This window comes from Mirounga leonina, unplaced genomic scaffold, assembly GCF_011800145.1.
Source record: "Mirounga leonina isolate KUSES-001 unplaced genomic scaffold, KU_Mleo_1.0 Mir_174, whole genome shotgun sequence".
Taxonomy (NCBI): domain Eukaryota; kingdom Metazoa; phylum Chordata; class Mammalia; order Carnivora; family Phocidae; genus Mirounga; species Mirounga leonina.
Genome location: NW_023270451.1, coordinates 25358629 through 25426481, shown reverse-complemented (window position 1 = coordinate 25426481; position 67853 = coordinate 25358629). Strand labels below are relative to the sequence as shown.

Sequence of the window (67853 nt, the reverse complement as noted above, 5' to 3'; positions counted from 1 at the left end):
AAAAAATAAAACTTGCCATTTGCAGCAACGTGGATGAACCTAGATGGTATTATGCTAAGTGAAATAAGTCAGGCAGAGAAAGACAAATACAATTTCACTCATATGTGGAATTTAAGGGAAAAAAAAAAACAAAAAAAGAGACAAACAAATTTAAAAAAAAAGACTCTTAAATACAGAGAACAAACTGGTGGTTGCCCGAGAGGAGGTGGATAGGGGGATGGGAGAAATAAAGGGGATAAAGAGTACACTTATCTTGATGAGCACTGAGAAATGTATAGAATTGTTCAATCACTATATTGCACACCTGAAACTAATATAACACTATAGGTTAACTATACTTGAATAACTATACTTGAAAAATAAAAAACAAAATACAGTCTCAGTTATCTACATCAATCATTTTTGGGTAAAAATGTCCTCAACTTAGCAGTCCTCAAAGCAACCTTTTCTAGCTCTTTAAAATATACACAAACCAGAAAAAATGAGAACTCACAATGCCATCACCAACAGACTACTAGAATCTAGAGAGAAGCTTAATCAAGTGCCGGGCAGAAAGAGCTGGACTGAGAAAAAGTTGTGATGGCTGTTTTTGTTCAGAAGCTCTGAAGAAAATGCACAAGTACCTTGACTGGGTAACTGATATAATGTAGTTCAGATAGTTGTCTTAAGTTAGAGGTAGATTAAACAGTTGGTCTTATGAAATTCAGAAGAAAGCAGAGACAGGAAACAATGGGAAAATATAGGGAGAATGTACAGAAGAATGTCATATGCTAGAAGACAAATGTAGATGAGGAGGGAGTTTAAGTTCAGTGACATTATGACCTCTTGACAGGAATCCCAAGAGCAAAATGCTAAAAAAGAAGGTCAAAGTTCAAGACTTTTTTCTTCAGGGGTTACCCAAAGTGCAGTTTTCTGTAGGCCTGTGCAGACCCTCACTGGCTGCCATCTGTTTTAGTGCAGCCCACATCACCAAGACACCTAAATGATGTTCTTTCTCCTCCTTCTCACATCTACTTGCGGAAGAGTAAGTTTCATTTCACTGTAACTGAGTATCATTTGTCAATCTAGATCCTCCAACTTCTCTCCTCTCTGATTAATTCTGGCCTTTCAAAAATGTCTAACTCTACCCTTTTCCTTTTTCTCTAAAGTCAGTAACTTTGGCAACTTCATTGCGCACCATTGCATGCAAGTTGCACATTTTCGTTTACATTTCATACAATGGGACAGTGATTAATAAAGAGAATCGTAAGTTTGGAAATCTTAGTGGGTTCCACTCAAACCAAGAACAACTGAATCTTGAGGCCTACCATGTTTCCTTCCTCAAGCTAAAGTTCTATGATGCTGTCTGATAAGCAAAACAACAAAAAAAATAACCTTACCAGGTGTGACAGATAGACTCAGATGGGATGATTTTGTGTTATTTTTAATGCCGTAACTTAATTCTTTTATTTAAATGCTAATCGATTGTCCAAGCACAACCTTGTAGTGGCAGAATCAATTTCAATAATGATGCTGATAGCTGCAATATGATCAACTGAAGCCTCTGCCACTTGGTACAAAAGAAGGTGAAATGATAGGCAGCTCATTAATCATTTATCCCAGAGATGAATGTATTCAGTTGCTGATACGGGGCTGTGGGTGAATGCTGCCAAAATGAGAAATGTCAATTGTCAGGCTTCATGCATAATAACAGTGGAGCTATTTTTAAGCTTCTTTGAAGATTAAAGTTATGCTCTTTTTCCCTACAGTTCCCTCACATATGCTTGGCAATTTTGTTCTATGAGAATTCATTTTCACTCTGCTCAGATGTCTCTGCTTCAGAAAATATATACCACTCAAAATCTAGCATGAGTTATTTAGAAATCTGTAGAATTACACACATTGGGAATGAACTCTAAAAGAACAGAGAAGTAGAAGAAGCAAACCAAGAGAGTTATTGAGTAACTTTTTGGCTATTTTTTTTCCCATAGGATATATTTTATCAGCAAGGATGATACATGATTTTAATTTCTCAGCTCCCCAGAAGGTACATATTCTATAACTGATTTAACAGTTTCTGAAGACAGAGATAATAGGATTCAATAAACTAGACTTTAAAAAGCATTTGTTCACTAAGTTAGGTGAACAATGCTACCAAAAGAATAGTTGTACCAAATGACCTCAAGAATCTGTCCCAGCTTATTTGTCTCCAATTTGTCTAATCCTTCCAGGGGAAAATAATGTTCCCTGCCTGGAGCAGTACTCTTTTTTGGAAGCCAGCAGTATCTTAGCATTCACTGAGTCATGCTCACTTTTCCGAGAGGAATTTCACATATCTCAGCAATCTATCCATATAAAAAAATGGTAATTTGTTTGAAGAGTCACAACTTGACCCTACATTCCATTTTTGAAGAATGGAAGAGAAAGATAAGATTTAAGATGAAAGAAATTATTTTTTTTTAGGATTTATTTATTTGACAGAGACAAGAGAGGGACCACAAGCAGGGGGAGTGGGAGAGGGAGAAGCAGGCTTCCAGCTGAGCAGGGAGCCTGATGCGGGGCTGGATCCCAGGACTTAAAATGCCAGGACTTAACGACTGAGCCACCCAGGCGCCCCTACTTTTGAAAGAGACACTTCTCCCACATCTATCAAGTTGCTGAATGTTTTGCTCCATTAATTATACATCTTCATCTATTTTGGGAACATTAATTTATCATAAAGATACGTACCCCTAGTTTAACTAACAAATATTAAGTATACCTGCTTAATGAATAAATTTCCAAACTGATAGAGAAAATAATGTATGTAGTACAAGAACTTTGTGCCATTCAGATTTTTACTATGAGAGTTATCAAATTACTTGCTGCTAAAAAGGATAGTTTCACATTTGACAGTGGCAGCTTCTTAAACTGTCATCAGCAAAATATGTGGCTGCAATGTGATATAATCTGAATAAGCATGATTTTTGACATTTGCTACTTCCAACTCCAGACTTTCCTGCATATACACCCATGCATAACCCACCTCACATGTATGTTTGTATATGTAAATGGAGCTAATACTCTCTAAATAAAAAGATGTTAAGACCAACCGTCTGCATGAATTCTTACGCAAATGTCTTTTCAAGTTTCTGAGACATTAATTTCTTCAAATACTTCAGACTGCTTTGTCTCTATGACTTTATATAGTTAGATTCCTACATCTGAATTTCCAGTTATGAAATTATGTCAAGGCCACGTTTTTCATAAATTGTACTGAATTACTATTATTGCTGCTACTTCTGACATCACAAAATTACATACATTACCAAACTATAAGGACTCAGAAAAGATGCAAGGTGTGTTTCCTTTCTATGTGCAGAACCAGCAGTAACAGGATCCTTTTTTTATTCCTGTTTATAACTTTAATTCTAAAGTTATGTTTTTAGCAAGGCATTTCAAAATTTTGGACTATTTTTTTTTTTTTTTAAGATTTTATTTATTTATTTGACAGAGAGAGACACAGCGAGAGAGGGAACACAAGCAGGGGGAGTGGGAGAGGGAGAAGCAGGCTTCCCGCGGAGCGCGGAGCCCGATGCAGGGCTCGATGCGGGGCTGGATCCCAGGACCCTGGGACCATGACCTGAGCCGAAGGCAGACGCTTAACGACTGAGCCACCCAGGCGCCCCCAAAATTTTGGACTATTAATAGATCAGTAAGAAAAATACATTTTTGAAAGAAAATTCAATTTTTGAAAAATGTTAAAGACAAACTTTACTTCATTAAATTATTTCTAATTAGACAACAATTTTTGGAAGTCCAAAATTGGAAAACTAAATAAACTTTTTTTTTTGGCTTGTAGAAAGAGATGTTAAAATGATACTTTCCAGCAATGATAAATATCAACCTGAATAGATTTGCATCTGTTGAAAACTATGCTTATGTCTATCTCTTTCATTAGGCCTACGGCTCCTCCAAAACAACTTATGATGCCCATCAGTCCTTTGAAATCATAACCTTTCAGTGTTTGGTACACCGAAGCACACAAATGCTTGCTGGTTAGAAGCACGGACAAGCAGGTGGTTCAGAATTATCCCTTATTATAGGTAACTTGTTAAATTACTGGAAATGAGTAAAATGCACTCTAGACTGAACTGGACAATAATCAACTAAATTCTAAACTGAAGAGGATAGGTTTCCTTACACAGGCCCAGAGCCAAAACAGAGGAGTTAGGAAATCTCATGAGAAAGATCTAGGAGAGAAAATATTGAAATTAAATCATTAATTATAAATCACTAACCTCAGGGAAATCAGAATTATTTTATGGATCTATTTCCCAATGTGCTAAATGGAGGGCAAAACGCACTATTTCCAAATATGATGAGAGAGATAAGATTAGGAGAAAGGTCCACATCTTATTATTCCTATATAATTACTATAAAATATGAGATCTAGAAAAATGTTTTCCAATTAGATTTCAATACTAATTTTCATAATACCCTGCAGCAAGTTTCTTCACTTCACAGAATAATTCCCAATATTTCATTGTTCATTATCATAATAACAAGATACCACACTATGGGTAACTTCTATAAAAGCCAGTAATGTGTGATATGCATTGTGATATGCATTTATTTGTACGTTAATTATCATTATAGAAAAACTAGAGGATACAGATAAGAAAAATGTCACTTAAAATCCCACTCCTGAATGATGACCACTATTAAAATTTTTGTAAATATTCAAGTGTTCCATGCAAATGTTTATATGCTATACATACTGTAACTGCTTTTCCCTCCATTCATTAATATATCATGAATCTTCCTTTGTCAATAAAAATATCTATACTTTTTGAATAGTTTGTTAGTATTCCACTGGACATAACAATTTCTTTACTCTTACTTACCATTATTCAGGTTTCTAAGTTTTTATTATAAACAATGCTGTGATGAATCACTTCCTAGAAACCTGCATTTTGTGCACTCATCTCTCTCTCAGAAAATACTCCCAATATACTGTCAAAGGGTGTGAACATTTTTTTTTTTTAAGATTTTATTTATTTATTTGAGACAGAGAGAATGAGAGACAGAGAGCATGAGAGGGAGGAGGGTCAGAGGGAGAAGCAGACTCCCTGCTGAGCAGGGAGCCCGACGCGGGGCTCGATCCCGGGACTCCAGGATCATGACCTGAGCCGAAGGCAGTCGCTTAACCAACTGAGCCACCCAGGCGCCCAGGGTGTGAACATTTTTAAGGCTTTTGATACATATTGCTCACAAGTCCTCAAGGACTCCTGTACTGATACATACTCTCACAAGTCGTTACCTCAGAATGTTCCTTTCCTACATCCACGGAAATGCATATTATTCTTTTCCATCTATGCAGGCAGGTGAACAGTATCCTATTGCTTTAATCAGCATTAGTTACTGACTTAACATTCTTATTGGCCATTTTAATTTATTTTCCTATACAATTCCTGATCAATATTATCTATTGGCTGTGTCTTTTCTTCATAGATTTGAGAATGCTCCTTATGAATTAAGGGTGCTTGTCACGCATGTTGTAGTTTATCAGTTTGTCTTTAACTGTTGATGGCATTTTTGCCACACCAAACTTAAAGGACTTGGAAAAGAAGCAAGATTGTCTCCTGCTTTGCTCTTCTGCATTGCTGTGTGCAAAACCAGTGGTAACAACAGGATCCTTGTGTTATTCCTGCCCATAAATGGGAAGGATTTTACTATTTCTCCACTAGGCACGATGCCAGCTATTTGAAATTGATCGTAAAATAAGAGGGAAACAAGGGAGAAAAAACACTTCCTTTGCATGATAACTAAATCTAAAAAACAAATTGGGAATCAATTTTTGAATTTTATCAAATGCCTTTTACATCCAATGCGCTGTTAACATGGTTTTTCTCTTTTGATGTATTAGTACTAAATATAATAAGCCTTTGTCATAGTGGATTTTCTTATATACAGCCCATAAACTAGTACACCGAAGTATAAAATAGTAATTAAAAGTGCAGATGATTGGTAGCTCAATCTCAGTTCTGCTATTGACTAGCTGTGTAACCCAGCATGGTGACATCATGTCCCTACACCTCAACTGCCTCATGTACAGAATGGGAATGGTAATAGTCTGCCTGCCCCACAGAGCTACTGTGAGGATCAAATGGGATACTGTGCATGGGACCTGGTACACAATAAGCACCAACAGTAACTATCATTAATACACTGTTGGGCTCAATATTCATTTTACTTACTACATTCCTAAGTGAAATCAGTTCTTTGTTATGGCAATCCATGTTATTTGGTATTTGGATTACATTAACTTCAAGAACTTTTGGGAGGCTTTCCTTCTCTCCCTATACTCAGGAAAAATTAATATTTAATACAAACTAATATTTCTGTAAAGTGCTGCTTTTTATAATCAGCCAAAAGACCTATCAAATTTTCAGGCAAGTGATGTAGTGGGAGGAGGAGTTAGAATGGTAGACAGATCAGCTGGCCAGGTAGCCCCATCTCTGCCACGGCCACGTGGATCACAAGCACTCAGTGTGAGGACACTGAACTAATACCTAAAATGTCTCTCCCACCTCTCTGATGCCTTTGAGCAGATGTTTGACATGTACAACTAATTTGTGTCCAACTTGTTTTAATTACAGCTATCCCAAGGGAGAAAATACCTCACAGGATGCTTCCTTTCTATTATTACTACTACCACTGCAGCATTTTAACTGAAATGAACATCAAGTGTAATGAAATAGCAGAAAAGGAAGGATTACATAGCGATAATGCTGGATATGTTCACCTAGAAAACTAATGACCTGGATGTAAGAGTTGAATATGGATATGAAAACCTCAAGTGTTCAAGAGTTACCATTCAGCTGTCCAGATGTGCTGAAAATTTAATTTTAATCCTTGGGTTCACTCCTATATCACATCAAACTCCTAGATGGTTGTTTGGAGGATTTCATCAAAAAGCAAAAAGTGGGGCGCCTGGGTGGCTCAGTTGGTTAAGCGACTGCCTTCGGCTCAGGTCATGATCCTGGAGTCCCGGGATCAAGTCCCACATCAGGCTCCCTGCTCAGCAGGGAGTCTGCTTCTCCCTCTGACTCTCCTCCCTCTCATGCTCTCTGTCTCTCATTCTCTCTCTCGCAAATAAATAAAATCTTAAAAAAAAAAAAAAAAGCAAAAAGTATTATTCTAAAAATAGGATAAACAAAGTAGTTAAGTCCTATCTCAAAAAAAAAAAAAAAAGCCATAATTTATCCAGATTTCAGAAAATAAGCTCTTGGGAAATTTTCCCAAGAAATGTAAATCCTTTGTTTAAATTATACCATATTCAATTAAAAAGTACTGAAAGATGAGTAACCAACAAAGATTAAGGTAACAATAACTATTAACCACTATGTTACTTACCAGTGACAGGGATACAAGTACTTCCTGTTTATTTCATCACTTAACACTTCTAACCACCCTCTGAGGTATTTCTGTACCTTTTAACATATGAGGAAATTGATGCTCAAAAAGGTCAGGTCACTTGGCCACTATACTGGGGCTAGGATTATAGTTTAAATTTCAAAGCCCATACTTTTAATATTTGCCATCAAATGAGCAGCTGAAATTAAATTTGGCCATATAATTACATTCAGAATGATATCCCTTCTAACTCTAATACTTAAGCACTGACAAGGGAAAGCTACTTTTAAAATACACCATTTTATTTTTATTTTTTTTAAAGATTTTATTTATTTATTTGAGAGAGAGAGTGAGAGAGAGAAAGAGCACAAGAGGGGGGAGCGGGAGAGGGAGAAGCAGACTCCCTGCTGAGCAGGTAGCCCGATGCGGGACTCGATCCCGGGACTCCAGGATCATGACCTGAGCCGAAGGCAGTCGCTTAACCAACTGTGCCACCCAGGCGCCCTAAAATACACCATTTTAGAGAATAACCATTCTGGAAAGCATATTAAACAGAAAAAAAAAAAAAAAGCCTAAAAAATGTTACTACGATTAGGTATCAAATTTGCCATCAAAATAAGTACGAATATTATTTTATTGGATTATATGTAGAGGAGTCAAAGATAATTTCTAGATCCGACACAGTGACTGTAACCCAAATTTATTCAATTTTTTAAAAAGTAATAAAAACACTTTTATTAAACACTTCTATTGAACACGTTTAGGTAAAATATCTTGAGTTTATAATCCCAAATATCAGACTAGTAGTAAAAATTGAAAAATAATTTGAATCTATTTTCATGGTCCACATACACTGAAATGCAAAACAAATATAACAGACATCTTATAGGACTATTTGGGCTTCAGAGAAAATATCAGGAGGCTAACACACAGGCATAAACAATCTTAAAAATGTCACCCTTTATGACTACAAACAAGCAGATTATTTATATTCTAGACTTTGTTTTTATTATATTGTATTTCCCAAAATTATAAATAGATATAACCCTATTATAAATATAAATTCAATAATTTTATCAAACTTTAGCTAAGGAGAAATGAAAATATATTATGATAGTTTAACATTATTTAAAGCTGAGTTTTCATATTTAGGACATAGAAAATTTGAAAGGAACACTTTAACTGAAGTAATTTTAAAGGTAAAGATAAAGGTTATATTTTAGTAAAATGAAGTCAGGAAGATTTACTTAAAAGAAAACTGGAAAAAAGTCCCCTTTATAGCAATCTTTGTTAAAAAAAAAAATATTCTAACAGGAATATTCCTAATTCTTTCCATTTAAAAGAAGACTGCCAACTAGATGAGATGTTTACAGTAGATATGCAATAAATATACAATGTTTTCCCTGAAAAGGGCCTTTTATACCAGATCTCAAAGTAAAAATAAATTGAATCCACTTCTGTTCAGTATTTAGGTCACACCTCAAACTAATGTAATTGATGTTAATTCCACCAAGTAAAACTGCTACCATGAAAGCTCTTAAAATTCTTTAGCTTAAGATATTTTTCTTCAAAATCTATACAATAATTTTTATGCTTACTTTTATTTTATCTGTGAAGTTGAATACAACTTCAACTATGAAATTCAGTTCAGTAGTCTGTATATGCCAGGTAACAGAGAAGCATGCCACAAATCCTTTGTATTTCTCTCCTATTTAGCTGTGAAAACGGAAAATAATAAAATTTTTAAATAAAGTTCCTGAATTGGCCCAAATATACTTACTTTAAGAAACGTATATTTAACACGTAACTGTCTCCAAAATGACCTAACATCTCCCCAACATCTCCCAGGTTACCTTCGAAAAAACAGAGTATTCCAAACTAGGAGGGAATCTGACAGTAGGACACACTGACGCAGGTTAAGCTGAATGGTTAGACACCTATAATCTTGCATTGGCTTTGTGTTCAGGAAGATGCTCTTAGATGGTGAGCATAAGATGATGAATTAATAAAGAGAGAAATCTTTGAAGACAAATGAGGACACTAGAAAACAAAAGGCTGAAAAACTGAAAATTTTATAACATGTTCCCCTGAAATGATACATATTTTTCTCCTCAGAAGAGAAAAAGTATTAAGATACATTCTCAATTTAGGCTTTTCTTAGGAAGACAATAACGGTCTGTGCCAAAAGATTTCTTACCTTGAAATGAAAGTGTATGAAGGAAAAGACTCCTTAAGAAATACATACCAACCATACCTTGATGAAATTTATTCTCCAGTGTGGGGTAGGGGTTCTCCAATTCTAAAGGTAAAAAATTGGTCATTTTATTCTATTTTAAAAGATATACAGATTTTACTGAAAAGATAGCCAATTTCAGCTTAGCAGATGTAGGTTCAAGGTCTGTTCTTTGTTATTCCAGAAACTCTGCTTGCATAGTGTTCATAATTTCAAAAAACCCTATAAAGCTCTTCCAAAATGAACTTTTTCAACCTACTGAACAGAATTCATGCCCACACGCTGATGCTCACTTCAGCAGCACTTGTCTCTGTGAAGCACATCAAAATCACTCAAACATCCAATTGCTGATTTGATAGAATGATTTATTTTCCCATTACAGGAAAGTCATGAGTGGCTTGCTCTGAGGTACATTTTTGAGCTATGAAGGACATCTATTAGAAAGCTCCACACTTGAAGGTTTCTCTTTAGATGGTAACATTTTATGGCTGGACAGTCTCTGCAGGTACCAGATTTCCTGTCGTATCCAACTGCATACATTTACATGTGCATGCAGAAACGGGACACTCTGCATGGTCCCTAAAAAAAATACGTCAAGTAACAGTTAAAAATCTAAATTAAGCATATACATACATACATTTACCTATGTACCTATCTCTATGCAGAATGTAATTTTCAAAATGGCATTTGAAAAAATACAGGAATTAAAACCCAAAGACAAAAAGCATGAAAAGAATGAAATAAAAAATGACTGACAAGCTGAATTGGGGAGAAAGTTACTGAAAAGTGAATAGCTTTACCTTTTAAATATATAACAAGATACATGATTTACAGTTATGAAAATGGCAAGAATGTCCTCAGAGTTTTAATTAAAGCCAATGTGACAAACTGGGTGTAAAAGTTATAGCAATGAGGAGTAAAGGGCCACTGGCACTATTTAAAGTAGAATTAAATATGGCTTGAGTCTCTATTGCATGAAGTGCTTACTTACTACATAAGAAGTTTATTTAGATGATAACTGATACAGTTGTTTGATATGCATACTCCATCATTTAATTTCTAATTTCAATTACATACTGTGATAGGATATTAGGTTAGTTGTAAAAAAAAAAAAAAAAAGCAAAACTATAAACATATCCTCTCTCCAAATAATGCTATTCAAACATTTAATCCATACATAATATTTAAACTATTTATTTTTAGTATTAACTTTATAGTTTAAGATTACATAGGATATCTAATGACAGAAATGTCGGACACCACCTTTGTTAACTCAAGTGACCGCAAAAAAGAAATTTATCCTTTGGCTATATACACCTGAACTATTTAAAAGGCCATTTGCTCTACTTCCTCTAACTCCAAGCCTATTAAAGAAGAAACATACTGATTACCTGAACCAACTAAGCATATGACCAGCATGTCCACCATGCCTGCAATTGTGACACCATGTGAACCAGTTGTTAAATTGAGCTAATTTTTTATCCTTGCTCAAGTCTACTTTTTCATCTGATTTGGATCCTCCTATGGGTTAAAGAAAATTATCTTCATTAACTGTCAAAATATTTTATTCAAAGCTTCTTAAAAGGTATTTCTAAAACTATGTCAAAATACAAATCACACGTCATATTGAAATAGCAATTTTAATGCCATGATCTAGTTTAGATTGAAAAACTACTGGATAACAGGGGTTTCCTTACATTTTTAATACTCAATAAAAAATGGAAAAATTTAAATTATCAAACCCACTAAGAAGATCTGAATTAACAACTTTAGAAAAACTGTTTTAAATCTTCCCACAGAGAAAATACCATGTCCAGTTTATAGGTGAGTTCTACAAAACCCTGAAGGAATAGGTAATTTTCATCTATACAAACTCTTCCAAAAAACATTGGGGAAAATGCCCCAATGCACTTCCTGAGGCTGGCATAACTTTAATAACAAAATCAGACAAAGATAATATGAGAAGGCAGATTACAGGCCAATCTCTCTCCTTGAACAGACATAAAAATCCAAAGGAAAACATTAGCAAACAGCATTATTTGCTAATTCTACTTCTAGGTATATACACTAGATAAACTTCTGTACATGCTAAAAGGATTCATATGCAGAATTGTTCATAACAGCATTGTTCATAACAGTAAAAATCTGGAAACAACCAAAAGTGCCCACAACCATAGTAGAGTGGAAAAAACTGTGTTACAGCCACGAATGGAATACCAAATACTAAGGAAATATGAATAAACTACAGTTACATTCATCAGCATCATTAAAAGTAAAAAAACCAAAACCAATGTTGAGCAAAAAAACACAAGCCAAAGGATATATCCCATAAGATTCATTCATATGCAATTTAAAACAGAGACAAAACTAAACATGTAATAGAACTATACAGATAACCAAGGAACAAAGTAACACACAATTTAGGGCAGTAGTTACCTCTGGGAAAGAGGAAAGAGATTGTACTAGGCAGGGAATAATGAGCAAAGGCGCTGGTACAGCCAATGTTATCTTAAGCAGGACAGAGGCTTCAATGATGTTTGATTTTTCATAGTACCTGATATATATATATTCCTATCTATGTTACAGTTCACAAAAAAAGTTGAAGAAACATGTATTATTATGCATGCATGTTTATATGTGTATATCTTCACATATATATTTATATAACTTTCAGTGCTCAAAAAATGCTCATTCTATTAATTTTGGCTATCTTAATATGTTTTCTTTTATTCTAAAACAGATCAAATTAAAATATTTTAAGATCATATATAATTAGGGACAGGAATAGAAAAATGAGTAAGTAAAAATATTAAGTTTAATTAAGCAGTTGTGTACCTATTAACACATGATGCTGTGTTCAAAATTTTACCTAGACCACTGCTGGTCATAATTTAATGACCACAAGGATAGTCTTACAAATAGGTTTTTTTTTAAAATACCCATCTGTTTTTGCTAAAGATAGTGAGGTAGAAGGATATCTAGGTGGTTGAAGGTGTAGTTAAGATGTAAATACACTGAAATTCATCCTAAAAGCGTCATAAAAATGATTAACAATGAAAGGAAAGAGGAAGAAAACAAAAAGAAAGAAAATACAGACCTTTTAAAGATAAACTATTTTATATTGTGTATAGCTCATTAAGTGATTTTCACTTTGTTTTTGTAACTTCTAACACATGGAAAACAGACTGGATCCAGGACAGTTTACTTCTTATGTTTCTCTGATGATGCTAAAAATACTAAGGTCTACCTCACTGCCACCTGAAAAAGGCTTTTTAAAGATCAAATAGCTTTAGCAAATGATATATAAGGGGTAAATAACCACAGTATATAAAGAACTTATGTAACTCAACACCAGAAAACACACAATCCTATTAAAAAATGGGCAGAGAACCTGAATAGATGTTTTTCCAAAGACATACAAATGGCTCACAGACACATGAAAAGATAATACGTCAGTAATCATCAGGGAAATGCAAATCAAAACCATAATGAGATATCATCTGACCCCTGTCAGAATGGCCAGAATCAAAAAGGCAAGAAACAACACATGTTGGCAAGGATATGGAGAAAAGGAAACTCGTGTGAAGTGTTGGGAATGCAAACGGAGCAGACATTGTGGAGAACAATATGAAGTTTCCTCAAGAAATTAAAAACAGAATTACTGTTTGATCCAGTAATTCCAATATTGGGTATTTACTCAGAGAAAATGAAAACACTAACTCAAAAAGGTATATGCACCCCTATGTTTATTGCAGCATTATTTACAATAGCCAGGACATGGAAGCAACCTAAGTCTCCATCAATAGATAACTGATAAGGATAGATAATAGATAGATGACAGATAACAGATAAGGATAAGGAAAATAGATAAGGATAAGGAAAATGTGGTATACATATACAAGTAATATTACAAAACCATAAAAAGAATGAGATCGCATCATCTGAGACAACATGGATGGACCTAGAGGGTATCATGCTAAGTGAAATAAGTCAGACTGAGGACAAATACCATACAATTCCACTCGTAAATGGAATTAAAAGAAAAAATAGACAAAAAGCAGAATCAGACCCATAAATACAGAGAACAAACTGATTGATGGTTTCCAGAGGGAAGGTGTGTGTGGGGGGGCGGTTAAGCAAAATGGGTGAAGGGGAGAGGGAGATACAGGCCTCCAATTATAGAATGAGTAAGTAACAAAAGGCAGAGCGTAAGGAACACTGTCAATGATACTGTAACAGTGATGGTAACTACACTTGTGGTGAACAAGGCACAAATCAACTTGTCAAATCACTAAGTTGTACACCTGAAACTTATGTAACATTGTGTGTCAACTATACTCAAAAAACATCAAATAGTTTTAACTTTCATTTTTTTTATTTTCTTATTTTAGATAGTTTTAACTTTTAAAAGATTCATAGTGAATTACAAAGATAAGTGCTACAGAATAGTTGAGGGAAACTAGGGTTTCACACAGTCACTAACTACTACTACTACTACTAAAAGTAAGAAGGAAACCAGTATATAATCTACCTTTAAAAAAGGTATCACTCCTATACATTAAGCTCTATAAGGGCAGGGATTTTTGTGTTTTGTTCACTGTAACATTCCTAGCACTTAGAAAAATAGGTGCTAAATAGATACATGTTGAATAAGTAACATTTATAATGTTAAATATGTTTATAACTAAACATTATAGTTATAAAAATTTATAAATAATTATAAAGGTTTATAATTATAAGCGTTATTTTCAATAGAGTTCCAATCTTTAAAGCACAACTAAGCATAAAAATATGCAACCCTCAGTTAAATAAGCTTATGGAAATCCTGGCCATTTGGATCATGAACCATGATGGATGATGACATCTCTAATTTCAGGCAAAGCATCAGGGGAGTTTGTACACCTCAATCTTTAAACTGCCTTGAGCTAGCGTTTTATTTCTATCAGGTCCTGTCTTATTTTGGAACTCAGAATCTTCTGATTTTATATATTAAAAAAGAATATGCTTATTACAGCTAACCCTTGAAAAACATGAGTTTGAACTGTGTGGATCTGCTTACATGTGGAGTTTTTGCAGCATGGCACTGTAAATATATTTTCTCTTCCTTATGATTTTCTTAACATTTTTTTCCTAGCTTACTTTACCATAAGAATACAGTATATATTACACAAAGCATATAATACGTGTTAATCAACTGTTTTTGTTATCAGTAAGGCTTCGGTCAACAGTAAACTACTAGTAGTTAAATTTTGGAGGAGTCAAAAGTTATACCTAGATTTTTGACTATTCAGAGGTTGGTGCCACTAACCCTCATGTTGTTCAAGGGTAACTGTATTTTGTAATTAGCTCAGCAATCCTTTAAAGATCATATTCAGGTTTCCCTAATTTTCCTACACAAATTTATTTCCTATCAGTCTACTTTCCTAGGCTCTTGTCATACAGATGCAACTGCTAGTTCCCATACACTCTCTGTACTTAAATTCACCAATGTCTTTACTGTAGTTCATGCTTTTCATTCTTTGTCTACACCTGGAAAGTCTTCTCTAAATCTTCACGTATTAAAGTTCCCAAACTTGGGGCGCCTGGGTGGCTCAGTCATTAAGCGTCTGCCTTCGGCTCAGGTCATGATCCCAGGGTCCTGGGATCGAGCCCTGCATCGGGCTCCCTGCTCCATGGGAAGCCTGCTTCTCCCTCTCCCACTCCCCCCCTGCTTGTGTTCCCTCTCTCACTGTGTCTCTCTCTGTCAAATAAATAAAATCTTTAAAATAAATAAATAAATAAAGCTCCTAAACTTTTTTAAAGGACCTGCTTAAACAGCATCTTCTTTCTAAAGTTTTCCTGATATCCTTCAAACAGAAGTAATGTTTCCCTCTTTCAAAATTCTAATACTTTCTTCATACAATATTCTTTATTCACCTCAGGGAGCTAAACATGTTTCAGAATACAGAATGTTTGGGACTTTAGAAAAATAATGAGCAAATATAACAATTCCAGGAAAGTTTGAGGCAGCATTCTGTAATCAAAGACCTTAACATGTCAATTCTGAACAAGTGTTTTGTTTTTGTTTTTGATCATATGAGATTATTGTAAAGTCGTTAAGAAAACTGGATTTTCAGATCTTTTTAGAGATTCTGGAATAACAGATAAGGGATTCTGGATCACTATTTATTTTCTTAAACATATCATTTCTTATTTTATCCATGCTCATTGTACACTATAAGCTCCACAAGGATCTCTGATTCATCTCAGCATTATCAGTCTTACCTTAGCAAGGATTCAAATATATACAAAAAATTATTACTGAAGCAAATTTCAAATAAAATTTCTGAAGCAAATATGGAAAAATGTTAACATTTTATAAACCTGAGTGTTGAATATTCATTAAATTAACAATCTCCATAACAGAGAGGTTGAAATGTTTTGCCTTTTCTTCATTTTGAAAACCAATTTTCTCATTTTTTACCTATTTCAAAAATAAAAAAGATTGAAAAGTTAATATCTAGCAAAAAAGAACAGCACTCAGGCCATTATGGCTTCCTGCGGCTTACAGTCTGAAAAATGCATTGAATTTAACTATTTTTATGTATCCCAGTTCATATATAACTTATTTATGCAATATTTTGCCTTGTTCTATCACTGTAGTAGATTTTTATTCCAAATTATTTTCTATTTACTAGTATCAGGACCATAAAAGTGATCAACATGCAATATATAAAATGAAAATCCTTGATTAAAATTTAAATCAAAATATATAAATTTGAAAACATTACAAATTGCCTTTGTTTAATCTAACCTGAAAATTACTCAGCCAATGATACCAGCAAACCTCTTTCACAGATGTTAATGTAACAAATAAAACAACTGACGTGAACCAACTGCAGAACAGAATTATAAAATTTCATAACTAAAAAGAATCTCCGTCTAACACCTTATATGAACGAGGCCTAAAGTAACTCTTAATGTTACAGACTGAATGTCACAGAACTAGAACTAATAAAATAAGCATCCTGACACCATATCCAGTTCTTGATTATACCAGTATGCTAAATACTCAAATGTTTTTAATTAAAATTTCTGCCATAGTGTAATTTTCAAGGTAAATAAATAGCTCAAATATTTCCAGCCACTGGGTACATTATATTCAATTATCTACCGTTCTCAAAATTTTTTTCTATAGGTACCATAAGCAGGAAACAATAATCCTAACATTTCTAACCATTAAAAAAATACATATGTTCACTAGGTAACTGACAAATATAGCAGAAGCAGCACCAAACTTGGAAGTAAAGGGATGTGATTTCTAAACTAACACTTTCTCCAAGTATTTCACAGGTAGATTTTGAAGATTAAAAAAGAGAATGTGAAAGTGCTTCGAGACTATCAAAAGCTCTTTTATGTGTACAAGGTATTTTTAAAAAATGACGGTGCACTGACTTTTAAACAAAAAATCTGAAGGAACTCCTCTTAGAAAAAGTGGTAAGAAAACAGTATAATTATAGGATTACTTAATATTTAAGCTCTTTTCACAAACTTCAAATTGGCCAGCATTTGTGAGGTTACTTGTGATATCATGAATATAGATTTTACTTTTAATGTATAGATTTTACAAATTCCAGGAAATACAAAACCTATGAGCCAGCAAAGTGGCTTGCTCTTAGAAATAAAGAAACTCAACTTTGTATGTCTTCTACTGACAACATTAAATCAATTATGTAGGAACAATTTCAGCTCAGAAAATATATTATAGAATTACGTCATACCAGGACAGCTAGAAACAGGTGTTCCCATATTAATGAGGCAAAGTGCACATCGAGGAAGGGGTTTTCGACAGCCAGGGCAACTTGTGACTTTAGATTTTGTTGGTGAACCACTGACACCATACTGACTAAAACCTCTGCCCTGATGAGGCACAGTTGAACAGCTGTAGGAGATCGACTTGCCACAAAAATTGCAACTCACAAACACCTATACAACAAATGAAAGGAGGAATAAATATAATGCAAACTTTATAAATAAAATTCAAAGTCTGATCCTAACAAATTACTCTTAAATAATTTTTAAGGTTTATTTTATATTATAAAATAATTTGTTATCCAAGAAATTTGATTAGCTTTCATCTAGGATTTCCACTCAGCAGTGACATTGAGTACTTCCTCTCTGTTACCTCTAGTTATATCCTTTCTAACACCACTGACATCTGCAGAAAAACTTGGAAACATCAGATAACAACATTTTAGAAATAACAAAGACTTTAGAATTCACACTGGAACATTATAAAATAACCCAATATAAGTTCTGATCCAAAGTTCAATGATTCCATCTTCTCAACAAAATTTTCTTGTAAAGAAAACATTCATTTCTAAGACAAAAAGGAGTTAAGGACCCTATAATGTCAAATAGCTAGAATTTTAGAATAATAGTAATAGAAAATGTTCATTTTGCTTTTAAATTCCTGGCCTCTTAAACACTTACATAGATTAGTAACAAATATTATCACGTAATGCTATTTTACAAAAACTCGGGTTGTTTTAAGATAATCACTAATTTCTCAACTTTCTAAAATAAGAAAACAGCACCATCCAGTGCTCACATTGAGGATATACTCAGTATTTAATGTCCAAATTTAGATACAGTGATCTCATGTCATGTGTTTTATGTGATAACTGAGTTCATGTTTTTTAAACTAATATTAAAAGAAAACAATGTCCATGTTAAATTTGACATATAGACATATGTATATACTGTTAGAGAAAAAAGCAAATCCTTCCTTATTACACAGAAATAGTGCAGAAAAATTGAATACATAAATGGAATTTATAAGATAGCATAATAGTTTAGATTCAGAAAGGGCTTGGAATGTACTAGAAAAGCTGAGCCCTAGGATTGATTTAGGTTTACCTAAGACCCTCTAGGCCTGCTGTCGTTTGCACTAGCTCAGACTAAAGCTCAAGCCACCGAGATGATTGTTAGGAAGTGGCAGGGCCCAAAACACAGAATGGTCAAGGATGGAGTGCAGTCTGGGACAGAAAAAGACATCAATAGGAACTCAGTATAAGCAAAAGGATGAGCTAATAATAATTTATTAAATTGAGCTCTAAATTTACCCAATATAACATGCTGTGAACACTTCTCTTTGGGCTACATTAAGCACATGTTACAATTTGATTCTCTCCAAAATAATGTACTTACTTACCTGTGCTAAAGGTTTAGAACTGGGATCCAACTTACTCCTGTGAATATCAAACTCAGCTCGTTTGTGCCAAAACCTCCAGGCATCTAATAAATTTCTATAATTCTCAATCCAGTACTGAACTCTTTCATCTTTAAGAACATCTAAAGGAGAGCCCTAAAAAGAAATCATGAATTAATATAGTTGTTCAAAAATTTTTCTGGCTAAGTCAGAGGATTCCAAATAACATGTGAATATGAGTCACACAGGAGAAATAGGCTCCCTTTTTGCCAAAAGCTGGTTCATAATGAGGATACAGATAAAATAATTGATGGAAGCTTCTTTAATTTACTTTAAGCGGGCCTCTACTAGTGACATAAATATATATTATATTATCATTATACCTGGCCAGGAACGTGTAATTCTCTCTTATTTAAGTTTAAGGACCCAAGAGTAAACAATTCACTTTCCTACTTGAATACAATAAAAAATGATGTGAATACTTTGTCCCCAAAATTAAAACCTCTGCATTCACAAAATCTGTTTACTATCTAATCCAAATGCATACCAAAATTGCTCCATCACATTTAAAATAATACTGAGCCTCATCCTTTGTATCTAGCATGTACTGTGAATGGAGATGCTATTTTTGTATACCTATTTATCGGACAGTTAAACCTGCCTATTCTCTCTCTGGCTCAATTAAAACATACATTTATTACCTTAAAAATTAAACAAAACAAAACAAACAAACAAAAAAAACCCAAAACCAAACCAAAGATGTTCTTCATTCTTTTGCCCCTAGGCCACAATGAAAAGTAACAATTTCTCTACCTTAATTTTACTTGAGTAAGAACTTCAATTTCTTGCCAGTAAGACTCTTCCTAAAGCTGCATTTTCCCTGGCAGCTGTGACACTTCACCTGTGCTTGCTTTGGGTTTTCACAGAATGCCTTTAGCCCTGTCCAGGACAGCTTAAGTTCACATGATAAACAAAGTAGAGAAAGTCTCAATCTCCAATGATGCCATGGGCATTAATTTGAAGCCCAGTTTTTTTGAAAAGTAAAATGTTAGAACTTAATGTATCTAATGGAAAAAGGGAAAAAACCTGTAACAGCTAATAGACAATCTATCTTTAGACATGCTATCAAAACAGAAGAAGCTTATCTTTCACCTATTAATTAGGTATTCATTTCTGTCATCAGAGTTAAATTCTCTTAGCTGATAATATCACTTCTTAAAAAAGTAAACATCTCTTCTAGTCCTGATAATGGCCAACTAGCCAGAACTAAGTACTAAAGTAGAATATAATCCCTAGTTTAAAAAGAAAATTCATAGAAAAAAGAAATCTTCATATCCACTCTTTCCCCTTCCATGGGGATAAACTCAGAAAGCATTTGATCAACTCATATTTGATAAGTCTTCTCTAGATCTGCCCCAAATAAACCTAAAATTAAGCTCCAACAAAATCTGCAGAGGAAAATAGTTCAGAGATTAAGATTGGAAAGGCTTGGGCGCCTGGGTGGCTCAGATGGTTGGGCATCTGCCTTCAGCTCAGGTCATGATCCCGGGGTCCTGGGATCGAGTCCCACTTCGGGCTCCGTGCTCCTTGGGAGCCTGCTTCTCCCTCTGCCTCTCTCTCTCTCTCTGTGCTCTCATGAATAAATAAATAAAATCTTTAAAAAAAAAAAAAAGATTAGAAAGGCTTGGGAAATAACTTGGGCTTCCCACAGATCCACAGTAACAAAACCTGAGACCAAAGTGAGCAGCAAGTAACTGAACTTTTAAAAGCATTAACCAACATTCTTCAGAAAAAGGTAAAAGAACCCAGATCTCTATAATGTACTATACACAACATCCAGTATTCAAATGAAAAAACCACGAGACACAAAGAAACAGGTAAATATAGTTGAAAGTCAAGGAAAAAAGGCAGTCAAAAGAAACTAAGCCTAAAATAGCCCATGTTAGAGTTAGCAGGCAAAATCCTAAATGCAGCTATTAGATATATGTTCAATTAGTGTGCAGATAGAGATCTTAATGAAAAATGTAAACTATAGGGGCGCATGGGTGGCTCAGTCGGTTAAGCGACTGCCTTCAGCTCAGGTCATTATCCCAGGGTCCTGGGATCGAGCCCCGCATCGGGCTCCCTGCTCAGCAGGAAGCCTGCTTCTCCCTCTCCCACTCCCCCTGCTTGTGTTCCCTCTCTCGCTGTCTCTCTCTCTCTGTCAATTAAATAAATAAATAAAATCTTAAAAAAAGTAAACTATAAAAAAATTGAGATTCTAGAACTAAATTGTACAATAGCTAAAATTAAGAATTTCCTGAGAAACTTAACATCAGGTGACATAAGAGTCAATGAACAAATCAACAGCATTTAACCAATTTGAAGAACAGAGAAAAAAAGGATGGAAAGAAAATGATACGTATGGGACACTATCAAATGGCTCAATATACAGGTAATATAAGCCCCCAAAAGAGAAGAGAATGAGATTGAAGCAGAAAAAATATATATAAAGAAATAATACCCCCAAACTTTTCAAAACTAATGAAAAACACTGACTTGCAGATCTAAGAAGTTCAGTGAACCACAAGCAGGGCAGAAAGAAGTACAACTAAGCATCAAGGGTAAACTGCTGAAAATCAAAAGCAGCCCAAGGGAAAATGAAACATTACATAGGGAGACAATAATTATAATAGCTGACTTCTCTTCATAAGCAGTATAAGGCCACTTGCACTCTGTAGCCACATACCTACAGTTTGATTTAATAGATGGTAACCTCATTTCAGTAAGAAAAAAATGATGCACTTTGTTACAGAATGGGCAGTGGCCTGAAAAGTTGCTAACTTTATACTACAGTTTGTGGGCCAGTATCTGTATTTGTTCATAAGAAGGTAGGATCGGAGGGGGCATTTTACTACATTTGCCCAGGACACAGCATGCTATCAAGTGTATGAAAGGACAGGGACAGGAAAGAGGACACCATGAAAGGATAAGATTAACTGGAGGGCTATAATCTCAGGGAAATGCTCTAAATTTTCACCCTATTTCTATCAAAAGTAATGAAGGGAAGCTTTGCCAGAAATCTGTTTTTAACTGCTGGACAGTAAGAATTGAGAGTAAATTGATGAACTGGTTACCCCAAATCATAAAAAGGGAAAATGAGAGTTCAGAGACTTGTAGTATAACTTGCCTTCTGCACTTCAAGTGAGACTGTAGTTCAGATCAAGGAAAGGAAATCTCTTTTGTAGAAGGTAAAGTTTTGTGAACTGGACAAATTAGAGAGAGGTTTCTCTGCTGTTTGAGCTTTATGTAAATTCAACACTGATACTTCCCAAAATGAAAGGAAAAACTGGATAACCCAATAGAGGAAGCTGAGGGACAGTAAGATAAAATAGAAGTCCACTACAGATCAATTGATTAAAGTTAAATGCCTTCTAACCCAAAGCAATTTACACATTTAATGCAATCCCTATCAAAATAACACCAGCATTTTTCACAGAGCTAGAACAAATAATCCTAAAATTTGTATGGAACCACAAAAGACCCCTAATAGACAAAGCAATTCTGAAAAAGAAAAACAGTACTGGAAGCACTACGATTCTAGATTTCAAACTATATTACAAAGCTGTAATCATCAAGACAGTATGGTACTAGCACAAAAACAGACACATAGATCAATGGAACAGAATAAAAAACCCAAAAATGAACCCACAACTATATGGTCAACTAACCTTCGGCACAGCAGGAAAGAATATCCAATGGAAAAAATTCTCTTCAAAAAAGGGTGTTGGGAAAACTGGACAGCCACATGCAAAAGAATGAAACTGGACCACTTTCTTATACCATACACAAAAATAAATTCAAAATGGATGAAAGATCTAAATGTGAGACAGAAAATCATCAAAATCCTAGAGGAGCCCACAGGAAGAAACCTCTGACCTCAGCCACAGCCAACTTCTTACCAGACACATCACCAGAGGCAAGGGAAACAAAAGCAAAAAATGCACTACCTGGACTTCATCAAGATAAAAAGCTTCTGCACAACAAAGAAAACAATCAACAAAACTAAAAAGGAGCCTATGGAATGGGAGAAGATATTTGCAAATGACATTATCTGATAAAGGGTTGGTATCCAAAATCCACAAAGAACTTAACAAACTCAACTCCCAAAAACCAAATAATCCAGTTAAGAAATGGGCAGAAGACAAGAATGGGCACTTTTCCAAAAAAGACATCCAGATGGCTTAAAAGACACATGAAAAGATGCTCAACATCACTTAGCATCAGGGAAATACAAAGCAAAACCACAATGAGATGTCATCTCATACCTGTCAGGATGGCTAAAATTAACAACACAAGAAACAAGAGGTGTTGGCGAGGATGTGGAGAAAGGGAAATCCTCCTACACTGTTGGGAATGCAAACTGATACAGCCACTGGAGAACAGTATGGAGGTTCCTCAAAAAGTTAAAAATAGAACTACCTTATGATCAGCAATTGCACTACTAGGTATTTACCCAAAGAATACAAAAATGCAGATTCAAAGGGACACATACATTCCAATGTTTATAGCAGCAATGTCCACAATGCCTGAACTATGGAGAGAGCCCAAATGTCCATGGACTGATGAATGAAGAAGATGTGGTATATACAATGGAATACTACTCAGCCATCAAAAAGAATGAAATCTTGCCATTTGCAACGACATGGATGGAGCTACAGTGTATTATGCTAAATGAAATAAGTCAGAAAGACAAATGCCATATGATCTCACTTATATGGGGAATTTAAGAAAGAAAACAGATGAACGTATGGGAAGGCAGAAAAGCAAAAAAAGGAGAGAAGGAAACAAGCCATAAGAGACTCTTAAAGATAAGAGAACAAAAAGAGGGTTGATGGAGGGAGGTGGGTGGGGGATGGGCTAGATGGGTGATGGGTATTAAGGAGGGTACTTGTTTTGATGAGCACTGGGTGTTGTATGTAAGTGATGAATTACTGAATTCTACTCTAGAAACCAATATTGCACTGTATGTTAATCACCTAAAGTTTAAATTAAAAAAATTAAACTAAATTAAATGCCTTCTAAAGATCCTAAGCGAGCAAAAGGCATACCCACTCAATGAAGGAAGAAGGTGTTTAACCACTGTTTTTCTTTAAGTTGCTGCCACACTGCACTAACCTGCAACATGCAGTAACTTGCTGTTTGGACATCTCCAGTTCTATCGACATAACTCTCCATTAAGTCCACTCCATCTTTAGTAAGGCCTGTAAGCAGTATTCCTTCCAAATTTCCAGCCTCTTTCATTTCGTTTGTCAACTTTTCAATGTATCTATTTAACTGGAAAATTCAAAGTGATATTTCTGAAGCAATCTGTTTCACTATATACTTTGTACTTCAAAACTTGTACTTTAGAAAGTTTTATTTTTATGGAAAACATTTTAAAACAAAGCCCTTGCAAAAATTTAGATGTGATCTCTTAAGAAGTCTCTATCTATCATAAATTACAATGCGGCATCCGTGATTATTTAAAATATTTTTTAAAAGGCACTTATTATGTTTTAATAATTATTCTATAAAAGAAGTATAGAGGGTTAACTATTTAAATTTAAAGAGAACTGTCCCTCAGTATTCTGCAAAGTTCTTGCTGTAACAGAATCATAGAATCTGAGTTGAAACGGAACTTGAAGATTATCAAAAATAATCATCTCTTGGTAAAGTCTCTGACTTCATCCCACTCCAACCTCTAGCCAAGATTCCTCTATGTTCCCCCAGGACTTCCCCATTATTATAGCACTTAGCACCTTGTATTACTGGTTGTTTATGGCATTTCTTTCTCATTATATACACAGAATATGCATTCAATACTTTTATTGTATTAAGAAATGAAGGAATTCTTTTATAGCACCCCAAAGGGGTGAGCTCAATGTCTTTAACTGTAAACCAAAAGCAAAATAAACTAAAATATTAAGTCAGGATTCTTAAACAATTCTGGTTATGATACACATGTCTACAGTATCTTGATCTAACAAATTATTACTTTTTTAGAATAATGTATATATAAATGTTACAGATACATATTTGTACTAAAGATTAGTTTCTTAATCCAATACGAGGAAATATTAATCACTTCAAATACAGAATTAAATTAGTTTTTACCTGACTATCACTAAGGAATTTACAAGCAAAAGCCACTCTGTCACGTACGGCAACTTTGTTTTCATACTGAAAAGAAGAGCAAGAAGTTACTTGTAGGTGCTATGAGTTTTAAATTCTTGCAGACTATTTTACATACTTAATATGTAATTTTATTTTCAAAAGTATTAGTAAGTTATTGTGTATATACTGGCAGAGCCACTGATTGCCTAAGATGCCTTTCTTAATGTCTCCCTCTAGAAAGCCAGTGCTGTTACTGTTCTTGCAAAGTAAAAATTCACATCCTAAATACTGACCAATTAAGTTTAAAAATATTCCAGTTCAGTCTTATTTAACTGCAACATAAAATATAAGCAGTGATGTATGGTTCAAGAGATTTAGATGGCATGTAATCCTTCCATCATAAAAATTAATTTTGGGAAAACTGAGAAAATCTTTCCTGGGATGCTAAGTTAATCAACAAATCTAGGAAATCTGTGAATTATCAGTGACTATACCAGTATGAATATACCAATACAGAATCTGGGAAGACTATCAACACATGTCTCTACATAGAAAGTGGTAAGTTTTAAAATATACCCTTATAAATAAAGACACTTTTGTGGCCATAGTAAAATACAGCTATAAAGGTGGTTTGTGACAAAATTTTCAGGGGTATTGTGATATTTAAACTTTTGTATACCTGTCAATATTGTAAAACACTATTTTGAATTTCTATAAATGTAGAAAGGTAATTCATTTTGTGATAATAAACAGTCTAAAGGTGGAAAAAATGCCCTATTTCCATTGAAGTCATTCTATGAAATATAGTTTTCCTGCTTTAAACATTAAGATCACTTCAGTTGGTACCTATCTTAGCATGTTTTCTCAATTATAAAATATGGTTCTGCCCTTAAGAGGGAACATGTTTGGTACAAACTAGATTTAACTCTTTAGATTCAGGCGAAGGTGTTACAATTTTGATGGGGAAAGTGTTACATTATATTATTATTATATTATATTATATTATTATATTGTCCCATTTTACAGCTCAGAAAACTAAAATCCAAAAAAGTTAACTGGCCAGCTGAAGTAACTAAGCTGGAGCAAGGACTCAGACCTTCATCTTCTGATTTCCCAATTCGGTACTTTTCATTAGATTACTACAACTTAACAATCTTTAATACAAGGATATGTTAATTATAATTATTTACATAAAGTATAATTAGGTACACTCTCAAGGGAGTTTGGAAATATGAACTTCCTATTCAAGGTAAGATATACCCTACCTAATAACCCAAATTTAGGCATAAGAAAATGAGGCTATTTATAATAGGTCATTTAATTTAAAATACAGAAATTTAATATTTAAAGAACACTTCTCTATCAATTTAAAATTTGAACAATCCACTTATTTTTCTAGTCTTCACCATACTTTACTACTTCCTGAAAGTATTATTTTTATTTCTTCACAATCCAACACTTAAAGTATTCCATTTAACAAAAAAGAGTAATAGTAAAAACAAAAACCCCAACATACTCTTGGATATTAATTTGAAGCGGTTAGAAAAGTTCAACAGTTCATTTATTAAAAGTAATGGACAAAATATATAAACTAAGGAATCATCAAAATGGACACTAACAACATTAAAATTTTCATTAAGATATCTCAATAAAATACGTTTTTATAAATTCTTAGGGACTGACAAATCAATTATTCAAGCAATGTGTCTTTTATATGAAGTGCTATAATGGCAAACACAGAAATAAATTTCATGTTAGAAAGCTCTTCTCAGTGATAGAAAGAAGTCCAACAATACAAAGAAAGTTGTAGTACTAATGTGAAGCTTAAAACCCAATAACTGAAACTTACAAACATATCTCATTTCATTCATTCTTTCCCCACTTTGTGATAAAGAACCTATTTGGTGATGTGGTTATAGGTGGTTAAAGCAGGAGAGAAAAAGCAGTGAAAGACCAAATAATGAAAAAATGAAATAGTTCACTGTAAGTAGTGTGATCACATACCTTCCAAACTGGTACATACATGTCTGAAAATGCAAATACTAACTTGGACAAGATATACAGTCATTCTGATCATAATTGATCATGTGTTTACTTAACTAAAATAAAAAATATGGACTTTTAAAAAATTACAGTTCAATATAAAACTTATGTTTATAAAAAAAATTCTAGAAATTACCAACTTATCTTTAATGATAGAAATCAAATCAGTGATTGCCTGAGGATGATGGGGGATTGGAGAGATAAAATGAATATTAAATGTCTAGAAGGAGATCTTACAAAGGGGCATGAGAACACTTTTGGGGGAAATAGATATGTTTATTATTTTGATTACGGTTATGGTTTAGTGGGTGTATACACATGAAAAAGCCTCAAATTGTACACTTAACACAGGTGTAGTAATTATGTATCAATTATACCTCAGTAAAACTTTTAAACCAGATTTAAAAAAAAAAACAACTTATGTTTATATATAGTAGAATTCTAGAGCTGCTCTTAAGCTAAAGGATAAATCCTATGCCCTCTAGGTCTGTAATTATATTGTTAAAACTATTAAAAAAAAAATCAAGCTTATTATGAGCTAACTAACCGTAAAATGACATTCAAGAAGAGCTGCTCAAAAATATTTAAGATACTTTATTTTAAATAATACAAAATACAGCAAAAAATACCAATATTTTATGCAATGGACATCTGAAAATTTTAACAAGGTTAGATAAAAAATCCTAACTTAAAAGGAGTCTTCTCAAACAGAAATTAGCTTACCAATACTCCATCATAAGATCCTGTCTCACTTGTCAGAAATGCAAACATGACACACAGATATGGGTTATTCAATTGTAGTCGTAGAGTGCTGCACATTTCTCTCCAAAGGGAGTTTTTCTCATCCGTATATCCTGATAAAGCCATTGCTACCACATTGAGATTCAGATCACCTGCACATTAAAAACAGTCAGCTAATCAAAGTGAGCAAAAGCTTAATACCTCCTCTTCCAGTTCTTAAACCATAAACAAAGATCAGAGGGTGATGTTTACCTACAGAAAAATAAGCCCACTAGAATTAAGGGTTTTGATCCAGACTGGAAAATTTGGCAAGGACCACAAGCAAAAATGTCCATTCTTATTTATAAAACTTTTGCCCATATTGCTAACCCTGTGCAAGACAAGCACATCTTTAAATTTTCAAGTTCTCAAAAAAAAAAAAAAAAGAAAAAATTTTCAAGTTCTCATTCCAGGCAGTTCCTATACAGTGTTACTGTTTAGGGCCTAAATGAAGAGAAGTGAAGCCATACTACCAGAATCATTGATAGCCTTATCAAGTTCATTTATGTTGACATATTTCAAAGCATTGACAGTAAATATTACTGTACCTTGGTACTATAATTTTCAAAATTACTTTGTTTTCCTATTCCTAAGTATATAATGCTCATAAGTATATGTTCTGAAAACCAGTATTTCAGCATTCTTATAATAGTTTAAGACTTTTAATTTTTCTAGGACAAAATTAACTATCAGCATTACCATAGCATTGTATGTGGACACATTTGCAACAAAGTATTTGTTATCAATAGTCTTTTAAATATTAGTTCTTAGCAGTTTATATAGTCACTGATAAGCTGCTAACCTGGCAGTCAGCCCTATGGACTGGCTAGCCTTCTAACGTAAGTTCACCTTTAAGAAAAAACTAAATACACTTTTAACTTTTACTCTTAAGTATTTTGTACATTTATTATAGCAGTTTTCTTATTCTGTTCCTGGATCCTAATCATTTTCTTTCTTTTCCAAATAAAACAGCATTTCCCACTTACGTTATTAAACGGCCTTGTTCTTCATTTCTATAAACACTTTCCCCAAGTTGCTTTGTGTTTGCTTCCTCTGCCTAGTCTATTAAATCGGATATAAAGTCTTTTAAGATTAACAGCCACCACCACAACAAAGGAGTATCTTCCTAAATCCTGCTCAAAACAGTTTATTTCCAACTGGAGGGAACATCTGACTCAGTGAAATCTTTTCTTAAGTCCTTAAAGTTATTGAAATCACTGGAAAAATACTTTTCCCCTACTGATAGTATAGGTATTCAAATCTAACATCAAATTTTCCAGGTATACATGACAGGAAAGTATCATGCTCCTAGGTCGCAGCAAAATTATAATTAGAAATGGCTTTAAATATCAAATTTTTTTCATTGCCACCTTATCTTCTATTGTACTCTCAAATGGGGAAGACTTACATTAGAGCAAAAGTGAAGGAAAGGAGGCCAATCTGGGCAAAACATTAGCTTTTTCAACTTTTTTACTGCAAGTAAATACATTATAGCTAATTTCATGTTTTTCTCTATGGTACAACAGAATGGTTGTACCATAATGGTTGTAATGGTTTCAAAATGGACCAGCAGGTTAAGAATTAAGCATTCTGAATACCAGAAATAATTTGGTAGGTGTATTAAAAATCAATAGCTATATAAATACATCTTATTTTCAAGTGAAATATTCCTCATAAGAAAAAAAAACTGAATTTCTTGATTGAATTTACTTGCCTGAGTATTCTCTTGCAAAATGTCAGAGTAAAAACTTTATCACATTTCACTGTTTCTTCCTTTTAAAAAAATATTAAATGGAAAGTATGTTTAAATCACCAGACTCAAGTAGAAGCATTTTTGCAGCTCAAAGTATGATTTTTATAATACTCTAGATTAGTCTAACTAAAAGTGTCATTTAGAGTTTCCTAAAAGCCAACCAATAACCATCCAAAAGATGAAGTAAAAATACACTCAAATGTTTGCCATAAGAATGCTTGCAAACAAACGAATGCTTGCAAACTGAAGTAGTCCTAATCTTCAAGAAAATACATTTTTTAAAAATGTGAATTGTCTTTTAAAGAAAAAGCATTAAAAATGGATGCATTTGAGCATTCACTGTAATATTACTAAAACGGTACTTAAGACACATTTTGTCTTTAGACACATTATGTTCTTTACAGACATAAACCAAGGCATAAACAGAGGGGATGGGCTAATACTTTCATAGATACAGTTCTGTGTTCTCTTTCAAAAAAATTTACACAAATATATTGACTAAATATTTGAAAGTTATCAGCATCTTTTCTTTAAAGGCTTCTACGAACTATGATTATCTTAGACTATAACCTAATACCTTTTTCTGAAGATGCTCCTTCATTCAGGATTTGGATTGCTCGTCGAATATCCAAGTTGAACAATGCCACAGCAGCGGCTCTCTCCCACTCCCCTTCTTGTACAAGGGAATTCAAAAATGGCCCTACATCTACATCCGTTCCTTTCTTTATCCACCCACAAAGCTGTAAAGCTAAGATTCTCTCTTCATTTAAATTCTGAGTATCACTTTGCTTATCCAAACCGCTCCAATTATGTCTGCTGCTTTCCACCATTCCTAAAAGGAGAAGTATTTTTATATTAGTTGCTTTATTATTTTTTGAAATATATTTAGAAAATAAGTCCGTTTTACACAGAGATTATTTCAACATCATACTTTGGATATTTGACTTCTTAACTACAAACTCATGACAGCAAAAATGTAAAATATGCTACAAACAAAACATACTTTACATGTTGTTAAGTTGAACAGTTCCTTGAGATATCAAAAAGAGCTACGGGAAGAACAATTAATGTTTGATAACAATAAAAGTTTGACTCACTGCTTCACAGAAGCCCCCCTGACCACCTAATCTAAGAGTGCCACTTGTTACTATCTAACGTGAAACCGTGTCCTCTCTTTCCTTTAGATCTAATGTAAGCTACCATATTTTATTAATTTTCAGACTTCTCTCTTCTCCTGCTAGAACATATGCTCCAAAAGGGCAGGCGTCTTGTTTCTATTTGAAAGGTTATCCCCAGTGCTTAAGATCCAGTACACACTCTCTCCATCTTCCATTTTCTATCTCTTTGTATGCATATATATGAAAAAATGAAATAAATATAAAAGTACTTCAAAAGTTTAAATACTAAAGCTAAAATACAATGGCAATGATTTGAAGGTTTCTTCCTCTTCACTAAGTCAGAAGACATTATATTCTCATTCTCTTTTCATAAGGAATCTAAATAATTCATCCAGCATTAGACTGTAATCAGGCAGATGAACCTAATGGTACTAAATTAAGGTAAAACAAATAAATATGAAACTTGACTCTTAATTGCAACTCAAATTCTTAAATGTTCTACAAAGTTTTACCATCAAAATTGTCATTGTAGAATTATGTGTTGTTATTTTAACAAAAAGGATTTTCAGAATAAACTAAATTATGAATTAGGCAGCAAGAACGTCCAACATTACAAACATCTTTTATTAGAAGTAACTTACAGTAATTCTATGTTTATCTACTCATATATACTACAGTAATTATACCTTTGTAAATAACTAGATCCAACATAAATAGGTTTTAAGAAATAATTCAACTTATCTGTGGTAGGCAGAATTGTAAAATGGGCTCCATGATTCTTGCCCCCTAGTAACCACACCCTTGCATAATCCCCTTCCCTTGAGTACAGGTGAAATCTGTTACTTGCTTCTAAATAACACAAGATAGTACAAGTGAAAGCATTTTGGAGATGTAATTAAGGTTGTTACTCCATTGACTCTGACTTAATCAAAGGGAAATTATACTGTGTGGGCCTGACGTAACCACGTGACACCTCTAAAAGAGTCTGGAGGAAATGAGAAAGATTCTCCAGCTGGACTGGAAGTAAAAGCTGCTTTGTTGTGAGAAGGCTGTGTGGCAAGAAAGCGTGGGCACCTTCTAGGAGCTGAGGGCAGCCCCTGGTGACAGCCAGCAAGGATACTTCTGTCCTACAACTCAAAGAATCAATTCTGTCAACAACCACATGAGCTGGGAAGAGTACTCCAACCTCTAGAAACTTGACCAACATCTTCATTTTAGCCTTGTGAGACCCTGAGCAGAGGACCCTGTGAAGGTATACCAAGACTCCAGCCCATGGAAATGATGACATAATAAATGTATAATATAAAAACTAATATACTGTCCAAAGTTGACTTTAACTATATTCATCTGATCAAGGCAATAAAGAAATGAACACAAGCAAAATTGAGAAAATATTAAAAAATGAATCGGGGGGGCGCCTCGGTCAGTTAAGCTCAATCAGTTATGCATCTGACTCTTGATTTCCGCTCAGGTCATGATCTCAGGGTCTGAGATCAAGCCCAGCACTAGGCTCATGCTCACCATGGAGTCCGCTTGAGCTTCTCTTTCTCCCTCTGCCCCCCCCATGTGCATGCTCTCTCTCTCTCTCTTCCTCTCTAAATAAATAAAATCTTTAAAAAAACCCAATTGAATCAGTTGTCATTTACAAATCAAATATATACATATATAAGTAATGCAAAACATTATTTCTTAAAGTCCATTTAGTCTAAATACATAGGTAGAGTAAAATTAGTACAGAGCCGAAGTCTAAACTCGCCATACCTAATTCACACTTTTAAATAACTTACTTCATTATATGATGTTAGGCTGTGGCAAAAGCCTGCAATATTATTCATGTTAGGACATATTTTAAGCTATATATCACTGCTTTATGAAAACGTTTCAAGATGAGTTATTTGTAAAATTCTGGAAATTTAATAAACAGTTAAATAATTACACTTGAAAGTACTTATTTTTAACCTTACTGATGGAAACTGTTGCCATTTAGCTCAAGGGGTCGGGAAGAGACTTCTGAAAAGTTTTCTTTCCTTAAGAGAACCACCTGCCCATTGAAAAGAAGAAGCATGCTGCTCTCTTTGCAACCATGAGGAAAGTTACTCAAGACAAAATCACTTTTAGCATATGAAAGTGAAATTTTAAGAACTATTAGAAAATTTTAAATAATGATTAAGTTAAAACATGTATGTTAAAAATTAAATACATTACTTTTCTGAATAACAAATTTAAATTTAGATAGAATGGAGGTACTACATTTCAAGTAGAACAAGCTGTCAATGTACCATAAGGTATTTATTTTCATATCTCCCCTATAAATTCTGGATTCAATGCTGAGGATATTAAATGGTAAAAATATCAATTTTAAACAGTTGAACAAAAAGCAGCATTTTTTCAAACAAATCCTCATAGCTTAGTAAGATTCCAGTTTCTTAGAGTTTTTATTTTACAGAAAGTGTGTCAAGGAATAAAGATCAATACATATGACTCCAAAGAGTTCATTACTAAGAGGTGGAAAAATATCCTCTAAGTCAAATGCCTGGATATTGTGTCATGTATTTTGGTTGTCTAGAGGTCTTCTTATGGCTTGATAACTGTGTGACAGGTTAATTAGGGTTATCAAATAAGCAATACGATATTATGCATTTCTAAGTGTATAGTCATTATTTTTAACAATGTAGGAATTTTAAAATATACAACTTTAACTATCTCTAAAAAAGAATTAAAATCTATTTACGCATGTTATGCAATACTAAAGTGACAAAACTGTATCCCCTAAATTTGAGACTGCACTATATATAAATAATAGAATCGGCATTTTATTGATGGGTGTGAGAGAAACAAGTTTACTTAGACATTAAAAAACATTTTTTAAGAACTGGTTTCAAATACTACACCAAGCAATCAGACACTATGCTATTTGTAGATATTCATTTGTTGCATTTTTACATCTACATAACAAAGCAGTAAAATTATCCAGTGTTTATAAGAACATTTTGTTGTTAAAAACATTAAGTCCTATCTATTCTATCCATTAAAGTAATTCTGAAGAGACAAGGTCTCTAGATCAGAATTTACCCCTCAAGTATAAAAAATATTTTCATCATATTGGATGGAAGGCTGACCAACATTTATTATGCAATTTTCTGCCATCCTACAAGGAAAGAACTATAATTATTAACAACATTATGAACACTTCTCCCCAAGACTATACTAAACATTCTCTTAGAACATGCATTCTCAACCTGGTTGACTTCAACACTTGGTCCACCCAATAAACTAGTCTCTCTGTTCCTTTGCTTCCTTATCTCTAGTGGTTCACACCTCCAAGACTTCACCCACTCCTTTCATAGACATACTCCAAATTGTTCCTCCTTCATAAGAACCACTTTCTTACCACAACCTCATAGCCTTCCAGAAATCTCACTTCTAAATTTTTCAACCTCACAATCTCTTGATCCCTCATATTTTTATCAGTCTTCTGTCATTTCCCTCCCAAAGATCAACAAATGAATTATTCTCTTGCCAATACCCTAATTCTCTCAGTCCACTGTCCTTTATTTTATGTTCTGGCAAAACAGCATTGCCCTACAATCCTCCCATGTTTCTCAAGACAACTCTGGCTCCTCTTCTCAGTGTCTTCTCTCTACAGCCTACCTGCTCCTTCTCAATAAGCAAACCCACTACATTGAGAAAAGAGGAGCCATCAGGGGAAAGCTCCTCAGCCTCCAGTCACCAAACCTTATACAACCTGCATACCTTTCCCCTTCCCCTCTGGCTGGTATGGAGAAAGTGTACATCCTCCTATTTAATGCTAGTCTTTTTTTTTTTTTTTTTAGTTTTTGATGTAGTGTTCCATGATTCATTGTTTGCATATAACACCCAGTGCTCCATGCAGAACGTGCCCTCTTTAATACCCATCACCAGGCTAACCCATCCCCTCACCCCCTCCCCTCTAGAACCCTGTTTCTCAGAGTCCAGAGTCTCTAATGGTTCGTCTCCCCCTCCGATTTCCCCCCCTTCATTCTTCCCCTCCTGCTATCGTTTTTTGTTGTTTTTTTTTTTTTAACATATAACGTATTATTTGTTTCAGAGGTACAGGTTAATGCTAATCTTTTCACCTGTGCTCAGGATCCCACTCTGTCATATTCCTAGGAATTTTGCTCTTCACTACTCCTTTTTCTCTGCATCTTCAACCTCTTTGTATGGGCTTCCTCACATCAGCCATTTAGGCTTGCTTAAATCAATCCCATGTTAAAAACAAAAACAAAGCAACACAAAAACCCTCCTATGACTCCAGATTCACTTGCTGCTTTTACTATATATCCTTTGTCCTCCCTCATTTAGTCAAATTTCTTGGAAGAATTATTTAAAATGGATGGCTACTTCTTCAACCTCCTCTGAACTTCTTGCCTACGGCACATCTCCACCTAGCTTTCTCAAATTCAACTTTCTCCAAAACAAACTTTTTTTCTTCTCAAATGCACTCTTCCTATGTTAATCCTATGTAATTAACTGGTACTGGTATTAACCCAGTTTCCTAAGCTATATATATGTGTGCTATCTTTCACTTTTCCCTCCCCTCCATCTCCTTTATTCAATCATTAAATTCTGTCTCACTCTAATTTATCCACATTTCTCTAGCTTCTCTGCCACTGGTAGGAACACCCTCATGTCTTGCCTAATTACTGTGGCTTTTATTTTTAAAATAGTTTATTCATTTGAGAGAGAGAGAGCGCGCGCCCATGAGCAGGGGGGAGGGGCAAAGGGAGGGAGAAGCAGACTCACCGCTGAGCGAGGAGCCTGACTAGGGGGGCTTGATTCCAGGACCCTGAGATTACCACCTGAGCCGAAGGCAGACACGTAACTGACTGAGCCACCCAGGTGCCCCTAATTACTGTGACTTTTATCTGAGGTCCCTGTTTGATCCTCTCCAATTCATTCCACACATAGCAACAGCTCTAAAACACAAATCAAATTCTGTCAAGACTCTTCAAAATCTTTCCTTGGTTTCCCTTTGTTATAGGATGATAAATCTCCTTAAATTCTTACCATGATTTCTAAGTCCTGAGTTACTTACCCCACTGCTTACCTTTCTAGTCTCCGTTCTTTCCTCATTTCCTTTCTCACACTGTTCCAGCAATACTGAAATGTGCTATGCTCCCTTCTCCTCTGGGTTAATTGCATATGCTGCTCCCTGTCTGGACCTTCCTTGTCTTTGTTTTTACCTCCTCCATGGAACCCTTTCTAACCCTTACACCCACATTAGGATTCTTCTATACATAACTGTTTGTTCTTCCTCATGGTAAATTGCCTAGTTACTTGTTCATATTCTGAACTAGAATGTAAACTTCTCAAGAACATGGGTAATATCTACCTTGTTCAGTGTCTATGGGGGAAGAGACTTAGATTGTTGATAGTTATATCTTATTATTCCAAGGACAATTCTTAGCATATAATAAGCAAATAATAAATATTTGCTGAATAAATTTACCTCATACTATAATTGTAAGAATTAAATAATGTAACATGGGGAAAGCAATTAGCATGTCTAATTCACAGTAAGCACTCAGTATATAATATTTATCACCAAAGTTAAAATTTCACTGTGTGCTCTAATACAGTGAGCAAGATGGCCCAATGACCTGACTATGTGTTGAATCATGAGATACTATTAAAGAAAGAAGTATGGCCAGATAAAAAATTGAATTCCACATGTGCCACCTTTGACAGTTATTTCTCTACTTTTCACTTTGGGGCTGTAGAAACAAAAATATCTAAACCAAAACAAAAAAAAAAGCTGAAAGTCTAGCAATGAGGAAATCTTTCCAATGTAGTTTTTTAATCTGGGTAAAGATTACTCTTAATTCAAGACATTCAGTTTCTCTCTACTGCAGCAGAAATATATTCTATTTTTCCTCTTGCTTTTCCTCAGAGGCAGTTTGTAGGTTTTCCCCTAAAATATATCAAAATACAACAAAAACAATAATAAACCTCAGAATAACTGAGAATGCTATGAGGCCTGACCTACTATATAGCAAAAATATTAAAAATTCTATAAACTCGGTGTTTAAATCTTTGCAGTAGCAGTTCTAAAGTCATGAGCAGGCTCATTTACAGGGATATTACAGTATATCTGCCCTTTTACTTATATTAATAAAAGTGGAAGTTTCTAATTGGACCCATGTATTTTATTTATAATAAATTTATTTATAATAAAAGTTACTTTTTTGGTGGAGAGCTAGTGAGAAAATACCAAAATGAAATCTATCAAATAGTGTCTACTGCATCTTCAGCAATGTGGGACAAAGCAATGTGAAAGTCCTTTAAATTTTTTTAAATAACAGTTTAATTGAAATGCTTAACCTATTCTTATTAAAATTAGTATTTTTTGTATTTTGTATTATTTGTATAGTATTTATGAAAATCCTATTAAAGACCAATTACTTGAACTGCCACTCTTTGAATAATATAAACTACTTTTCTAGCAGCTTGACTTGAGCCCAAATTTGGATTGCTATCAAAAGCTAGATACTGAATCCTAGTTTGGGTAAAGCATTATAATATAATGCACAATTCCATTCCAATAAAAAACAATAAGAATAACTGTTCAGTGAAAAACTAAGTTTGGCTCTTTTGTCATCTTTATTCTCAAACAGTTGATCAATTTCAACCCTGCATTAACTCATATACTCATTGAATCATCAAGGACTCTTTCAGGTAAGGCTCCTTCAGGTAAGGCCATACTTCATGACATAGTTACCCAGAGCTTGCCATTAAACAGCTAAGTGAAAGCATTTGGGCAGCACAATAAAGAGATCTCCTTCAATTAGGTCTTTTTATTTAGTTTTTATAAAAGCAAAATACTGTGGTAACATCCAAACAAACAACCAGGATCCTATAAATCATCTAATGTAAAACCTCTCAAAATGGGTCTTCAAAAAAAATAACACTGAATAAATGAATAGATTAGAAAGACTGTATCACTTCAATGAATCAAGACTCCCCCCCAAAAAGAATTCTGGATATAAAATACGCACTTAACTCAACAATTCACTAAAATATCTAACGAGAAACCCCCCAAAACAATAAAAAAAATGTATGCACATTATTCTGAACTCAATGATGGGGATAAAGGGGGAAAAATAACAGTATAAAAATTATACTTTAGAAAATAAAATAGAATTTTCTTACCCAAAGATGATTTTACAATTGATTTAATTCCTGCATAAACCAATGATCCTTTGTTTCCTGGAGACTTCTGATCCATATCTTCTGTATACTGCTTCATAAGTATTTAAATGCATAGGAAATACTAATGATGCATAATAACATATTTCAAAGCTAAATTTATTTTGATTTGGAGCCAATTCATAATAGGTGTCAGCCAAAGTAAGATGGTCCTACTTTATTGCAGAGATAAACTTTTCCTTCTACACAATCTGTAAAGCAGCATTTCAAGTTCAACAGTTTTAAATAATTTTTACTTTGTAATTTTAGCATTATGTAACTTGTATTTGCATATAAAACATTCAGAATAAAATTTACAAACTGATCTTTCAGCAAATTTTAAGAACATTTCTACCTGATTCATCTCATGAAATTCATAATGAAAAGGATATAGTGCAGGGTATACCAGAGTGACTTGAGCTGTGGGTCTTCATTTCCAGCTAAAATATGGTTTCTCCACACCTGTTCTGTATCGAGTCCGTACCTGGATAAAGCCCGAAGGCGCATCTTCGTTGCTATATCTTTTTCTAAAGAATTATCATTTTCTTCTTCTGCACATTCATACAAATGACGACCACAAGCCCACATTAAAGATGTAATTGGGCTCCAGGCAAGAGATATCCTTTCAAAAACAGTGAAGTCAGACATTGTTCGGTTGGGAGTTACAACTATCATTCGATTTTGACTGGTTGGATGCCAAGCAAAGGAAGCAATGTAATTGTCACAAGGTTGCACACTTCTTTCAATTATTGTGGGTTCAGTTTCATCTCCAATGGGAGTGGGTGTGTGCTGCATATCATATAATCTAATAATATTACTATCCCTTGTCAAAGTGGCAAGCAGACCAGTCCTAGTTGGACACCATGCTACTTTTGTTAAGGGCTTTGGTTGCTCAGTCAAAGTCAAAACTGGCTTCTCAAATTTCCTTAGATCCCATATTGCAACCTGACCTTCATAGAAGGAAGCAACACGATCATGGAAGTAGGGGTCTACTGTCACACCCTGAACAGCTTTTGTATTTACAAACATCTTTTGGCTTGTGTTCCGAAGATCAAATATTGCTAAGTTACGATGCATACCAGCAAGGAGAAGTTTCTGGTCTCGTGGAAGCCAACAAAGAGAGAGACAAGCATCATTTTGTCCTAATTCATAAAGAGGTTTTGTTACTAATAATGTTGTTTCATTTTCACCTGCTGAAAGTCTCACTTTCTCCATGGGAACTATATCAGGAGTATATTTGCTGCAAATATCCCAAATCAGCACCGAAAAATCAGCTCTATGTTTATCTAGCCCAGCAGCAAGCCAGTTACTATCCAATGGATTCCACGCAAGGGTATTACATTGTCGTGCATGTTTTGGAACAAATTCTTTTCCTATCAAATCTTTGAATTTTGAGTTATGATCTTGACCAAGACTTGTAAGTACAACTCGACCATTTGCTTGTCCAACTGCTAGGAGACATTCAGGATCATAATTAAGATACCAGGCAACACATTTCATATATGGTGTATCTGAATTTATTGATAGTAACGTAGCCGCAGAGTCTTCAGATAAACGTAAAGATCCAGCTTTGAGTTCTGAATTCACAGTAGATTCCACATGATAAAGGCTCAGTTCAGAGTCACATACAACAAATCTATCAACTTGGTGTGGTGCCCACAATATATCAGGTTTGGTACCGCTCATGTTTATTGATGTCCTCAAAGAGTCCAGTTAGGTCCATTCACTGAAAATCTGTTTAAAAATAAAAAGTTTTAAAATCTTAACAGAATACAATTCTAAGATGAATAAACTATTCGGAAAGTCAGGAAATTCTCTATACAAGTACTCTGTCTTTCAATATATTTATTCTAACTGCTATGAATTCATGACAATATTTATTGATTAAAAAGGGAAAAAGAACTTCCCCCAAGAAGATGAGGTGCTAAGATTCTGAGAACTACATTTTGGCCTTATTTCCCATGATCAATTATTTTAATTGCACTCTTACTAGTAACTTCATTAACCTCAGGGTTAACAGAACTTCAGTATGGTGAGCAAATTAATAAGCATCATTTCTTTGAAGGGGATAAAACTTTAAAGGGTTATGGATCATGTTCTTTAGCAACAGTTTACAGCAGCACTATTCAACAGAATTTTTTTTTTTTTTTTAAGATTTTATTTATTTATTTGACAGAGAGAGACACAGCGAGAGAAGGAACACAAGCAGGGGGAGTGAGAGAGGGAGAAGCAGGCTTCCCACTGAACAGGGAGCCTGATGTGGGGCTCGATCCCAGGACCCTGGGATCATGACCTGAGCTGAAGGCAGACACTTAACGACTGAGCCACCCAGGTGCCCCTCAACAGAATTTTCTGCAGTGATAGAAATGTTTTCTAGCTGTACTGTCCAATAGGGTAGCTACTAGCCACATGTGGCTAACCAAGCACAAGAAATGTGACTAATACAAATTTTAAATCTTACTTACTTTTCATTTATTTTTAATATAAATAGCCACATGTGGCCACCATAACAGACAATGAAGATTTAAAGTACAATGCCACTATTAAGACAGGTCTCTTCCTCAAGTTTCAACAGTAAGAAGCAACCCAATATGGCAGAATTAACAGTAGCATGTATTGAATAGAGTTAACTTCTATTGCTAGCTCTGACATATATTACCTACACACCACAGAAGGGCCTTTGTGATTAGGGGTCCTTTTGTTGTCTCATCTATATAGCAAAAGAGTTGGTTTAGATTAGTGTTTCCCAAATTCATTAATCTACCACCTACTTTTATTCAATATTTTTATTTAAAGGGACTATATTTAAAATAAGAATCGATTTTAACCTCAACCTTAAGTCCATGAATCATAGGTATGGTATACTAAATATTTTTTTCTAAGACACATTAAAATAAATGAGTAACTATTAAAATGCTTAATATTTTTTTTAAAGGTTTTATTTATTTATTTGAGAGAGAGAGAGAACATGAGTGGTGGGGATGGGCAGAGGGAGAGGAGAAGCAGGCTCCCCACTGAGCAGGGAGCCCGATGCAGGGCTCGATCCCAGGACCCCAGGGATCATGACCTGAGCCAAAGGCAGACACTTAAGTGACTGAGCCATCCAAGCACCCCTAAAATGCTTGATATGTTAACTATATTGGAATTTTAAAAAAATGCTTGATTATGTTTTACCTAAAATCATCCTGTTTATGACCAGTGGTACACACACTGCATTTGGGAAGCGAATTAAGTGATCATTAAAGGCTCTTCCAGTTTTCAATTCTATAAACTTTGATTAATATTGACATGGAATTTTGAAAAGATGATAGTCATTTAAACACAAACTAAAAACAGCTATGTTAAAAGTGGTATTTTAGGGGTGCCTGGGTGGCTCAGTTGGTTAAAGTGACTGACTCTTGGTTTTGGCTCAGGCCATGATGTCATGGGTCATGAGATCAAGCCCCCCTTCAGGCTCCACGCTCGGGGGGATGTCTGCTTGAAGATTCTCTCCCTCTGCCCCTCACCATACCTGCACATGTGCCCATGCACACACTCTTTCTCAAATAAATACATTTTTAAAAAAATTAAAAGAAGTGGTATTTTAAAAGCAAAAGTTACTTAACAAAAATTTAAATGTCTGTTTCTAACCAGTTCTGGCTAGAGGTTATAGTCTGGATTAAAAAAGGACAAAGACATTTAGTGTCTTCATGGCAATTAGAATCTGTACAGCCATGTTGTCAGTTATTAAAAGGTGAAGCTATGGATTCATTCATCCCCTGATCCCCTGTACCAGATGTAGAGCCACGCTCAGACTCCTAATACAGATACACTAAATAAACTCAGCTCAAACATACTTCCTTTACTTTTTGATCTTGTAAAACTTTCAGTCAGGAATTATCAGTCCAGAATTCAATATACTCATACAATTTAGATGACTGGGAAAAACTTCTAAGAATTCTTATACTGGTTTATTTCCTTCCTTAAGAGGTCTGATGCTCAAGATGTGTCATTTCAATTATATTTTTACTAGACCCTCAATTTCTTCATTTTTTTTTGCCACTTTCAGTTTGTCTTCCCCAAGCCTAGATCAACCCAATTATTTACTCTTCTTTCCTCCACTCAGGCTGCCAAGTCTCCACAGCTCTGAGGACTGATTCCATAAGAAATTAAGGTATGCAACATCCTTGGCCTATGGTGTTGATTCAGCAATTCTTTTACTCATTTGTATACTCAGGCCTATGAAATTCATCTTTATGTAGTATCACAGGGACCTTTCTAAAACGCAAACTTAGCCAGGTTATACAATCCCTACTTAAAACCTCTAATGGTTTCCAACTGCTCTTAGTATAGAGTTCCAAATATTCAATATAACCTATAAAATCCTAAATGCTTTGCTCTCTACCTACTGCTTTGGCATCAAGGCACACCATTTTCCTCCTTGCTATGTTCTAGCTATGCTGTTCTTCTTTTCAGTTCCTGGAATGTAATCTCCCTCTGCCCTCCATCACCACTACTTTGCAAATGGAGCATTCTTCCCTCCCTTCTAGGCCAAATTAACACATGCTTGACCATCTCTTAAACATCATGGTTGACATCAAATATCCTCTTTCCCCTCTCTGGTCTGTCAGGTTACTTAGATAGTACTCTCAGCGAACAGTATTCCTTCCTTTACATCACCCTGTCTCTCCTACTAAATTATAAACGCTGTAAAAGCAGGAAAAGTATCTTGTTCTCCATTTATACCTCTGATACCCAGCCTAGGGCTAGGCACTTAATAATTATTTGTTAAATGTTCCATCTGACATTTCTCACACTGCTATGTCCAAGTTTTACCAATCTCCTCATGCTTCCATGCCTTATCCTTCCTAGTAGAGACTGGCTTCAGCCAAGAGCGAAGTGCCCACTGTCATAACTGGTTCCAATATGGGCAAGAGCCCACAATGAACCACCCTAAGAGAGGATCACTCTAATACCTGTCTTTCATTTATTCTGTAAATATTTATTGAGCATAGTGTATGTACTAGAAACTGTTCTAAATGCTAAGAACATGGTAGTGAACAGAGAAAGATAAGCTCCCTGGTTGCTACAGACTAAACTGTGCCCCCCCAAAAATTCATGTTGAAGCCCTAATCCCCAGTGTGACAGTATTAGAAAAAGACCCTTTAAGAGGGTGATTATAGAGTTTAAGGAGGTCATTAAGGGTAGAGTGCTAAACTGATAGAACTGGTGCCCTTATAAAAAGAGGAAGAGAGAACAGAGCTCTCTCTCCACCATGTGAGGACACAGTGAGAAGGCAGCTATCTATAAGCCAAGAAAAGAACTCTCACCAGAACCAGATCACAGTGGCACCCTGATTTTGGGCTTCCAACCTGTGAGAACTGTGAGAAAATAAATTTCTTCTATTTAAGCCACCTACTCTATGGTCTTTTGATATGGCAGCCCAAGCAGACTAATAAACTGATCTAATAAAGCCTGCATGCTAATGCTGAAGTTATGTGCAATCTTAAAGAGAATTTAAAAATTTAGGAATGAGAAGGAAGAGGCACCTCATGCAACAGGATGTAGCTAAGACAACAAAAAGAAGGAACAGATACTGTCAAGTAAGGGTTCACACTCATGTCTTCACAGACAGAGGAAACCTCTTAAATGGAGGTATCTGGAGATCTGGCCTATCTTCTTATCTTATCAAAAGATAAATGCTCAAATAATCACACTTTTAATATAGGCCTCCACCCTCTAATCATATTCTTTACATGGATGATCTATAAGAAAACTTGGTGGCACATGGAAAAATCCACCATAAAAAAAAAAGTGTTACTACAGTTTAAAAAGTCTTTGATTTGCATGACACTCAATGGAGGAATATCAGCATTTCTCCTAATGTTATTATGCATGTACAATGTTTATACTACCAGCCACAAAACCTGATCACAGTAATTCATACAGAATCACAAAACTGGAGAGAGACTGGCAAGCTCTTCTTGTTTCACATAGGAGTAAAGTGAAGACCAGATGTTTTAGTTCTTGTCCAACACTTCCCAACTCCCATCCTAGATTACTGCAGAATAAAAAATCAACTAAATCATTTGCAAGGTCCAGTGCAAAATGAAAATACAGGGCCCCCTTATTCAAAAATTATTAAGAATTTCAAGGTGGTGACACAAAGCAGTAAACCAAGTACCAGCCCTTCTAAACGATGGGCCTTATATGACTGCACAGGTTGCATATCACAAAGCTGGCCCTGAAGAGAGAGGTACATCCATAAGCACCCTTTTAAGAAATATATTTCTTTACAATCCAACACACAATTCAGATGGATCTTGACACATGAACACAGATGACTAGGAATATGATGAAAAGCAAAGAAAATTGAAACTGGAGTCAGAGGACCTCCAACCACTCTTGGCTAGACTCTAACAAGTCTGTTAATACACCAAGACTATAAAATAAGCGAAAGAACCCACCCTACTTCCATCTCACAAAGTTGTGACAAATTGAGTTCTTCACATCACATATCTATTAGTATCACTATGATTTCCTTCAGCAGCCCTGGAAGTTAATGTTTTCAAATGTTGGAGACATTGAAAAGTGGGAGGAGGAGGGGTGAAATCTGCAATAATTCAGTTTATATTTACATCCTCACCTCCAGGTTTAACAAGAGTTCACCTCCCATCAATGGTTTCTGGGCAAAGGAAAGCCATGTTGATTCTGCATTCTTCACCAGAGTATCTTTAACAGCACTGTCCGACAGAAATACAGTGTTAGCCATAATTTAAAAGTTTCTAGTAGCCACACTGAAAAAGAGATGAAATTAAACAATATATTTTATTTAACCAAACATATCAAAAACATACCCTTTTCCACATGTAATCAATGTAAAAAATTGAGAGTTTTTTCTTTGGTGCCAAGTCTTATAAATTCACTGTGCATTTTACATTTAAGCATATCTCAACCCCGTGTGGCTACTGGACAGTGACGATCCATAATACGAGGTGTACAAGGTACCCAACCACCCTTTCACATCCTTTTGTTGTTGTCTTCTCCTTTTCTTACTATGACAATAACAACAGTAAAGAAATTTTCACCCTCACCATCTTCAAGGAGAGGCACTTCATAAGTTTCCTTTAAAAATGTAGTTATACAAAAGGCCTGTAAATGCTGTCATTTGCTAAGCAATTTAGCAATGCTTGGGGCACACGTGGATGGCTTTATTCATCCTCTTAGGGAATTTTCATTAGTCGTACATGCAGAAAGCACAGCTAACCCGGTGACAGGCCCTTTAGGAAGTATTTAAAAGAGTACAGCTACAGCATGGCTCGTTGCTATTCCGGGTAAATCAGGAACCTGAGGGCCACTCCCACGCTCCAGACACCTGGCTGAGCTTCCCGTCCAACGCCAGGACGCGCGGTTCCGCACGAACTCGCCGCGCGTGTGGCTGCAGCGCGGACCCAGCGGCCCGGAGGAGGTCCGCCCGCAGCTCCAAGGCTCCCCGCTAGGCCCGGCCGGCCGCCCGACGCGGTTATCCCGCAGCGCGGAACACGACGCCCCGCGCCACCGCTCCGCGGAGGCCCTCGGGTCGGCCCCCGCCCAAGCCTTTTAACTGGGCTTTCCCGGGCCCCTCGCGGTGGCCCCGGCACACGCGAGCCCATGCACCGGGCCTCCGCGTTGGGAAAGCCTAGACGCGGCCTGACCCACAACTCACTGACCTGAGGAGGCAGCGCGGCCGCTGCACAGCCACTTCCGGCCCGGTCACCGCCCCTCCCGCCGTGGGAGTCCGCACGCGGGCAAGATGGCGGCCGCGGCTAGTAACCTGGGTCACCCGGCCGGGGCCCAAGACCCCAACACCGCGCGCCTCCGGGACGCGCGGACGCGCTCGGTCTTGCAAGGGGAGTTCCCCGCCCGTGAGCCCCGCCTTTCCGTCGTCGGGGAGTCGCACCGCCCCGGGGCGGGGCTACTGCCCCGGAGGCCCCGCCTTCCGGCCGAGCGCTCCAGCGCACCCCCGGTGGCCCCGCCCCTGCGGCTTGGTGGCGGTATCCCGGGCACGCGCACCTGCGGGAGGTATCCCGGGCACAGCCTCTCGGAGATGCGTTATCTCTAGTACTACATACATTTCAGCTCATTTGATTACTTTAAATTTGCATTAACCATTTACTGCAGGCCATCGATGCAGTAGAAACTCCAGGGTATGTGGTTCACGATTTATTCATTCATTTGCTCATTCCACAAACACATCTTGAGTGCCTATTGTGTACCTGGCACATTGCTGGAATGCTGGGGACACTGGAGTGACAAAAAAGACGCGGTCCCGGCAGAAAACAGTGATAACTTGTTAGGGCTAATACAGTGCTCCACAGGAGGGGCGCCCCCTTAGTGTTGGAGGTCAGGAACGCTTTCTTGTGGACCACTAGGCTGACACAAGAAGGATGAATATGGGATTAAATGGGAAAGGGAACAGCGGAGGAGGTTGGGAGAGAAGAGCCTTCTAAAGGCAGAGGAAGAGCAAGTGCGGGTTGAGTAGGGATGGCATCTCAATGGGGAAGCAGTGAAGTATGGATGGATGAGCAGAGGAAGTGGGGAGAAATTAAGATGCTGTATCAGAAAGGCATTTGGAAACGAGGTTAGTGAGTTTGGGTGGACTTTTCCCTATAGGCAATGGCGCAGTCACGGAAGATTTTTAACTAGGCAAGTTGTGTGATCAGTTTTTCAGGGAGAAAAGGGAAGGATGGCGTTAGCATCCCAATGAGAGATCATGGTAATCCAAACTACCGGTGGTATGGAGAGTGGGGGTGGAGAGAAGTGTGTGGGCAATATTTAGAAGATGGAATGAACAGAGCTTGATGATTGACTTAAGAGAGTGGGGGAGAAAGAGGATTCTAGGTTTCTGGTTCCCATAATTCATTCCTGCCTTTGGAGAAGTTGGAGGCCGAAGAAAGTTCTGTACAGCTGCAGGGAGATACCATAAGATTCACCACTTCAAACGCTATCTTGCCCATCTTCTCAGTGGTTCAGGCCTCAGCCCCGTATTTCCAGATCAATACAAGTCTCTTCCTTACCCGTTCTACTGTATACATAGTCTGCCCTCAGGACATGACGTTGCTTCCTACTTCAGAAAGAATTTAAGCTATTAGGTAGGAATTCCCCACAGCTTCCTATTATTTTCTCTTTCCTGCCCCCAACATCATCATTCACTCCCATTCTTACCTTCTTCTACTTGACACAGAGGAAGAGGAGAGACCCTATATATTTCTCCTCTTCTGGGACCTTGCACCATCAATTTCTCCTTTTCTGTGTGTCTTAAACCTCTCCATTTCTACTGCTTCTTCACCTTCAACATATGTTCAAGTCACTCCCATTTTTATCCTCTAAGAAGAAGGCCATACTGGTTCTCTGTAATCCTACATCCTCCTGTTTTCCCCCAAATTTACTCTTCTCAGGCCTTCATGCCACTTCTTCACCAAAACTGCTCTTTACTTGCGTATAGTTGTCTTCCCCTTCTCGAATATATGCTCCACATCACCAGTTTTCATTCCATTATACCTCCACCCCCAAATGTTAGCAAGGCACTTGGTGACCCAGTTAGAGAGGACAATTCCTTGAAGGACCTCCCTTTCAGCTAGGTATGGCTATATCAGAAAGTTGTGACCAATGAGATATGAACAGAAATGGATCCTGTCCCTTAAAAGAGAAGCTGCTCAACATCTACTTCCTCCTCCTCCTTCCAGCTGTCTGGAAAATGGCAAAAAGAAATATGGTATAGAAATGGAGGCCATGTATTATGGGCGACAGAACTGCCCCATTAGTCTAAGTCCCAGTCTAATTCAGAAAGTCGAGCTACCTCCTCCCTTGGATCAACCATAGACGTCTAGACCATTACACAAGAGAAAATAAACTGTGTTCTTTTAAAAATTGCTGTTATTGGGACCTGTTATAGCACCTTGGCCTATTCCCTAATACACAGGGACTCCATCTATTTTATTTTCTGCTTAATCTCCAGAACCTAAAACAGTGCACAGCACAGGTATGTGCTCAACAAAAATTTGTTCAATAAATCCTAAAACGATATCTTCCTCTACACTTTTCTCCAGCTAATATATTTTTCTCTCCTTCCTTTTCCATCTAAGCTTTTGTGGAAGTGTATTCTCATGCTGCCACCAGTTCCTTGCACTCTATAATCCCTAGAGCAGTAAGTGACGCTTTTCTCATTCTCCTTAGAAATCCATTCCCCTTCTCCACTAAATGGTATTCCTTGTTAGTAAACCTGGATTCCGTAGAAGAGAAGCTCCTTGCCATTCACTTCCTCTCTTCCCTTCCTGCTGTCTGGAAAATGACAGATGGCATTTTCCTTATGAGTACTGAACTTTTAGTATAGAACTCTGGATTTCCTATAGCTCCTGCTGCATGATATGTATTCAAAAAGAGTTACTGAGTGGGAGAGGGCATTATAGTTTTTAGAAGATTAAACTGTGTTAGAGAACTTAACACACCGCTCTGAGGTTACACTACTTGACTTTATCAAACATGGATTTTGTAACGGATGCCAGAGTTGCTACAGTTTAGTCTCGTGGTTTTCTGTTTTGTTTTTTAATTTAAACTTTTGTGTCCTTAACAAGATACCGTTCTTTCTAAGCTCCTTCATGCATGTTGTGGTGATCCAGGATAAGATGTTTGTTGTGGTTTTAAACCAATAAACGACAAAAGTTGAAGAACTGCTTATTTCCTTCTTATTTATTGCTGCCCTTAGCAGCACTTCAGTTACTATTGGAACATTCTGTGGAGTCTGTGACTGGCTAATCCCAACTCCCTTTATTTCCAACTGATCCAATAATCAGTCTGCACAAAATCAGTATGGACGTGAGAGCAAATTTTGCTTTTAGGTATCAAGGGGAAATTAGGGCCCTGGAAACATGTGACATGGCTTAGGTAATCTTTTTACACAGGTTGTGGATGAGAAGATCTGAGATCTTTTTTTTTTTAAAGATTTTATTTATTTATTTGAGACAGAGAGAATGAGAGACAGAGAGCATGAGAGGGAGGAGGGTCAGAGGGAGAAGCAGACTCCCTGCAGAGCAGGGAGCCTGATGCGGGACTCGATCCCGGGACTCCAGGATCATGACCTGAGCCGAAGGCAGTCGCCCAACCAACTGAGCCACCCAGGCGCCCGAAGATCTGAGATATCTTAAAATAGTGGTCTTTGAAAAGTATTCAAGTGTACTCCCAAATCAATTACATAGTATCTACTACATGCCAGATGCTTTCCAACATAGGCTCATTTAACATTGTCTCGTGTTGGGTGCCCTGGAACCATATTTCAAGACGGAGATTGGGATGTAGGATACTTATGAAGGAGGGTTGGGATCAACCCAGTGGAAGGAAGGAAGAAGATGCAGGATGGGGCAGAGGGAGGAGCTGAGCTGTGATTCAATACCAACAAAGGCCTTAGCCAATCCATGAGAAACTTTGAAACTGGATTGGCCCTCCAGAGTTGTCTTGAGTTGGGACAAGGGATTCAGGACTGCATACTACCCCACTGATGTGGATATGTCACTAATGTGATCTGTCCCTCGAAGGACAAGTGGCTTTGAGTGAGGCAGTTTTCTCTGTCAAGGCAGTCCCCAAAGATGGCTGCCAGCTGAAGGCCATCTGCTGACAACTTTCCCAGCAGCTGAAGGACTAAGTCATTTGTTACTGAAGCAGAACATTGAGGAGGTGCATCATGGACTTCACATGTTCATCACGTTTTATGAGGATGATACTGTTATTTTCCCCTTTTACAAATGAGAAAATTGAGGCACAGAAATGTTAAGTAAATTGCCCAAGATCTCACTCTTTTTCTTTTGAGAGAGGGAATGGAGGGAGGGGCATAGGGAGGAATGAGGGGACAGGCGAAGGGAGAGGGAGAGATAATCTTTTTTTTTTAAGGTTTTATTTATTTATTTGAGAGAGAGAGAGAGAGAGGACAAGAAGGGGGAGGGGCAGGCAGAGGGAGGAGCAGACTCCCTGCTGAGTAGAGAGCCCAACATGGGGCTCCATCCCAGGATTCTGGGATCATGACCCGAGCCAAAGGCAGACGCTTAACTGACTGAGCCACCAGGTGCCCAGGGAGAGAAAATCTTAAGCAGGCTCCACAACCAGCATGGAGCCCAATGAAGGGCTCAATCTCCAATCCTGAGATCATGACCTGAGCCAAAATCAGAGGTCGGATGCTTAACGGCTTAACTGACTGAGCCACCCAGGTGCCCTGCCCAAGATATCTCTTAAGTGGTGGAGCGAGGTTAGGAACCCAGGCAATGCGACCCCAGCATTGTGCTTCTAACTATCAAATGGTAGCCACCTGATGCAGTTCTAGGTGTTATTAAAATAATCTTTTAAAACAGAAAGTTGGCAAACGTTTTTTGTAAAGGGCCAGATAGTAAATATTTCCAGCTTTCCAGGTTGCACTGCCTCTATCACAACCCCTCCCTTCTGCCATCGCAGCGCAGAAACAGCCGCAGGTAGGACATACACAAAGGGATGTGGCTGTGGTACAGGAAACCTTTATTTATAGAAACAGGTGGCAGGTTGGATTAGGTGGCTAAACTCTTCTTTAGAAAAACATTTAAAGGGCGCCTGGGTGGCTCAGTTGGTTAAGCGACTGCCTTCGGCTCAGGTCATGATCCTGGAGTCCCTGGATCGAGTCCCACATCGGGCTCCCTGCTCGGCAGGGAGTCTGCTTCTCCCTCTGACCCTCCCCCCTCTCATGTACTCGCTCTCTCTCATTCTCTCTCTCTCAAATAAATAAAATCTTAAAAAAAAAGAAAAACATTTAAAGATACAGGAAATACTCATGGTTTATTGTTATAGGAATAAAATCATATCTAATGGAATAAATATCATAATTCCAACCTTATTCCTTAAAGACTGGAAGGAATAATGGTGACATTTTATTAGTAGATTCCTCTGTGTGGTAGGTTTAAAAGTGATCATTATTTTCTTCATTATACTTTATGTTTTCTAAAATAAAAGTGTAAAGCTTTTTTTAATGAGGAGAAAACCCAGTGAGTATTATTTTAAAGAGTATAGTTGGAGGAATTAGGATGCTTAATTCCATGATAGACAGACATATCATAATCCCGTACCTATGAAGTTAAGGCAGAAATAATAAGGTTTAAGCAGCATCTTAAATGCTTCAGTAACTGGAGCCGTTCTAGGATGCTAATATTTCTTGCTTTGCTCATTACTTCTTCACAGGTCTCTGTTTCATTTGTGGGTAACTTAGTGTTATGGAATGAATGTGTGTGTCCCACCTAAATTGATATGTTAAAATCCTACCACCCTATGTGATGATATGAGGAGATGGGGCCTTTGTGAGATAAGATCACATGAATGTGTCCTCTGCCCTCATGAATGGGAGTAATGCCCTTACAAAAGGGACCCCAGAGAGCTCTTGCAACCCTTTCCTGCCATGTATGGACATACTGAAGTCAGCACTCTGAAATCCAGAAGAGGGTCCTCATCAGAACTGACCATGCTGGCACCCTGATCTCAGACTTCCAGCCTCCAGAACTATGAGAAATAAGTATCTGTTGTTTACAAGCCATGCAATCTATGGTACCTTGTTATAGCAGCCTGAACTGACTAAGAAACTTGGCTCATCCCTTCTGATGAGCACTGAAGCAATAAGGTAGCTGCCATCAAAATACTATCTGATCAGCACTGTTAATCCTAGTGAAACACAGGCTATTGTGCTGCCTGGTATCTTCCCCTCCTTGGATGGGATTTGAATAAATCACATTTGGGCTTTTGAAACAGATGATGTGGCTAAATTCTGCTAATCTCTCTGCTCCCATAGCCATTGCCCTAGTTTCGGTCTTAATTACTGCTCACCCAGACAATAGTCTCCCAACTGGCCTCTGATTCCTCCATTTCTACCTTTTTCCTCTAAACCATCTCCTCTGTGTGGCCAGATTGATCTTCCTAAGCACATCTCAAGTGACCCTCTTAGGTAGAACTCTTCACTGATTCATGTTCCCTACAGACCAGCAGCCACCAGACTCCTCAGCCTGCAGCTAAGATGTCCATACTGTAAGTCTTGCCAGTCAGTGAGAAAGAAAACTTGTGTTTTCAATGGATCAAATTAATTTCAGAATTACCTATACCAGACAATGCCCAAAGCAGTTGTAAAGACAGGCTTCTCTTGGTAATAAGATGAGAAAAACATTCCCAGAGCCATGGCTGAAAGTTAGACAGATATCTAACTATGAAGGTGATGCATTCAGAATCAGTGTTATTTTGAGCAAAAGACCAGGTCACACAAAAACCAAAGCATATCTGATTGGCCCGATCAATAATTTGGAATGTTGCTGAAGTAACATACAATGTATGACCATAAAATCTTCAAATGGATAATGGATTTGATTCTCATGTTCAAAATCTTGGACCATCAGCAGCTTATTTGAGAAGCTAAGCCTGACTTTCTTAGTAAGTATAATTGCAACCCCAGGAAGAAATTCAAGGGGTAAGAAATCAGAGGCATAAAGAGAATCTGAATTAGAATCAGGATAGAAATGATGAGGAAACAAATTTACTTCCTAAAGGCTAACCCTTTTGGAACTTTTTATCAGTCAATTTTATAATTGCACAGTAGAGTGTATTTTAGCTTCTGAAAAACATTTAAAGTAATCTGCTACTCTAAACTTGAGAAGAAGTATTCAGTTTGCAACACTGTTTATGAGTCTGAGGAAATGTAACTTATTAAATCAATATATTTTTAATGTATTAGATGTATAAATGAGGTAAAATACATATTAATGACTTAAAGGTTAATAAATTACATATAATGGTGGATATTCCTCTCTATGTGACATGCACAAAAGCTTCTGGGATATTTAAAAAAGTTATCAACATGAAGATGTCCCCATTCTGGCCCAATATGTTTTTCTCATTTGATCCCTTAACCCATACTAGCTCTAGCCCTACTGAATTGTCCCTAATTACTTTTATATAGCACTTTTCCTCTAACATGCTTGATAGAGTGGGCAGTTAGATGCACATGAGCAAGAGGAGAGACAGGAGGATAACAGATGGACAATTGCTAGGGAGCACCTGGTCTCTGTCTAAGACACTGTCCCATCTCCCTTAGATCAATCCCTTTACTTTTTAGCACAGACTGATAAGCAGAAGATACAGGCTACAGGGACTTCCTCAACTTTGGAGCATGGGCTCTTAAGAAAGACCTTGTCCACTAGTAACCCTGAGGCTGTTATAACATCATTATAATACCATTTGCACTGAGATTTGGGCCCCCACCATTGGTTGTGCTTAGGCACTCATGGGGAGATGACTAACACAAACTTGCCTAAAAGGTTGGAGGGGAGGAAACCAAGGCAGATTCAAGGCTGGAGTGATAATAACAAGATGGGGAGGCGGGGAGAGGGAGGAGACCAAATACTCCCCCCCATAAAAGAACACAATGAGAAACTCAGCATCCTGCCACCCATCCTCAGGTCAGCCCACTTCTCTATCCCAGGAGTGTACCTTCACTTTGGGAAATGAAAAATCTTTGCTACTTTACCATTCTATTGGGGCTCTCTACTGAATTCTTTCCTCTGAGAAGACAAGAACCAAGGAATTCCACAATCCACCACCTGGTAACATGACTTTGTTCCAATTTTTTTTTTCCTGGAATGTCCTTCTCCAAGAATTAGGAAAATTAAATTCTATTCATCCCTTAATATGTATCACTTAGTTCCTCCTTAATATCTCCCATAGCTGGAAGTCATGTCTACCTTTCCAAACTACTTGGCACCCTGTCTTCTGTGCCTCTGTCAGACTCTTTGTCTCTTCACACACACACACACACACACACACACACACACACACACACACATTCATATACTGTAATAATGCTATTACCTATTATTTCACAATATACTTATATAGCTTGTGAATTCCTTGAGGGTAGGATACGTGTTACAGTCATCATTGTTCTCCTCATTATATGTTGAATCAAAATAAGGAATGCATGATGAAAAATTACACAAATATATGAATGCTTCCATTCCAGCTCAAAAATTTAAAAATATTATTGTGTAAACAATATTGAAGGAAATGTCTTAAAATTCAGGTACTCCCACCATGCACAACTGTTTTCATTTCTCTGTTTCTCTTTCAGGATTTATCCATGCTCATACAACATATCTGTTTGAGTAATAAGATGTTAAAAATAGAATTGGCCATGTCTAGCAACTGGCTAAAGAAAGCCCCACTAGACCAGAATGGAACAATAGGTGGTGAATACTCGCACGTTCCAAAGTGAGATGCTGCGACCTGCAGAAGTGGAACAGATTTTGTAGCCTGAAGACCCCAAACCCTCCTGGAGGGTGTTCGGAACTGAAAAATCTGAGAGGGATTTCTTTGGAGAAATTCATTTCCAGAGAGTCTTACTTCTAATCCCCTAGCAGAGATCTAAGGGCACTGTTGTCCATGGAGAGCTTGATCTGTGCAAGTAGGAACAGAGCCGTGGGTAGAGAACATGTTGGTCTGCTGTCTGAGCCATGCCTGAAAACTTGAAAGGCTGGCTGGTTGTTCAGGAGGTTGAGAGGTGAGAGGCGCATCTCTTGGGAAAACCTTCACTCCTGGGGTTTGTCAGGATAAACGATGCCTGGGCATGCCCTGCAGACAGGATGAGGGCCACAAGGGTGAGAGAGGCAGCACAGCACAATCAAATAAGAAGGCTTTCTGCTGGGAGTGAGGTGACCTCAGTTGAGAGCACTGGCAGTGTTCCATTGGTAACAGGCTAGGGTCAGAGAAGGTGGAATTCGACACCCGCCAGAGAAGAGACCTAGTTGGCTTTAAAAGAACGTGGGATGAGAGATCCCCAGTGAAGCAGTCTCCAAAGAACGAGGGAAGGCTCCACAATGAAGAAAGAGATCACTTTAATACCTTCCAAAACCAGAGCAAGACAGTCGACTTAAGTAGTTCTTTCCTGCTGGTCTACCTGGAAGAGTCAGAAACTGCTCTTCATGAGTGTGTCAAAGGCAGAGAGGCACAAAGTGGGGAAATGGGAAAGTTGACTATGCCTATTTTTCCACTGTAGGCTTCCAGCCTGAAGCAAGCCCTAGCCGCGGAGAAGAGAATCTTCAAGCTCAGAGTTTTGGCTACTACTTGGGGATAGACATTTTGATTGTGGGAAGCACATAGTTTTTATGATTAAATGTGAAAGAAGTGATCTTTATATAAAAAACTGATCCAAAGACTCATGGCATCTGCCTGGGATGTCATCCAAGTGGCAAAAAAAAAAATCTTGCCCTCAAAAATAGAAACAAAATGACAGTGGGGAGTAAAATAAAGTTTTATAATGCATCCGATGGAGTCCTGTGTTTTCAATGGGTTGGTGACATTCAAATGGAATCAGAAGGAGCAAAATACTGTATGCAACTGAAATTTCTAGTCTTTTATAAGTTAATACAAATTATAAAGTGTAAAAATAAATTACAAAAAAGATTTTGCAACTCTATACCAAAATGTTAATTGCATGAACAGTGTGACGTTACACAGGGCTGAAGCCTATAGTTCTGCGGGTTGTGCATTAGATGCCTCCAGGAGGGTCATTTTGCATTGTGATTATTCTGACAATTGTCAGGCAGTAAGAGTCTTGAGAACAAGACACTTCTCTAATTTGGGGTATGATATGTATGTATATACAGTTACTTGTGTAATACTGTAAAGGGAACGACACTATATGTCATGAGAAGCATGCACACATGGTGTATAAATTAAGCAAATGCTCAGGCTATTAAAATATTATTTTGTGATGATGGATGTTGAGACAGGAAACATGGACCAATGGGTGTTACACTATCATCCCCATCATTCAGGATAAATCTAACTCCTCCTCCTATGGGGAGGTGTGGATAATGGGAGGAAAGATACCAAAAGTTATACACTAATATAAGTACCCTAGAAATATGAAAGCAAGGGCGCACTTGCTTGTTAAAGAAAATGGAAATATCAGTCAGCATCCCTGTCAGAAATACAGTCATGTATCAACTGCAACCAGAGATTGAGTAAGGACACAAGGATTTAGCAAAAATAAATGAAAGCGGGGGTGGAGCAAGATGGCGGAGGAGTAGGAGACCTGGATTTCGTCTGGTCTCAGGAATTCAGCTGGATAGGGATCAAACCATTCTGACACCTACAAACTCAACAGGAGATAAAAGAAAAGAATAGCAACAACTCTCTGAACAGAAAAGTGACCACTCTCTGGAAGGTAGGACGTGCAGAGAAGTGAATCCGAGGCGATATTAGGGAGGATAGATGGCGGGTGAGGGGCCTCCATCGGCCTCTTCGGGCAAATGATAGAGCCGCGGAGCACAAAATCGGAACATTTAGAAGTCTGCTCCGCTCAGGGACGTTGCTTTGGTGGCTAAGTTGGGGGTGGAACCCTCGCAGGACAGTGTGGTCTCAGGAGCCTCGGGGTCACAGAAAGACTGGGGGTGCCTGACTGTGGCAGAGCTCCCAGGTATCGGAGCAGGGAAGCCGGCTGCAGAGACGGAGCCGAGGCACGGGCTCTCAGCTCGGGGTTGCCAAAGACCGTGATCCGGAGCACAGTCGGGCCACTGCTCCTCCAGCAGGGACCCAACAAGTGGCAGATCCGCGGAGACTCCCCTTCCTCCCCTGGGAGGAGCAGCGTGGGAGTGCACCAGAGGGATCTGCTGGGTTTGGAGACTCCACACAGGGTCAGGTGCCAGAGATAGAAACGCTTGGTCACAGGCCGGGTGAGCACGGAGTGCGGCCGGAGACCGGGGAGACGGGAGTGACTGACTGCTTTTCTCTGGGGGCGCACTGAGGAGCGGGGCCCTGAATTCTCGGCTCCTTGGCAGAGATTGGGAGGTCGCCATTTTCACTGTCGGCCTCCAAAGCTGTAAGGAAAGCTTGCAGGGAACAAAAGCTCCCGAGAGCAAACCCGAGCAGATTACTTAGCCCGGACCAGCAAGGGTGGGGCAATTTCGTCTCTGGCAAAGACATTTGGGAACCACGGCAACAGGCCCCTCCCCAGAAGATCAGCGAGAACAGCCAGCCAAGACCAAGTTTACCGATCAATGAGAACGGCAGAACTCCAGCACTAGGGGAATACCGCACATAGAATCCATGGCTTTTTTACCATGATTCTTTAGTCTTTCAAAGTTAATTTTTTTTAACTGTCTTTTTTTTTTTTGAATTTTTCTTTTTCCCTTTTTCAACCAACATCTTATCAATCCCTTTTTTAAAAAACATTTTTATTTTTCATTTTTAGAGTCATGTTCTCTCCCTTCATAGTAGTTACCCGTATTTTTGGCATATATATATAAGTTGTTTTCTCTTTAAAATTTTGAGATAGTTTCTTCTGACAGATCAAAATGTACCCTAAATCTCTAGTGTATGGTTTTTTCTACTCCCCTGCCTGATCACATTCTCTCCCTTTTTTCTTTTTTTTAAATCCTCTTCTTTCTTTTTTCAAACAACTTCTTATCAATTCCTTTTATAAAATTTTTTATAATTTTCATCTTTACAGTCATAGTCCATCCCTTCATCATATCAACCCTTATTTTTGTACATATATAAGTTTTTCTTTCTTTAAAATTTTGGGAGGCACTTTCTTCTAACAGACCAAAATACACCCCAAAATCTAGTGTGGGGCACTGATCTATGTACCAGCCTGATCATATTTGATTTTTTTTTTGTTTTGTTCTATTTTTGTTTGTTTTTATCTTTATCTTTTTTTCTTTTTCTTTTTTCTCTCTTTCCCTTTTTTTCCCCCCTACTTCAGGTCTTTTCTGATTTGTTTAAAGTATATTTTCTGGGGACGTTGTTACCCTGTTAGCATTTTGTTCTCTTGTTCATCTATTCTCCTCTGGACAAAATGACAAGATGGAAAAAATCACCTCAACAAAAAGAACAAGAGGTAGTACTGACTGCCAGAGACCTACTCAATACGACATTAGTACGATGTCGGATCTAGAGTTCAGAATCATCACTTTAAAGATACTAGCTGGGCTTGAAAAAAGCATGGAAGCTATTAGAGGAACCCTTTCTGGAGAAATAAAAGAACTAAAATCTAACCAAGTTGAAATCAAAAAGGCTATTAATGAGGTGCAATCAAATATGGGGGCTCTAACTTATCAAAATGACCCAAATCAACAAAATCCTGAATGAAAGAGGAGAGATCACAACCAACACCAAAGAAATACAATTATAAGAAGATATTATGAGCAACTCTATGCCAGCAAATTAGACAACCTGGAAGAAATGGTTGCATTCCTAGAGATGTATCAACTACCAAAACTGAACCAGGAAGAAATAGAAAACCTGAACAGACCTATAACCATGAAGGAAATTGAAGCAGTCATCAAAAATCTCCCAACGAACAAAAGGCCAGGGCCAGATGGCTTCCCAGGGGAATTCTACCAAACATTTCAAGAAGAATTAATACCTATTCTTCTGAAACTGTTCCAAAAAATAGAAATGGAAGGAAAACTTCCAAACTCATTTTATGACGCCACCATTACCTTGATCCCAAAACCAGACAAAGACCCCATCAAAAAGGAGAATTACAGACCAATATCCCTGATGAACATGGATGCAAAAATTCTCACCAAAATACTAGCCAATAGGATCCAGCAGTACATTAAAAGGATTATTCACCACGGCCAAGTGGGATTTATCCCTGGGCTGCAAGGTTGGTTCAACATCCGCAAATCAATCAACGTGATACAATACATTAATAAAAGAAAGAACAAGAATCATATGATCCTCTCAGTAGATGCAGAAAAAGCATTTGACAAAGTATAGCATCCTTTCTTGATCAAAACTCTTCAGAGCATAGGGATAGAGGGTACATACCTCAATATCATAAAAGCCATCTATGAAAACCTACAGCAAATATCATTCTCAATGGGGAAAAACTGAGAGCTTTCCCCCTAAGGTCAGGAATGTCGCAGGGATGTCCACTATCACCACTGCTATTCAACATAGTATTAGAAGTCCTAGCCACAGCAATCAGACAACAAAAAAAAAATAAAAGGCATCCAAATCGGCAAAGAAGAAGTCAAACTCTCACTCTTTGCAGACGATATGATACCTTATGTGGAAAACCCAAAAGACTCCACCCCAAAACTGCTAGAATTCATACAGGAATTCAGTAAAGTGGCAAGATATAAAATCAATGCACAGAAATCAGTGGCATTCCTATACACCAACAACAAGACAGAAGAAAGAGAAATTAAGGAGTCAATCCCATTTACAATTGCACCCAAAACCATAAGATACCTAGGAATAAATCTAACCAAAGAGGCAAAGGATCTGTACTCAGAAAACTGAAATTGAAAGAATGAATGAAATTGAACTGAATGAAAGAAATTGAGGAAGACACAAAGAAATGGAAATCATTCCATGCTCATGGATTGGAAGAACAAATATTGTGAAGATGTCAATGCTACCTAGAGCAATCTACACATTCAATGCAATCCCCATCAAAATACCATCCACTTTTTTTCAAAAAAATGGAACAAATAATCCTAAAATTTGTATGGAACCAGAAAAGACCCCGCATAGCCAGAGGAATGTTGAAAAAGAAAAGCAAAGCTGGTGGCATTACAATTCCGGAATTCCAGCTCTATTACAAAGCTGTCATCATCAAGACATTATGGTACTGGCACAAAAACAGACACATCGATCAATGGAACAGAATAGAGAGCCCAGAAATGGACCCTCAACTCTATGGTCAACTCATCTTTGACAAAGCAAGAAAGAATGTCCAATGGAAAAAAGTCTCTTCAACAAATGGTGTTGGGAAAATTGGATAGCCACATGCAGAAGAATGAAACTGGACCATTTCCTTACACCACACACAAAAATAGACTCCAAATGGTTGAAAGACCTCAATGTAAGACAGGAGTCCATCAAAATCCTAGAGGAGAACACAGGCAGCAACCTCTTTGACCTCAGCCGCAGCAACTTCTTCCTAGAAACATCGCCAAAGGCAAGGGAAGCAAGGGCAAAAATGAACTATTGGGACTTCATCAAGATAAAAAGCTTTTGCAAAACAAAGGAAACAGTCAACAAAACCAAAAGACAACTGACAGAATGGGAGAAGATATTTGTAAATGACGTATCAGATAAAGGGCTAGTATCCAAAATCTATAAAGAACTTATCAAACTCAACACCCGAAGAACAAAGAATCCAATCAAGAAATGGGCAGAAGACACAAACAGACATTTCTCCAAAGAAGACATCCAAATGGCCAACAGACACATGAAAAAGTGCTCAACATCACTCAGCATCAGGGAAATCCAAATCAAAACCTCAATGAGATACCACCTCACACCAGTCAGAATGGCTAAAATTAACAAGTCAGGAAATGACAGATGTTGGCGGGGATGCGGAGAAAGGGGAACCCTCCTACGCTGTTGGTGGGAATGCAAGCTGGTGCAGTCACTCTGGAAAACAGTATGGAGGTTCCTCCAAAAGTTGAAAATAGAGCTACCATATGATCCAGCAATTGCACTACTGGGTATTTACCCCAAAAATACAAAAGTAGGGATCCGAAGGGGTACATGCACCCCGATGTTTATAGCAGCAATGTCCACAATAGCCGAACTGTGGAAAGAGCCAAGATGTCCATCAACAGATGAATGGATAAAGAAGAAGTGGTATATATATGCAATGGAATATTATGCAGCCATCAAAAGGAATGAGATCTTGCCATTTGCAATGACGTGGATGGAACTGGAGGGTATTATGCTGAGCGAAATAAGTCAAACAGAGAAAGACATGTATCATGACCTCACTGATATGAGGAATTCTTAATTGCAGGAAACAAACTGAGGGTTGCTGGAATGGGGGGTGGGGTGGGAGGGATGGGGTGACTGGGTGATAGACACTGGGGAGGGTATGTGCTCTGGTAAGCACTGTGAACTGTGCAAGACTGTTGAATCTCAGATCTGTACCTCTGAAACAAATAATGCAATATATGTTAAAAAAAAAAAAAGAAGAAGATAGCAGGAGGGGAAGAATGAAGGGGGGGGATATTGGAGGGGGAGACGAACCATGAGAGATGATGGACTCTGAAAAACAAACTGAGGGTTCTATAGGGGAGGGGGATGGGAGGATGGGTTAGCCTGGTGATGGGTATTAAAGAGGGCACGTTCTGCATGGAGCATTGGGTGTTATGCACAAACAAGGAATCATGGAACACTACATCAAAAACTAACGATGTAATGTATGGTGATTAACATAACAATAAAAATTTAAAAAATAAATGAAAGCATTCTATGAGAATCAATTTGCTATGTGGAATTTATAATACAGAAAATTGTATATGTAGTTATTATTTGTAAATTGCATACCACACACTCTTTCTATCAGTAACATTTGTAATAAACTTATATAAATTTGTGCACACACATATGTTTTTCCAGAGAACCAATTGTTAAATACTCTTCAACAAACCACTGGATACCATGCTTCTTCATTTCTTTCCCTTTCCTAGGCCAATTAAGCTCTTTGATTCTGCTTCCTTAGTATTTCTTAGAATTGTTCACTTCTTTCCATCCCCACTGCTGGTACTTGAGAGCCTTTTCTCTCACTGGTATTTTGCTACATTTGCTAATAAGTCTCTCAGTCTCCAGGCTTGCTTTTCTGCAATTAATTCTTCACACAGCCACCAGAGTGATTTTCCTAAAATGAAAATGTGATCATGTCACTCCTCTGCTTAAAACTGTTCAGTGGCTTCCTGTTGTTTTCAAGGTAAAATCTAAACCCTTTAACATGGCAGCAAAGAAATGCCTACTTATCGTCTGCTCCCTGCACTTCCAACCTCCATGTCACAGTCTGGACTGGGCGCCCTCTTCACAAGTCTCTTTTATAGATATTATTGTACTAGACTGCCATTACCTTGTGGGGTTTTTTGCGAATACTTTGTTTTGAAAAATTTCAAACATACAGAAAAGTTGACAGAATTATAAACTCACTACCCACCATCTAGATTCCACGATTAACACTTGATCTATAACTGACATATTTGTTCTCTCATATATCTATCTAGACCTTTATCCATCTTCTTTTTATATGATGCATTTCCTTCTTTTTTAAATTTTTTTATTTTTTATTTTATTTTTTTTAAAGATTTTATTTATTTATTTGAGAGAGACAGAATGAGAGAGAGAGAGCACATGAGAGGGGGGAGGGTCAGAGGACGAAGCAGACTCCCTGCCGAGCAGGGAGCCCGATGTGGGACCTGATCCAGGGACTCCAGGATCATGACCTGAGCCGAAGGCAGTTGCTCAACCAACTGAGCCACCCAGGTGCCCTTCCTTCTTTTTTTTTTTTTTTTTTAAAGATTTTATTTATTTATTTGAGAGAGAGAGAGACAGAGATAGCGAGAGAGCATGAGCGGGGAGAAGGGAGAAGCAGGCTCTCCGCTAGGCAGGGAGCCCGACACAGGGCTGGATCCCAGGACCCCGGGATCATGACCTGAGCTGAAGGCAGATGCTTAACTGACTGAGCCACCCAGGCACCCCTCATATGATGCATTTCAAAGTAAGTTGCAGATAACAGTACACTTTTCTTCCAAACACATCAGCACGGTATCATTAACTTGCGTTTGTCATTTGATTACATAAAAAAATATTTTTGGTAAAATTTGCCATTGCCTTTTACTTCCTTATTTTTTTCACTGGGCTGAAGTGACTGGCCTTATTTCTTTTCTATCCAATGCCTCACACATAGTTGGAACCATATGTGAGTTAATGTTTGTTAAATAAATGCATTTGAGATTTCATCAGATGTTAGTTTCTTGATTCATATATAAAACTAATTTTGTCACCCCCTTTGGCTTATTCTCTTATTCCCCTACCCAGAAAATTTTTTAGAAAGCAACTTACATTCTATCTGTTCAGAATCATAGGCAATTAAGAATTTTAATCTGTTAATGCTAGTAGACAAGCTGACTCTCACACTGTGTCTTTCCACAAAGCCCCACAAGGTGGTGCCCAAATATCTTTTTTCAATCAAGAGTCCCTCAGGACCCAGGGTCAGTCCTAATTTGTGTATTTGGCATTTCTGAATTTCGTCAATTAACATAATGGAAAATATATAATTAAGTAAAAATTACTTACATTAAAATTGTACATATGTAATTTCAGAATCTATTGTTCTGGATATAAACAATAAATGATTATAATAGATACCTTATATCTGTGTAGAGTTTTATATTATTAAAAGATTTTTCATATCCCAAGATAGCAAAAATATTAATTCACCTCAGGTCTCTTTCACTATAAACTTTGTTCATGAATAGTTTACTTTTAGTACAGAATTTAAAAGAACAGAAGAAGAAACAAACTATTGCCCAGGAGAAACTATATAATTTAGATGTAACTCAAAAAGCAGATGAGTCTCTTACCTCAATTAGGGACAGTGTTGTGTAAACCAGAGTTGTAATGGGTTGATATAATGTGGGATAATAAGTTATTTAGTGTTCTTTTGTTCTTTTTTTTTTATTATTATGTTATGTTATTTAATGTTCTTAAAAACATTTTAGTTCCAGAAATTTGATAGTTATTTTAAAAATTTCTTTTTTTGGATATTCTTATTAAATCCCAAATGGGCTGACTAGAACACTCAAATGGGTATTGAGTTTCTGAAACTTATTCATACAGATGATATCTTCTTATATAACTGGCTATATTTTGATCAGGTATCAATAACATGCACCATAGGTCACTGAAACCTGTGTAATAATCCTCAGCTGCTCAGGCAAACCAACCCAAACCTGGAGGACAAAGTTCTTCAACTCAGGGTTCTAACAATTGGTATGCATTGCCTTTGATGGCCCAGGCATTACACAGTGAGATGTGAGACTCGTTATGTGCAGAAATTTAGCCTGTGATAATTTTCCTGAGCCATTTGCCCCTAAAGTAAATCCATATTTTTCAAGCATAAATTGTCGGCCATAGGCCAGCCTCCTTTTTCTCCTGCTGTGCCATAAGCCCAGATGGTGCAAAGGCCAAGAATCCTCCTGGGGGCTTCAGGGTTAATTAAAGATGTCCAGCTGCCACACGAAGATAAACTCTATTCCCTCACTGACTCATGGTATGGCCTTCGGGTGGGATTCAAAACCTGCCCTCTAGTTTCTCATCTGGGAAATGGAAGAATCAAAGGAAAAATGGTATCTAAGTTTCCTTTTAGTTCTGAGATTAGATACTATTCTTTGCCCCCATATAAGAAAAGCTTAAATACCATCTGGTGGAGAATCAAATAATTCACCCAAATACAGTACAACACGTTCTAATACCTGAAAGTAAAATCAACTGAATGAAAAATAGAAAATATTTTCCCTATGAAAACAAGAGTTTGGTCAAAGCTTAAATAGATCCAACCTTTCCTTTGTGGTGGATTCTGCATGAAAAATTTAAGACTGCCCTATCCACTGACGAAGGGAATAATTTAAGAAAGAAAAAGCCTGAACATTTCAACATTTTTAAAGAAAGATTTTAGTGATCCTAAGATTGGTACACTGGGCTGTCACTGTGGTCTAGGGCACTGTGTGTTGCATTTGGGATACAATTATTCAAGTTGGGGACCAAATGAAAAACAATGAAGCAAGATATATCAGGGAGTAAGTAATACAAAACATAAGTGAGTAGAGGGAAGGTGGAAGAGTCAACTCAATCAGAATTTGGTGAGGGGAGGCGAGATGTAGTCACACTGCTCCAGACTGAAACCATGCCGCATTGCCTACATTTTAGGACCAATGATAATTTTCATTTCCTTGTTGTCTTTGAATGCTTTTAATCCTTCCCTTAGTTGACAAATTGGACCAAATCCATTTTGGTGTTCCTCTAATTTCCTGATGAATGACGAGAGAGAAGGTCCAAGTCATACTCGTGGAGCCAAGCAGGATGGTGAATACAGAAACTTCGGAGCTTTAGGGCAAATATTAGAAATTCTTTTAAAAAAAATCTATATCAAGATTTTATACTGAAAGAAATAGAAGGGGACTTCCAATGACAGATTTTTCCAAACTGGGCAAAAAGGCCTTTGACTTCTCCTTTCTCAGTTGATAATGTTCTTTTCTACTCTGGGTCAGCAGTGAAAAAGGTGGCCAAAATTGGGAGAAGAGTGTGAAACATTACCCTATACCTTGGTCTTGGTCCAGGTGTATAACTTCCATACAAGTTTGAGCTGATACATTACTAGCCTTTTTAGTATTTCTATAACCTCATGCAGATAAAACCTTCTGATATGTACAAATCATCCCAGACTTGGATTCTTTTTTTTTTAAATTTTATTTTATGATGTTATGTTAATCCCCATATATTACATCATTAGTTTTTGATGTAGTGTTCCATGATTCATTGTTTGCATATAACACCCAGTGCTCCATTCAGTACATGCCCTCTTTAATACCCATCACCGGGCTAACTTTGGATTCTTTTTAAATGTTTCTAGACCCCAAAATACCATCACTACTGAAGTGGAGATCTTGGCACTGGTACCTAAACAAAGAAAGCCAACATAGATTCTACTGAGGTAGAGTATTCAAGATTTTTGAAAAAGTTGAAAAAAGATTTCTTGTCTAGTAATGTTCTGGAAGAGAGCAATCTGATGTATCACGGTTCTCACGTGAGTGATAGATACTAAAAAATTACTTTGAATAATCACTCATTTAATAAATATTTATTGAGGGCTTACTCTAGACCATTATAGTTATAATAGTAAAAACAGCGTGTTCTTTCTTCTATGAAGACTTTGCTACAGCCAGTACTGTGCACTGCAAGTAATAGAAAAATTATATATATATATATATTTTTTTTTAAAGATTTTATTTATTTATTTGACAGAGAGAGATACAGCGAGAGAGGGAATATAAGCAGGGGGAATGGGAGAGGGAGAAGCAGGCTTCCCGCGGAGCAAGGAGCCCGATGAGGGGCTCGATCCCAGGACCCTGGGATCATGACCTGAGCCAAAGGCAGACACTTAATGACTGAGCCACCCAGGCACCCTGAAAAATTAGAGATATTAAGGTAGATGTTGTCAAAGGAGGTAGGGCCCCTATAAGCAATAATAAAGCCATAGTGAAAACTCTAAAAAAAACCCCAAGACTTTGCTACAGAATAACTGTCAGAAGGGCATGAACTCCAAGTTGACTTTTCTAGCCATCGTCTTTATCCATGTGCTCTTATTTGGACTGTGTATGTCTAATTGCACACTAATTCAAGACCATCCATTAGGATTAAGACTGCAGTCTTCACCCATGGCATCTTGTTTCTCTGGGAGCAAAGTGAATTGCCTTATATAAACGGACAGGACACAATAATTTCTTTGGAGTCATCTACCTAATCAACCTAGTGCTGATGGCCACACCCGGGAATGAAAGGTGGCAAACCTTGGGTTTAGGTTACTCTATTTGGCTTTGTGGGATGGAAGGACAGGGATGAGCAGGCAGGACTCCAACCCGTCCCCAACTTCAGTCAGAACAGTTCCGAAGCAGGAGGGCTTTAGTCCCTATCTCCCCTCCAGGAGTTACTTGTTTGCTTCTTATAGGTATATTATCCTGCAAGTTGGTATTCTACCCCCAGAAAAGAGGGAGGTGACCTTCTAAAAAAAATGCCACTTCCTTATCCCCTGATTCTCATCTCACAAAAGTGACAAGTGTGGCTAACATCCACAGGCTATATAAGATATATATGGGGTTGCTTCCTGGGAAATTCCATTTGTGCTTCGGCAGGGTACCCACTGTTTCTTCTTTCTGTTACCAAAGCCTCACAAAACTTCCTCAGTTCTTCAAAAACTGCTTTGTGGTGCAGAGACAATGAAAACACGGACATTCACATGGGTATGTAATTTAATGATGCGGTAGTTGTGATAAGTGAGGCTCAGGGGTCAGCTACATCTGAGTTGAGATTTCATTCTGGCATTCTCTAGCACTGGTTTGACCGTGGGAAAGTGACCGCACTCCTCTCTGCTTCAACATCCTCATCTGTAAAACGCAAAATCTTACAGCACTTACTGTCTGTAGGTGGCGGAGCTGTGAGAGACTTAGGTGCCATAATGTGTATGAAAAACTTAGCGCAGTGCCTCACACCTGGTAAAGTGTTCATGAAATGGAAGCTATTATTGTTGCAATAAGCAGATCTGTAAATGTAAAAATGCCTTCCTAGGAAAGCTGGTTTTAAATAATTATGGTGTGAACATTAATATTGCTATCTCTGATCATCTTGGTACTCTCTGTCTTCTGTTGAGAAGCCTGTCTGTTAGTTGTCTAGGAGTCCAGTGGCTTCTTGGCAGAATGTTCTGCACTGATAAACATCGACTTAAAATGGGTCATAACCACGAGGTAGAAACTAAGAAAAAAGAGAATGGAGCCACTTGAGTGACTAACTTTCTGGGACAGAGAGCTCAGGATATTGACCACTGTAAACCTAGCTCCTGTGTTATAGTTTGGAAGGCTCCTGATAGCTAATTAAATTCACTCCCTCATTTCAGAAATGGGAAACTGAGGTCCCCATATGAGAGACAGAACCAGGGCTAAATTCAGATCACTCTTTTGACTTTTTATTATGGAAATTTTCAAAGATCACAGATGTAGAAAGGCTACAATAATGAACTTCTCTATACTCTTCATCCAGCTTCAATAATTATCAACCCATTGCCTCTCTTGAAAAACCTGTTTTGGGTCTGAGTCTGTTGTCACTTACACTCCCTCACAAAGCTGTTCAGAGCCAGTAACACACAGAGCACATCCCATGCAGAGAAAGGTAGAAATAGAAGGAGGACACGGTATGAGAAACAGCAGGCTGTCAATAAATGCCTAAAATGTAGAAAATCTGCTCAAGTTATTTTTATAACAGTCTGGAGAACACAGACTTGTTCTGAGAGGACACTGTTCCTTTAAATTACTTACTGATCCCACCCAGATCTTGCACCCTGGCCAAATGCCTGACCACTCTTGCTTTAACTTAGGCTAATAAACATGAATAAAAGATTGCAAAACTTCC

General features: G+C 37.1%; 2 protein-coding genes across 7 annotated transcripts in view; one reads left to right on the top strand and one right to left on the bottom strand.

Annotated features, from left to right (window-relative positions):
* Nucleotides 1–9433: 9433 nt before the first annotated feature.
* Nucleotides 9434–45733, bottom strand: MIOS (meiosis regulator for oocyte development). 6 transcript variants are annotated; one of them, XM_035020616.1, is made up of 12 exons: nucleotides 45542–45733; nucleotides 44479–44629; nucleotides 38246–39587; nucleotides 37818–37916; nucleotides 30089–30343; nucleotides 27702–27871; nucleotides 24936–25001; nucleotides 23958–24116; nucleotides 18804–18956; nucleotides 17371–17575; nucleotides 11002–11131; nucleotides 9434–10189 (listed from the first exon to the last, which is right to left on the bottom strand). In XM_035020616.1, exons 3-12 carry the CDS (start codon nucleotides 39537–39539, stop codon nucleotides 10093–10095), a joined length of 2628 nt encoding a protein of 875 aa, XP_034876507.1. In that variant the 5' UTR covers nucleotides 39540–39587; nucleotides 44479–44629; nucleotides 45542–45733; the 3' UTR covers nucleotides 9434–10092. The 6 variants fall into 6 exon arrangements, with proteins under 6 accessions (XP_034876507.1, XP_034876505.1, XP_034876509.1 ...); XM_035020614.1 differs by having other exon boundaries at nucleotides 44479–44575; XM_035020618.1 differs by lacking the exon at nucleotides 45542–45733 and adding an exon at nucleotides 45208–45500 and having other exon boundaries at nucleotides 44479–44575.
* A 21639-nt stretch (nucleotides 45734–67372) lies between these two features.
* The window catches only part of COL28A1 (collagen type XXVIII alpha 1 chain), a 161530-nt gene continuing 161049 nt past the window's right edge, over nucleotides 67373–67853 (top strand). The window contains exon 1 of the mRNA XM_035020613.1: nucleotides 67373–67853. This exon is cut by the window's right edge and continues 130 nt beyond it. The gene's annotated coding sequence lies outside the window, so the exon portion shown is untranslated.

Coding starts and splice junctions, on each gene's coding strand:
- MIOS (XM_035020616.1), bottom strand. CDS start 39,539: ATGAGCGGTACCAAACCTGATATATTGTGGGCACCACACCAAGTTGAT. Junction 18,957..23,957: donor CAAGTTACTGCATGTTGCAG/GTTAGTGCAGTG, acceptor ATTTCTTTTTAG/GGCTCTCCTTTAGATGTTCT. Junction 10,190..11,001: donor CATATGCTTAGTTGGTTCAG/GTAATCAGTATG, acceptor TATTTTTTTTAG/GGACCATGCAGAGTGTCCCG.